This window comes from Sus scrofa, chromosome 13 (assembly GCF_000003025.6).
Source record: "Sus scrofa isolate TJ Tabasco breed Duroc chromosome 13, Sscrofa11.1, whole genome shotgun sequence".
Taxonomy (NCBI): domain Eukaryota; kingdom Metazoa; phylum Chordata; class Mammalia; order Artiodactyla; family Suidae; genus Sus; species Sus scrofa.
In genome coordinates, this window is record NC_010455.5 from 75418857 (window position 1) to 75490656 (window position 71800).

The 71800-nt window shown below is 47.0% G+C and overlaps 2 long non-coding RNA genes across 2 annotated transcripts; one reads left to right on the forward strand and one right to left on the reverse strand.

Moving 5' to 3' along the window:
• On the reverse strand, positions 8076-34546 carry LOC106505688. The gene is made up of 3 exons (XR_001300331.2): positions 34344-34546; positions 23476-23610; positions 8076-8549 (listed from the first exon to the last, which is right to left on the reverse strand). It is a non-coding gene; the product is annotated as an uncharacterized LOC106505688 (long non-coding RNA).
• Positions 30162-31963, forward strand: LOC102157642. The gene is made up of 2 exons (XR_306938.3): positions 30162-30268; positions 31168-31963. It is a non-coding gene; the product is annotated as an uncharacterized LOC102157642 (long non-coding RNA).

The following is a 71800-nucleotide window of genomic DNA, read 5'->3' on the forward strand; positions in this document are numbered from 1 at the left end:
AATATCAGTATAAGTCATGACTTTAATATGCTTATTGTGTTTCAATCAAGCACACACCGAAGTCATTACTTTCTCAGACATGTTTTGTTTTTACTTTTTGTTTGTTCATCTTTAAATTTTTTATTTTTATTTTTTTGCTTTTGGGGGCTGCTCTTGCTGCATATGGAGGTTCCCTGGCTAGGGGTCGAATAGGAGTTATGGCTGCCGGGCTACACCATGTTGTAAGAATCCTACAACGTGGAATCCTTAACTCACTGAGTGAGGCCAGAGATCGAACCCGAGTCCTCATGGATACTAGTTGGGTTTGTTGCTTCTGAGCCATAGCAGGAACTCCATTTGTTTATTTTTGATATCCAGATTGTTCCATGGTCGATTAGTGGGAAGTCCTTCCTGTTAGCTGCTGTGTCCTTTTGGAAAAAAGGCAGTAGTCTCTGATTGCTTCCTGGTTTTCTAGTACCACAGACATTCCAGGCTCATCTTATACTAATTCTGCCCTGGCAGTTTTTCCAAAGATCCCTGGTTCCTTTTAGTTTTTTGGTTTATTCTTACATTTTTCTTTTTTAAAAAAAAATATCATAGGAGTTCCCGTCATGGCACAGTGGAAGACAATCTGACTAGCATCAATGAGGATGCAGGTTTGATCCCTGGCCTTACTTAGTGGGTTAAGGATCCGGCATTGCAATGAGCTATGATGTAGGTTGTAGACGCTGCTCAGATCCCATGTTGCTGTGGCTATGGCGCAGGCTGGCAGCTATAGCTCCAATTTGACCCGTAGCCTGGGAACCTCCATATGGCGTCAGTGCAGCCCTAAAAAAAGCAAAAAAAAAAAAATATATATATATATATATATATACACATATATTATATCAGATATGTATGTATACATAGAGCTATATTTCTCCTGCCTTGTTCCTAAAGTGACAGTGACATACTGTATACACGTGGTTGGCAGAAGTTAGTTCCTCCTGGATCTTGACTGGATAACTCAGTTCAATACGTATAGTTCTATATGTTGCTTTTTTTCATTTAACAATATATTCCAGAGATCATTACATAGCAGAAAATATTGATACTTCTGATTACATTTTATAGATGCATAGTATTCCTTTGTGTAGATATACCCAGTCCTGTAATGAGGAACATTTGGGTTGTTTAAAAAACAACATTTAACTTTTAAATTTTTTTTGGACATGCCCAAAAACTTGGCATGCCGAAGTTCCCAAACCGGGGATTGAATCCATGCCACAGCTGTGACCCATGCCATAGTAGCAATAACTCTGTATCCTTAACCTGCTGAGCCACCGGGGAACTCCTTAGCAATAGCACTTTTTTCTTTTTACAGCTGCATGTGCAACACATGGAAGTTTGCAGGCCAGGGGTCAAATCAGAGCTGCAACTTCAGGCCCATGCCACAGCCATGGCAACATTGGATCTGAGCCACATTTGTAATCTACACTGCAGCTTGTGGCAACACCAGATCCTTAACCCACTGAGCAAGGCCAGGGATCGAATCTGCATCCTCACAGAGACAGTATTCTTAACCCACTGAGCCACAGCAGGAACTCCAATATCATTTTAAAAGGAGCAGTTATGTGACAAATATGATCAGAGGTTCAATTAATTTAATAAAGTTTAAGTATTCAAATGAATGTATGTGATGCAATCTTTTCCATTTATTCTTGAAATTTAGAAGGGATAGGATCCCAAGCCAATCCTATTTTTTAGCTAGAGAAATTCAGTTGCAAAGAAAATGAGTTCCTTTAGATAGCTTGAATTGTAGTTACCCCTATATCTCAGAACTACTTTTACAATAAAATTTGTAATTGGTGCCTAGAAAGTCACATTCTCTACTATATCATCAGTAAGCCATTTCTCTACCTACAATTTAAAAAAAAAAATCAAAGCAAGTTTTTGTCCTTTGTAATGACCTCTCTGGCCCCCTACGCATCTCTTGGGCTCACACACAGCCTTCCCAATGTAGATACCTGAACATACCTGATGAGGTGAATCATGAAATTGGCCTGTGGCACAAAATCCCAAACTATTACCTGTTATAGACAACTTGAGAAAAGAAAGCCTCATGAATCCTGAAATGAAAGCATCTCTCCTAACCCTCTATCCTCTCCACTGACTCTCAACACTGTAGATGTTACACTCAAAGGAAAGAACTGTTTTATCAACTTAATTTTTATCGTTAACTTTATTCTTCCAAAGGGGCTCTGACAGAAAAGGGATTAACCAGATGGACCATTACCAGCCCTTGTTCATTCATCAGAAACACAAAGGAATGGAAGAAGATCAAGAAAATTCCTATATCCAAGCCAATCCCCAGCCCTCAGTCTCCAAAATACTTTTTGTCAAACTTCTTATGTATTTGGCTTAAGGAATAGTAGAAATTCTTTCAATTCCTACTTGGAGGGAAAAGAAATGGCATAGCTCTAAAGTAAGTCTCATTTGGATTAAATATTTTCTCTATAAGCACTTTGTTGAGAGATTATTATCAAAAATGGATGTTGAGGAGTCCCTGCTGTAGCACAATGGGATCGAGGTGTCTTGAGAGCCTTGGGAGGCAGGTTTGATCCCCAGCCCAGAACAGTAGGTTAAAGATCTGACATTGCTACAGCTGCAGCTTAGGTGGAGACTGCAGCTCAGATGTGATCCCTGGCCAGGAATTTTATATGCTGAAGGGAGGTAAAAAAGAAAAAAAAAATGGATGCTGAATATTGTCAAATGCTTTCTCTGCCTCTATTGAGATAATCATGTGACTTTCATCCTTCATTCTGTTAATGTGGTGTATCTCACAATCAATTTGTGCATATTGAACCATCTTGCATCCTTGAATGCATACCACTTAATCATGTTGTATGATATTTTATTTTTTTAACTTTTATTAAAAATTTTTATGACCACACCCACAGCATATGGAATTTCCCAGCCAGGGACTGAATCCAAGCTGCAGTTTTGACTTACACCACTGCTGTGGCAATGCCAGATCCTTTAACCCACTGTTCTGGGCTGGGGTTGGGATCAAACCTGTGCCTCCACAGCAACCCCAGCTGTTGCAGTCAGATTCTTAGCCCACTTAACCACAGTGGGAACTCCATTTGTTGATTTTTGCATCTATGTTCCTCAGACATATTGGCCTGTAATTTTGTGTGTGTGTGGCATCCTTTTCTGGTTTTAATAATGGATAATGCTGGCCTCATAAAATATGTTTAGAAGAGTTCTACCTTCTTCTGCTTGGAGGAGAGTTCAAGAAAGATGAATATTCTTTGAATGTTTGGTAGAATTCAATCTAAGTCATGTGGTCCTTGTTTGTTAGAAGGTTTTTGATTGCGGATTCAACTCTTTGCTATTAATTGGTTTGTTCAGATTTTCTGTTTCATCATGATTCAGACTTGGTAGGTCATACATTTCTAGGCATTTATCCATTTCTTTCAGGGTCATACATTTCTAGGCATTTATCCATTTCTTTCAGGTTGCTCAGTTTGTTAGTACATAATTGTTCACAGTAGTCTCTATGATCCATTGTATGTCTAGGGTATCAGTTGAAACATCTCATCTTTCAGTTCTCATTTAATTTATTGGAGTCCTCTCTCTTTCTTCTTGATAAGTCTAGCTAAAAGTTTGTTCATTTTGTTTATCTTTGCAAAGAACCAGCTCTTAGTTTCATTGGTTTTTTCTATTGTCTTTTAGGTCTGTATTTCAATTATTTCTACTTTAATCTTTATTTTCTTTCCTTTACTAACCTCAGGCTTCACTTGTTGTTTTTCTTCTATTTCCTTACTGTGTAAAGTTAGGTTGTTAATTTGAGACTTTTCTTGTAAGGCCAATGTAGTGGCGATGAACTCTAACTTTTGCTTCTCTGGAAAACTCTCTCTCCTTCAATTCTGAATGAAAACTACTGGATAAAGTATTCTTTGTAGGAAGTCTTCTTCCTTCAGCACTTTGAGTATATCGTGCTTTACAGCCTTCAAAGTTTGTGCTGAAAAATCTGCTGATAGTCTTATGAGGGTTCCCTTGTACAGAACTAGTAGTTTTTCTGTTGCTGCTTTTAAGATTCTCTCCTTCTCTTTAACTTTTGACATTTTAACTGTAATGTGTCTTAGTGTGGGTCTCTTTGGTACCATCTTATTTGCAACTCTCTTGACCTCTTTGATCTGTATATCTGTTTTTTTCCTCAGGTTAAGTACATGCCCAGAGGAAAAAAGATTTAAATATTTAAAAAACTAATTCATAGAAGACAAACTAGGAGAAAATAGAATCAACTATTGATCAAGTTTCTGGATAGGAAATATATTTGTAGGCTTTGAAGTAAAAACAAAAAAGAAAAAAGAAGAAACCACAATGGAAAAGACTGACAAATTTGAATAAATTAGAATTTAAAACTTCTTTCCTACTGCAAAAACAATGAAAATAAATAATCAAAATAAAAAAGCAAAGAGAGCAGAACAAGGGAGCTGGGGTGGAGGCTCTAAGATACAATTACCATGGCCAGAAGACTAACATCTTTGTTATATAAAGAACTTATAAAAATTGGTTTAAGAAATTAAGGCTTGAGTAAATAAATAAACCAACATCTGCCCTGACAAATCACTCAAGTGGAAACAGTTCTATAAACAAATGTGGCAAAAAAAAAAAAAAAATTAAGGCCTGGAAATACAAATTAAAACAAGGGAAAGTATGGCTTTTTTTCCACCACAGTGACAAAACAATGATAATTCCTAATCCTGGTGATAGTGAAAAACTAACACTATCATAGATAGTGCCTTATCACCACAAGAATCTCAGAAAACAATCTTTCAACTTGAATTAAGAGCCACCAAAAAATGTTAACACTTCGGCCCAGCTATGCCACATCTGGGCATTTATCCCAGGGAAAGAAACTAAAGCAAAAAGAAGCTCTTCTTGGTGCTGTCCATTGAAGGTGACTGATATCTCAGCTGGGTCTGGATGACCTGCTCCTGAGTCTACAGCGCCTGGTGTAGCATTAGAGGACACCCCTCTCCACAAGTGTATCTTTGCACAGTTGATGGACATGGCAGCTTCGGGATTTTGGTTGAAGAATGAGTAAGAGCTTCCTAGGATGGATAGAGGTGAGGACCATAGGGAACAAGAGGGTCTGAGTCTCCACCACCAGAGCCTGCTGCCTCGCTGGGTTTGAGGCTTAATGGGAGAAGCAGGCGAAGAATTGACAAAGGGCTATGTGAGACGCCGATGTCAAAACAGTGCAGCTTCAGAGCCTCCTTGGTCAAGTGCCCAGTAGAACAAAGCAGGAGCCTTCCTCTCCACTCCGTCAAGGTGCAGAGCTCTCAGCAGTGTTCCATGATGTTCCTGGAAGCAGCCATGAGGGCAGAGGACAAGAGCATGAATGGAGTGTGTGAGGGAGAAGACAGCACTTCCCGGATTTTCTGTTGTATCCCCAGGTGTGTCAGGCATCCTGCTTCACCTCCAGCAAGCATTCGATGTGTATTTCTGAATGGAAGGATGTGAGGGGTCATCAACCACGTGAGGATTCCAGGAAATAGTTAAGGCTGATCTGGATGAGCGGGGATGAGGGCTGAGGCTCTGCCTGAGTGGGCGGTGGCTTAGATCTGCAATAGGGCAGTTATCAAGGGCTGTGTGGCCACAATTATAAACACAGTGAAACTGGGAAGCTCTGATTATATTTATAATATTGAAAAATTGCCGACAGTCTAAACGTCTAACTCTACATGATGGAATGTGCAATTAATGAAAAGTCATGCAAACACAAAGTTGAAAAGATGGCTCATAGGTCCTCTCACTTCCCTTCCTCAACACGTGGAAGTCTACATTGTCCAGGCCTCTCTACACCTTGCCTTGCCTGAAGATACTGCCTCGTGTTCTGCTGGGCCCAAGCAACTAAGATCCCACTCACGGTTCTTCATTACGATCAATAAGAAGACTGTGTGGGAGTACCCATTGTGGCTCAGTGGGTTAAGGACTTGACCTTGTCTCTGCAAGTATGTGGGTTCAATCCCTGGCCTTGCTCAGTGGGTTAAGGATCTGGCGTAGCTCTAAGCTGTGGTGTAGGCCATGGGTGCAGTTGCAATTCTACCCCTGGCCTGGAAACTTCCATGTGCTGCAGGTGCAGCTATAAAGTGGAAAAAATAATTTTTTTTTAGGAAGAAGGCCGTGTGTTTAGATGGAGGGGCCGTAGGCTTAAGTTGCCTCCATCTCACCCCATGGCAGACTGCTGTACAAGAGTCACTTGGGTTCTCAGGGGACATTGGGGAAATAAGGAAGAAACCTTTATTATTTTAAACCTCTGAGATTTAGGGGTCATTTGTTGTGAGCCACACAGGAAGTCCTTAGGAGTCATTTGAAAGTGAAGTACAAGTTGTCCTGTACCGAAGGGGCAACATAGAAAAAGTCTCCAAACACAGGATCTAGAGAATGCAGACTTATTTGTAAGTATGACCAAAGCAAGATGTTTGCATCAGCATCTTTAGGTCATGGGTGTTTCTCTCTGCATTTTTTCTTCTTTACTCCTAACCTTTTGAAGATTGCTTCTCTACTGTCTTTGTAACGGAAAATAAATAGTGTGTAAGAAGGAGGAAGAGAGGGAAAAAGGAAGAGGAATGGGGAAGCTCTTGTCCTTCAGTTACTTCTGTTTGTCTCTTGAGCCTCAGGGTCCCACAGGCTTGTTCTCAACCCACTCAACACACTAAACAGACAACTTTTATCAAATGAGAGCTGTGTGCTGAGTACCCTATAGATTCACTTACATTACATCCATGCAAACATCTTTAAAGGGGACGGTATAATGACTATTTTACAAATGTGGAGATTGTGATTCAGGAAGGTTGTCATTTGTTCAAGTTTATGACTTAGCAAGTTAGTGGCAGAGCAGGGATGCAAACCCAGGGCCGCCTTCCTTGTAACTAGCCTTTCAGCTCTACAACTTTGGTCTCCGAGATACACGGAAAGTGTGTGATTTTTGGAAAGTTCCCTCATCTTTCTGCTTTGAAAGTCCATTTCACTTTTGTGCCTCACCTCATGCTTTCTGTTTCCTGAACAAAGCGAGTTTTTACCTAATGGTTGTATCTCAGCCTGTTTATGTATAGCTAGGTTGGGGGGCAGCAGGGATCGCTTCTCGTATGTGTGGTGGGGCTGAACAGATCTGTGTGGGACCAGCTCTGTTTCCTCCCACCCCCCTGCCCAGTCCTTCAAAACACCTACAGTGTGATGATGAGCTTTGGGCCAGGTAGGGGCAAACAGAGCTACTGAAGTCCCAGTTATGCCTCTTGGAACTCCGTGACCTTAGATGATTCTCTTAACCTTTCTCAGTCTTTAATTTCTCTTATGTGGAAAGGTAAGAATCTCTGCCTAATTCTTATGAAGCCCACATAGAAGCAAAAGCTCTTTGAAGAGTGTCAGTGCTGGAAAAATGAAAGGTAATGTTATCTTTCATAGCAGATATGGGACCAGGAAATGGAGGTGGCATTAGCCAGAAGATCCTCTGATTTTCAAACTGCCATCTGGCCTGGTTCAGGTGCATAGAGTTGGCTCAGACTTGATCTCTCCTTCTTGAAGTCAGAGTTCATCTTAGTTTTCTGCGCTCTGAGAGCTGAAGTGGGAGCAGAAAAACATCTATGTCTGAACAGACTTCTCATCGGCTTTGCTTCTCCTCCCCTTTCCCAAGATGGCGCCTAGGAAGGGACAGTTACTTCTTTTTTTTATTTTTCATTTTTTTTGTTACATTGGAAATTCCATGTTTTTTTTTTTTTATTCCATGATTTGGAGTTGATATAGACCCCTTTACATAGTTTTTAATATTTCTGAGATTACATTTTTTCAACCATAATAAGAATTAGGGTGTCTGTAGCCTATTTTGAAATGAGACCATGTTTTTTTTTGTTTTTGTTTTTGTTTTGTCTTTTTGCTATTTCTTGGGCCGCTCCCGCGGCATATGGAGGTTCCCAGGTTAGGGGTCGAATCAGAGCTGCAGCCACCGGCCTACACCAGAGCCACAGCAACAGGCGATCCGAGCCGCGTCTGCGACGTATACCACAGCTCATGGCAACGCCGGATCGTTAACCCACTGAGCAAGGGCAGGGACTGAACCCGCAACCTCATGGTTCCTAGTCGGATTCGTTAACCACTGCGCCACGACGGGAACTCTGGGACAGTTACTTCTTAACAAATAGCTCTATGCTCTCCCACATTTCCTAGTCCCCCTGTCGTTACGTGGAGCCATGTGACCAACTGTGGGCAAAGGGTTGTGAGTGGTCGTGCTGGTCCTCACTTCTGGGCTGATGCATTTAAGAACCAGGGCAGGTCCCTCCATTTCTTTGTTTCCCTGCTCTGAAGAGGGTGACCAGATGGCCGGGCTACAATGCAGAAAAATCTCCATCAGTCTGGGTTCTGGAGACTTGGTGCTGCAGAACCTCTGCCAATTCATTTTGGACAGATATCATACTGAGCAGTAAATTTCTGTTTTGCAGGACTGAGATTTTGAAGTTGTTTGCTATCCGAGTGAAGGCTGCCCTCTCCCGGCTAATGCAGACCAGAGAACCAGTGAGTCTCTGCAGGGAAAAGACACAAGGAAGATGTTTAGCAGCATTTGCTCTTGGCTGCCAGAGCCCCCAGATCACTCCTCTTCACACTCGACATAAAAAAAATAAAGTATCTTTTTAGAAACAGTACTCATTCATTAAAAATATTAAAAACGTTCAGTGGCCAAGAGAGATGGGGAAGGAGAGAAGGAGGGAGAAAGGGGTAGAGAAAGAAAAAGAGAGAGAGGGAGGAGGGAGGTGAGCTGAGCCCATCAGATTGCTTAGTTTTGTGATGGCGCCTCTGAGGAGTCTGGTGAGACATAGGAAAGTAGCTGAAGGGGGCCTTGAGTAGGATGAGTAAGCGGAGAAAGATTAGAGCAAGGCTGCCAAGAAAGGAAAACAAAACAAAACCCCCTTGTTTTTGGTTTTTCCTGGCTGTGCTTCTTGCCCTTGGGTTCCACGCCTGGCTGAACAAATATTTATTGAGTGTCGACTCTGTGCCAAGCAGGATTCTGGGGCTGGATACTCAGCTTGAACAAAATGTAGTACCTGCCCTCATGGACCATACTTTTTAGTGGGAGACACAGAGAAAACTGATACCTTGGTGTAATGTGGTGTGTTAGAAGGTGACGCATCTCCATGTGATGGGGAGAAAGCAGGGAGGTGACAGAAGGTAGGGTGGCCCCTGTGCATGTTCAAAGGATGCTCAGAGATGGTCTCACTGAAAAAGCAAAACCCCAAAGGAGAAGGAGTTCCCTGGTGGCTCAGTGGGTTAAGGATCCAGTGTTGTCACTGCTATGGCTCTGGTTACTGCTGTGATTCGGGTTGGATCCCCAGCCTTGGAATGTCCACATACCTCGGGTGTGGCCAAAAAAAGAAAGGAAGAAAGAAAAGAAGGAGAAGGAGCTAGTAGTGCGGCTACCTGGGAGAAGCGTGAAGAATAGCAAGGAAGCCAGGTGGTTGGGATGAGATACAAGGAGTACAGGGGAAGACAGACCATGGTAAGACCTTTGCTCAGAGATGGGACACTACTGGTGGATTTTGAGCAGAGGGATAATACGAGCTAATTTATATTTGAACAGGATGACTCTGTTTGCTACATGGAAAAGGTTACCAGATTTAGCAAATTAAACTTCCTGATGTCCAGTTAAATTTGTGTTTCAGATTAGTGAGTCTTTTAGGAGAAGTATATCCCACGTAATATTTGTGACGTATTTATAATAAAAAAGTTACTTGTTGTTTGTCCAAAAAGCAAATTTAACTCAGTGTCCTGAATTTTATCTGGCAACCCTGTACATGGAGAAAGATTTAGGGCATGGAGGTGAAAGCAGGAAGATCACCTGGGGATGTTGCAAGAAACCAGGTGAGAGTAGAGTTCCCGGGTGGCTCAGCGTGTTAAGGACCCTACGTTGTCACTACTGTGTCTCATGTTGATGCTGCAATGTGGGTTTGATCCCTGGCCGGGGAACCCAGGAACTTCTGCGTGCTGGGGGTGAGGCTGAAAAGAAAGAAAGAAAGAAAGAAAAAGAAACCAGGTGAGAGAGGGTGGTTCAGACTGGGGAGGTGGTTGGTAGGTGAGGAGAATTTGTTTGATGGATTCTGGGTGTATGAGGCCCCCTGCGTATTCTCTTTCTCCCTGTCTCTCTCTCAGGCCTTTTATGTCAGCTAGTTTGAGTCATCTTGCAACCAAAAATAGAAGAAAAGGGGTGGTGGTCATTGGGAGGATGTGGCTGGGGGCCTTTTGGCATAGGGGAAGGATGTGGGTTTTACCACAAGTTTCGTATAGTTTTAGAGAAACCACGAGAATAGAATTAGTTGCTCGAAGGTGGAAAGAAGCCAAAGGTCCAGTGCCAGCCCCGAAAGAGTCTGCCTCTCCCTGCTCAGGGGGCGTGAGCCCCCCCCCCCCCGCCCGGAGAAGTGGGGAAACACTGTGCGATGATTGTCACTTTCAGTTCTTTCCCTTTAAGCTTGGTGCCAGCAGGTATTTCTTGGCTGGAGGAAGAGTGAGAGAGAGCCGTTGGGGGATGGTGACTTGGTGCTGGATTTTTATATTCAGAGCTTTTGTTTTGAGCCCAGACGCTGAGGATATCCTTGGAGGGATGGGGGCAACGCCTTAGAGACAGTTGGAGCTGGAGGGAGGGACGAGAGCCCCGTGATGTGTCTTAAGGTGTGTTACTCACAACAGCCAGATCCTGACATTATCACCCCCGTCTCAAGGGTGAGGAACTGGCACAGACATGCATGGTGACCTCCTCAGGGTCACTCTCCAGGGCTTCCTGACTTCCCATCATCATCACTTGTCAAGTTCAACAGAAATCACTCCAGCGCTAATGAGCGGAGGGCCTGACAGGAGACAATAAGGCAGTGGAACAGTTTTCACTCCACTAAATGTTTGAGACCAAGAGTTTGGTCAGGAACGATCCATGTAAACATAATCCCTACAGCTGCACACCCCCCCCCCTTGCCCTCCTGTCTCATCCCTTCAGCTGTTTAACACAAAGGTATTGAGCATCCTCTATATGCCAGGTTCTGTGCCAGGTCCCAGTGATACATGGGTGAACAAAAGAGGTACACTGGTGGGAGGCAGAGGTTTGAAGGAAGAGGATAGTTATCAGGCGAAGGGTGAGCTTGTGCACATGCTCTGAGGCAGGAGGGAGTGTGGATAACACCAGGGGTTAAAGATGGCTGGAGGGGAGATGTGCAGGTGCCAGGATGCCATGTGAGAGTGTCTAGCAGGCGATAGTTGAGGACTCGAATTTTTATCCCAAGAGCCAACAGATGCCATGGAGATACTTTAAGCAGGATTGTCACATCTTTTTTTTTTTTTTTTTCTTTTTAGGGCCTCACCCGTGGCATATGGAGGTTCCCAGGCTGGGGGTAGAATTGGAGCTACAGCCCCTGGCCTATGCCACAACCATAGCAATGCCAGATCCGAGCCGCATCTGTGACCTACACCACAGCTCACAGCAACACTGGATCCTTAACCCTCTGATCGAGGCCAGGGATCGAACCCACAACCTCATGGTTCCTAGTCAGATTTGTTTCTGCCACGCCACGGTGGGAACTCCAGGATTGTCACATCTTGAAAAGACAAAACCTAAATGCCTATCACTAGAGGACTAGTTAGATCAAGCAGGACACGTCCATATGGGGAATACCAGGCATCTGTTCAAAAGAATGGGAAAAAAAAAAGAAACCCAAATGCCCACAAAACTGTGGCCACTTGGTTACATGGACCCATTGACTGAGCACTGGGGTAGCTAGCAAAAGAAGCTGACTAACCTCCATAGAACATGTTTTATTCACTTGATTGGAAAAAAAGGAATAAATAATGACTGCAAACTACTAGCATGATCTCTAAGAATATTAAATATATTCATATGGCACAGAACAGTGTGTTTTATATTCCACCATTTGTGTTAGAAATACATATATAGAAATGGTTGATTCTTGTTACTTGTGGTAGTTAGGTTCTATAAAGTTGCTGCAAGCATTGAATCAGCAGATGCTGAACTACTGTTCCCAGGGGAAATATGGGGTTATGTTCCTGCAAGCTCTGGTCACAAGGTTTTTATCCATTGATCAACACATATACAACATTATTGTATGTGTGTTTCTGTTTAAAAACATCTTTTTTAATATGTATTGTTGATTCATTAACACTGAGCTCATGGCCAACAGCACTAGAACTCACCTCAACAAAGCTCATCCAGCACATGTATCTTCTCTGTAAGGCACATCAAAGATTTCTTGTGCCCTTAGGATCCTTTGACAGCACTTCAGCACAAGGATTGGAGGGCAGTTTGTTTTATTTTTGTCTGTTTTTGCTTTTTAGGGCTGCACCTGAGGCATATGAAAGTTCCTGGGCTAGGGGTGGAATCCACAGCCACAGCAACTGCGACCTATACTGCAGTTTGCAGAAATACTGGGTCCTTAACCCATTGAGTAAGGCCAGGGATCAAACCCACCTCCTCATGGATATTAGTTGGGTTCTTAATCTGCTGAGCCACAATGGGAACTCCCAGAGGCCATTTTAAACAACAAAATTATCAACAAAAAGCATGGGAGGTAACTGGTCCAGGGGGTTAAGTTTCCAGTGTTGTCTTTACTGTGGCATAGGTTCAATCCCTGGCGCTGGATCCTCTGCATGCTATGGACATGACAAAAAAAAAAAAAAAAAAAAAAAAAAAAATTCAAAAAACATGCCATTAGGTAGATTGCAAAAAGGATACATGTTTACAGGCTGAGCTGAAGCAAGGAAGCAGGCAGGGGACTGCTCTTGTTTGACCTCAGCCTGGAACATACACGTTGGATAACTCAGATTTGCCCCTGTTCTGCACATGTCTGCAAATGACTGCGAAAGATCCTGGAATGTTGATGTGGGGCTCCAAATAAAGTTTGTCAAGGAGTTCCTGTCGTGGCACAGCAGAAATGAATCCAACTAGGAGCTATGAGGTTTCAGGTTCCATCCCTGGCCTCGCTCAGTGGGTTAAGGATCCGGCGTTGCCATAAACTGTGGTGTAGGCTGCAGACTTGGCTCAGATCTGGCATTGCTGTGGCTGTGGTGTAGGCCAGCATCTGCAGCTCCAACTGGACCCCTGGCCCGGGAACTTCCATATGCCGTGGGCGTGGCCCTAAAAAAAAAAAAAAAAGTTTGGCAGGTAGACGAATTTGTAAACATGGAACCCATGGATATGAACATCAACTTTTTAGGAGAAATAATCTCAATCTTAGACATAGATTTAGGAGAAATAATCTCAAACTTAGCTATAAATTTAAAAAATAAAAATACTACAAAATATTCATCAACATTTTATCCAGATTCACCTATTGTTAATATTTACCCCATTTTCTCTGTCGTGTGTGCCCTGCCTCTCCCTCTCCTGTGTAAACATACATAGACATACAAACACACACATACACACACATTTTTCCCCCTGAATCCTTCAGATGATTACACATCATGGCCTCTTTACTCCTAAATATATCAGTGTTTATTTCCTTAAAAAGTGGTTTTCTTACATAACCACAGAACACTTAGGAACTTTGGTAAATTTAACATGGACACAGTGCTTTTATCTAATCTACAATTCTCCTTAATTCTGGAACATGTCCACAGCCTTTCTTTGTGTTTTGTGATATTGGATGTTTTGTAACTACCACTTAAAAAAAAAAAATTTCTTGGTTTTCCCACTGTGGCAAAATGGGATGGGTGGCATTTCTGGAGCACTGGGATGCAGGTTAAATCCCTGGCCCTGCACAGCGGGTTAAGGATCCGGAGTTGCTGCAGCTGTGGCTTAGGTCACAGCTTCAGCCCAGATCTGATCCCTGGCCTGGGATCTCCATATGCCACAGGGAGGCCAAAAAACCCCAAAATATTCCTCATTTGGGGTTTGCGTAATATTTCCCCATAGTTTGATGCATGTTGTGCATTCTCCTCCCCTGGAATGCTGCATAGGTGATGATGGACCATGTATTTGCCCTAAAGAAAATGAAATATCTATGGGAAGAAGCTAAAGGAACAGGTGGCAGGGATTAGCTTTGGAGAAGACATCTGGAGTCTGGAGGAGAGGAGAAGGAAAGAGACTGACTTTTCACTATGCGCCCTTATATACTTTGTGAATTATGTACTGGATAGAGTACCCATTCACATGCTAAATTCAAAAAAAAAAAAAAAATCTCTAAGGTTGATGGGTCTGGTATGTTGACCCCATTTTCCATATGGAGGAATAGGCTCAAAGACAGTAAGTGAGCAGCAGGAAGGCCTCCACTTCAGCCTTGAGGCTCCAGTACAAATGCTGTCACTCAAACTGCTCCTCTGACATGGGGTGTCACAGGTTGCAATGAGTGCTCTGAGGAGCCAGGGAGGGCTGGGTGTCAGGGAAGGTTTCCTGCAGAGAGAGACCTGAGCTGGGTGTAGAAAAGTAAGACGTTAGTCAGGTGACCGGGATTACGGACTAGAGGGTGGAGTGAAGGAAGAGGAGTACGAAAGAGCCTATTTCAGCCAGAAAGTGCCTTGCACTCAGGGTAGCCGGCTTGCAGAAGTGCACACGCCATGAGCTCCGCCAAGAAGTTGAAGCTCTCCCTCGACAGTCCCACCCTACTGTGAGGTGGGGAAGCCTGGCCTTGCTTTTCAACACTACACCCTGCTCTCCACGTGGAACAGACTCCTTTCAGGCTGAGTATTCAGTCTCCTTGGAGTTGAACTCCCTCGTGTGGTTGACTTCTGCGGTCTCTTGAAAAACTCACTGAGCTCTGTGCCTCTCCCTTTCTTCAAGAGGCCATCTGGGGATCCGGTCAGTAAGACCCCTTACTGTATCCACTGAAGTTTGTGGGCAGGGGTCCTCAACACAACAGGTCCTCTGGTCCTCTACTCCTCTCTTTCAGAAGAGGGACATTGGCCCCTGGCAGTTAACCCAAGAGTTGAGACTGGGGTAATGTGCTGTCAGGGTCAGCTACATAATTTACAGGACTTAGTGCCTTCCTGTTCAAAGAGCAGGAAAGGAAGTACTAGTTTTTTCCTTTCTTTTGATTTGTCGTGGTGTTTTTGATTTGCTATTTAATTTTTTTTTTTTTTTCCTAACGCCCATACCTATGGCATAGGTAAGTTCCCAGCCAGGGACTGAATCCAAGACACAGCTGCAGCAGTGCCAGATCCTTTAACCCACTATGCCAGGCAGGGATTGAACATGTACCTCTTCAGGGACCCAAGTCACTGCAGTCAGATTCTTAACCCACTGTGCCACAGCAGGAACTCCTTAATGTTTTTAAGTAAAGAAGAATTACTTACTTAAAAATTCTTACTATGAATTTTACCATTTGTCTCTAAATTGTGCAATGCCGATTTTAAATCAAACTTGAGCATTTAAGTCACATGTCAAATTACAGAAATTATGCAATTTATATTTTGTATATCATGCATGCATGCATTTGTATTTTACTCATACTAAACACTGGAAATATTGCATAAAACCAATGTTTTGATTTTACTTCTTCATATGTTCACATTGTACCAACACTCTACCTTCACCCTACTGATGGTTGAAGAAGGACTGCACAGTAAAGGAACCCTGGGTTGCCTAATTTATCTGTCATTCTTTTCTTTTCCTTTTGGCTGCACCTGTGGCATGTGGAGTTCCATGGCCAGATCCAGCCCATGCCACTGCGGTGACCAGAGCCACAGCAGTGACAATGCCAGATCCTTAACCTGCTGAGCCACAGGGGAAAACCTGTCATCATTTTCAGAGTGATTGACTAATATAGGAAAGTGATACAAGTAAGAAAGATACAGTAGGGTTCCTTGGTTGTTTGTGCTTCTTAAATTTTCACTGCCTTCTTTCTGCATTTGAAGCAATTCTGCTTTTTGTTTGTTTGTATATTTGTTTGTTTTGTTTGCCATTGTTGGGTTTTTTTTTGTTTGTTTGTTTGTTTGTTTTGGCTGCACCTGTGGCATGTGGAACTTCCCAGGCCAGGGATCAAACCTGAGCCACAGCAGAGCCCCTAACCGCTGCAGTGACAATGCTGCCAGATCCTTAACCCCACCCTCCTATTGCACCACAAGGGAACTCCAAGCAAGTTCTGGATCTAATGGAAAGTGTGGCCTCAGGGCTGTAGGCTCTTGCTTACTCGGTCATGGACATAACATGCTTACCTGTGCTCACTTTGAGTCTTGCTAAAAGCCCACATCTTGTGGGTCCCCTGGATTCTGTGCTCCTGGCACATGTGCAAAGGGAAGGCATGCATGCTGAGCATCCTCTAAGTGAGTGGACTTTACTCACAAAGCACAATTTCAAAGTCAGAATTAATTACAACCAGAGTTTCCATTGTGGCGCAGCAGAAATGAATCCACCTAGGAACCATGAGATTGCGGGTTTGATCCCTGGCCTCACTCTAGTGGGGTGTTGCCATGAGCTGTGGTGTAGGTTGCAGACATGGCTCCGATCCCACGTTGCTATGGCTGTGGCAGAGGCCAGCAGCTACAGCTCCGCTTGGACCCCTAGCCTGGGAACCTCCATATACCACGGGTGCAGCCCTAAAAAGCAAAAAAAAAAAAAAAAAAAAAAAAAAAAGGCAAGTAAAAGAAAAGAAAAGAAAAAAAAATTAATTACAACCTCAAAACAGGAATCCAGAGCATTAAATTAATGCTTGCATAGGGGCTTTTCTGAATAGAGATTGGAGTACGAGGTAAGCATGTCATGGAAGTGAGATCGGCTGGGACCTGCGACCCGAGACCCTTTGCTATAGCGGCTGCAGTGCTTGTACCTGGACAAACATCGCAAGCAACAAAACACAAGAAACTATAAGTGACTAAAAATAACTACATGCATGGGCAGTTGGGGAAAATTATGAACAAGAAGATACAAAAAGACTTAAAAACCAACTGCTGTTTCTGAAGAGCCAAGAGCAAATGCAGGGTACTAGGCATGCCCCCTGCACACAACACTGCCAAAGATGTGGGCAAACTACCTATGTCACCCCTCTGGCCTAAGCTCTGGACATGTCCCTTCCTTCACTCTATATAAGGAACCAGCAAGCGAGTCGTCAAGGGAAAATACTGCTTGTTTTACTCCCTCTTGCTGCAGCAGGGGCCCCAGTAAAGACTCGCCTGAATTTTTTGTCTGGCCTCTTATCAACTTCTATTGATAAAAGAGGCCAAGAACCCTGATCAATAACAGAGGTTGCATGGCAGGCATTACCTATGCTGTGTGAGAGTGAGGGCTGCAGGGACCAAGACATACGCATATATTGGATGGATCTCCTCTGCTCTTGGACATGCTCCATTGTCCCATCAGACTTCATTTACGAAATACAAGTTCAAAGATAACATTACTAAGAATTTCATGATGATTAAACTGAGTGTGGGCCCTTCTAGGAGCAGAGTCATGTGGCCACAAAACTGAGGGTGGGGAGTGCTGCTCCTTTCTGCTCTCCTCTTCCTGCCTGGGGGATGTGATGGTATAATGGTGGAGCTTCAGCAGCCACTTTGGGCCATGTGGATGAGAGCTGTGCCTAGGAATGGTGGAGAGGAAAGCTCAGATAAACCTGGGTCTCTATTTACATAGAATAGATCTACATGTGTATTCTAAGCCATCTACATGTGTATTCTAATTGCTTTTAATACAATTCATTTGTGTTTTACACCAAACATGAATTTATTTGATATAGTAATTTGTGTCCCTTCACCTGGGACACAGAAACTTCTGGATGCCCCACAAGTCACTTGGAGGCCATGGGGAACCTTAGATGGGACCTCTAGCTTAAATATCCAGCTACCCAGCTACCTCCAGCCATGAGTGCTAAGCCATTTCCTGGGTCATATCTGAGGTGCCCTCCTGGAGGGCTTATCTCAGACTAGGAGCTGGCAAAACTGTATGGCCCATGGGCAGGCCACCTAGCTTGTAAATAAAAGTTTCACGGAAACACAGCCATGCTCATTATTTAGGTGTCGTCCACAGCTGCTTTTTAGCTGCAACGGCAGAGTGAGAATAGTTTTGAGGTAGTTCTATTTACTTGAACCTTTAAGGAAAAGTTTGCTGACTTCTATCTTAGAAAATTTCACTAAGAATGCCACTGGGTCCCCCAGGACCCATCTAACCCTGTGGCCTTCACCACCTGCTCTACCACCTTCATCTTCCCTTTTCCTCTTACAATCCTTCAGGCCAGAAGGGTCAGACTCTCCCATGGGTATATGTAGGTTAATATTTAACAATAGGCTCTCTGGAAGGATAAAAAGCCCTCATGTATAGCGTTTGTCCAATATCTGTGGTGTACATATTCCCACCATGGCTGATTCCAAGCCAACCACAGGATGCCAATGAGACCTGGGAAGAAACGAAGCAAATCAACTCTGAAGGAGCCACTAGAGTTGCCTCTAATCCTGCATTGAAGCCACTTTCTTTATATCTGGCCCAGGCTCTTCCACCAGTCATGCCTTTAATAGAACCCTACTCTCTAATCAACCAGGACTGGCTTTGATATACTAATTGTAGCTAAAGGAATTTAGAGAATCTAGCTCCCTGGCTTTTGGCAAATACATTTTCCCCTTTGCCTTGTCAAGGCTTTGATGTTTACATTCTGTTCTGTTCATTTCATTACATATTTTGTCTACAGATTGAGTCTAAAATATTAAATCCCACAAGAATAATATTCTTGTAACATGTAACTCTGATGCTACAATTGTGTAAATGTTGTTTGCTGCCGAATCAAGTTGTATGACTAGAGCTCTTAAGCAGAAAATAACTTTCAACCACTAAACATTTGTAGGTCAAAGAAGAATGTTTGAGGCATCCAAACCCAAACTAGTATCAGTTTATACTTTTTCTGTGTTTATGTGCCTTCTAACACTCAGCTTCTATTTTTTTTAATCTCACTTATGTTTTGGGGGGATTTTTTGCCTTTTTTTTTTTTTTAGAGCCTCACCTTCAGCATATGGAGGTTCCCAGGCTAGGGTCGCATCAGAGCTGCAGCTGCCAGTGTATACCACAGCCACAGCAACACGGGATCCGAGCCTCGCCTTGGACCTACACCATGGCTTGTAGCAACACTGGATCCTTAGCCCACTGAGTGAGGCCAGGGATGGAACCCATGTCCTCATGGATACTAGTTGAGCTCATTACCTTTGAGCCACAAGGGAACTCCTCACTTATTATTATTATTTTTTGATTTATTTTGTTTTAGTGGTACATCTTGCCTTCCTCATAGGCAGTACTTGAATATTAAATTGTCTGACCCCCTGGGTTTCAGAAAATGTCTTTAATTTGTCTTCACTTTGGGATGTAATTTGTCTGGCTATAGAAGTCCAGATTCAAATTAATTTCCCTGCAAAATCTGATGAAAATCTTGATGTCAGGCTAAATCTCATTTCTTCATATGTAACCTGTTTTTTTTTTTCTTTCTATAAGCTTATGTGACTTCTCTCTTTCTGTTTAAAGTTTTGAAATTTTACCCAAGTGCATTGAAATGTCGTATTTCTTTAGTCATCCCACTAGTCCTCAATGGGATCCTTAAAAAACACAAAACCAAAGCAAACATTTATTTGGTTAATACTAAAATGAACTATGAGGAAAACAAATATGGCAATAATAGCACCATAAAAATAAATTCTAAGTTAACACTTTTTGGGGGGTCTGTTTTTCAGGGCTTCGCCTGTGGCATATGAAAGTTCCCAGGCTAGGGGGTCTAACTGGAACTGCAGCTGCCAGCCTACACCACAGCCACAGCAATGCCAGATCTGAGCCGCATCTGTGACCTACATCACAGCTCACAGCAACACCGGATCCTTGACCCACTAAGTGAGGCCAGGAATTGAATTTGCATCCTCATGGATACTAGTTGGATCCTTAACCCGCCAAGCCACAATAGGAACTCTTCCAGTTAACATTTTTAAAGCGTGGAAAAAATACAATATCATGCAAAGAGTGAAACAGTTTGTATTGCACAAAAATGAAAGGTATAGATCTTCTCAGGCCTTACGTGCATTCCCCCTCCCCTTTCTCCGTGGTTCATTGGGTATCTATCCTTCTAGGGAAAAAAAACTGTATCTACTAGCAATTAGTATTCACTTTTTAAAAAGTACACCACATAGAGTCAGCTTTCCTTCATTCTACTCCATCATGGTTCTAACTGTAATAGGGAAGAACAAGTCTGACTCTATATTGGATCTGTCTCTTTTACTTTAAGATCTGTATTCAGTGGCTTTTGCTACAACTTCAGAGTGTTGTCTACAGCCTGAAATCCACAGGAGAGCTCTTTCTCAAGGCTCTGACCTTTAAAGGTATATAATACTTCCATTCGCAGAGATTTAAAAAAAAAAAAAAGTTGCAGAATAGAAAATAACATTTGTCTTGTTTGAACTTTACAGGGACATCATGACATGACCTACATGGTCCGCTTCAAGAACAAAAGATTCCAACACCAAGAAGTTTGCAACAACCAATCACACAACAACCACCTCCTTTTAGTATAAAAAGCCTGAATTCTAAATCGGGTAAGATAGTTCTTTGAGACACTAGTCCATCATCTTCACAGTCTGCTGGCTTTCTGGAAAGTCACTATTCCTTGCCCCAACAACTCATCTCTCTGTTTATTGGTTTGTCATGTGGCAAGCAGTATGAGTTTGGACTTGGTAACATAACCAGTATGCTATTGATGAACCTTTTTTTTTGTAAACGGCCACACTCGTGGCACATGGAAGTTCCTGGGCCAGGAATTGAATCCCAGCCACAGCTGCAAACTACACCACAGCTGCAGCAAGGCTGGATCCTTTGATCCACTTTGCCTGGCTGGGGATTGAACCCACACCCTGCAGTGACCTGAGTCGCTGCAGGCAGATTCCTAACCCACTGTACCACAGGGGAACTCCTGCTGATGGTCATTTAGATCATTTCAAGGTTTATGCCTCTATAAACAATACTGAAGTAAACACCTCTGAACAAATATAGATATCTTGACATACTCTAATGACTATATGCAAGTGCATTGCTGGAATAATGAGTAAAGATATTTTATACCTTGATCATTTTTGCCCATCTGCTCTGCCAAAATTTGCACATTTCCTTCTGAATAACAGGTTATCAGAGTGCTTAATTCCATACTGACTTGTTAAGAGTAGGTATTTATTATCAAGCTTTCTAAGTATTGCCAGCCTGGATAGGGGAAAACATTGATGGTTTCATATGTATTTCTTTAGCTGAATGTATGTCTTAATATCATTTCCTATGCTTATTGCCCTTCTGAATTTTGTTTTCCAGACTGCCCATTTTTGTTCTTGGCCTCAGTGGATCTTTTCTCAGACGACCTGTGTCTTTCTTTGCCTCAAGAAAAAGTCCTTTGGATACTTCTCCAGTATTCTCCCCTCCGTGTTCTCTCCCTTTTCCCCTGCATCCGGACATCTGCATTTGTCCTTGTGTCATTTTACTTTTATCTCCTAATTTCCAGCTGTTGGTCTTTTTACTCGGCCTTAAAGAAAATGTTTTTCAACATTATCTCTCCAATATTCAACTTGCTTTTTAAACATGAATAGGTAAAATATGACTTATAGATAGCACTGTCCTGCAATTTCTTATATCCTGATACCCTTTCCTAAACTTCTTGGCTATTTTTTTCTGGTACATCTGTATTTTTCAATTCTAGACATCACCTTGATTTCCTATTACGGAAGATGAAGGTTTAGCACTAACACCATCTCCATGCCCCACTGCCATTCTCTCCATCCTGAAGTAATAATAATTAACTACTTTTAGTTGTTTTTAATAGTTAATACTTCAACAGTAAAAGCATTAGTTAGTTTGGAGATAAATATTGGAGTGTAGTTCATGGCTGAGTTATAGAGCTTTACTGTGGTTACGTTTCCTTTGTCCCCCCCTCCCCTTGAAATTAGTAATTAACTTGAAAAATTTTTTTTGCTTTAGTTTTACATGTACCTTTAACTAAAGCCTTCTAAACTCTCAGAAAGGAATTTTAAAAGACTTTTGAATTAGGAAGAGTCCTTTTCCATTGATTGGCTCCTTCCTTTGTTTTTCTTCCACTTGAGATTTGAGGATAGAGAAGCTCCCATCATGGCGCAGAGGAAACGAATCTGACTAGGAACCATGAGGTTGCCGGTTTGATCCTTGGCCTCGATCAGTGGGTTAAGGATCTGGCGTTGCTGTGAGCTGTGGTGTAGGTCAAAGACGTGGTTCAGATCTGGCATTTCTGTGGCTCTGGTGTAGGCCGGCGGCTACAACTCCGATTAGACCCCTAGCCTGGGAACCTCCATATGCCATGGGTGCAGCCCTAAAAAACAGGAAAGACAAAAAAAAAAAAAAAAAAAAAAAAAAAAAGATTTTAGGATAGAGCCAAAAACAACAGGATCAAGGTGTCAGGGAGAGATGAAAGGCAAGAGAGGGTCGAGCCTGGAGAGGGGAAGACGGATCCACAGCGACGAGCAACTTGGAGCTTCAGGATCTAGTTGTCTGAGCTTGGAATGTTTCTACAGCGATGGCGTTTCAATGGTGAGTGGTTCTCAGCTCATCTCCCACCCTAGCCCACCCTCAAGATACACAGCTGTACTGGACCATGGCAGGAGGGTTGTAATACTGGAGGGGTGTCACTGTTCAAAATATGACCAAGAAGCCTGCATTTGTGTAAGTGCTGGGGGCAGAGGAGTATGTGGTGAGTCATGCTTGGTAGACACAGGAGGGGGCCAAAGGCAGGCCCGAAGTATCCCCAACTGGGTGAATGGGGTGACATAGGTAGGAGAGAGAGAGACCAAGTCATGAGGAAGGAGACTCCACAACCCAGGCACAAACCCTTCCCTGACCTCAGCACCCTTCCTTCCCTCCTCCTACTTTTCTTAACCCTGCCCAGGACATGGCAGGTGTTGAAGAAGTACTATTAAGTCCTAAGCACCGTGAGCTCACAAGGATGGATCCCTGTAAGCTAGAAGTCTGTGAATCAGGGGCAGGATGTGGTCCATGTATTTTGATATACTTTTTTTTTTTTTTTTTTTTTTTTTGCTTTTTAGGGCCGCAGCTGAGGCTTATGGGAGTTCCCAGGCTAGGGGTAGAACTAGAGCTACAGCTGCCGGCCTATACCACAGACACAGCAATGCTGGATCTGAGCCCCATCTGCAACCTACACCACAGCTCAGCAATGCCAGAGCCTCAACCCACTGAGTGAGGACAGGGATTGAACCTGCATCCTCATGGATACTAGTCGGGTTTGTTAACCGCTGAGCCAAGAAGGGAACTCCTTGATATACTTCAATTTAATGAACTGTGGAAGGACTGAGAGTCTCAGAAGGGCCCACTGGGGCTTGGCAGCTCTCTTTGGAACACCAGCCCCTCCTTCTTTCTCCATCAGCACACCCTTCTGTGGGTGGTGAGGGGGACTCTCAGAGGTTGCTAGATTTGAACAGAACCAAATTTTAATTGAATGAAGCCCCAGAGGTGGGGTAGGAGTGATTGAGAGACTGTACCTCAGACATCTTCCTGGCTTCATCTGTGCAGGCAAGAGCTGGGTGTTGATGCATCCCTGGCAGGCCACCTGAGCTAAGGAATCCTCACTCTGCCTGGGCCTGGCTGGTGCACTTCCCCGGATTCTGTCCTGATGGCTGCAGGGAATACAATCGTTAGTCCCCAGGCCATCAGTCTAAACTGGCCTCCCCACATGCCTGTTGTTTAGTTCCGATCTCTCTTTGAAAGTGTCTTGTGATAGTGTCTTCCATTTACCCTGAATAGCATACAGCAGGTGATCACTAAGCATTGTGTGAATAATAATCCCCCACCCTCTTCCCAGAGTTGAGCTTTGGAGTGTGATTAGAAGAATGGGTGACCCTGGCTTCCCTTTGGTCCCCACTGCTCACCTCTGGGGTGGGTGCAATGAGTGTGATCCAGAGCTCTCTGCCTTTCCGTTGTGGCTGTGCTCATGCTCGTGCACACTCCCGGGCTCATGCTCACCCTGTCCAGGACACATTCACTGCTCATCTGTGTCTCTCTAGCACAGAAACGTGAGAGTTTCTGCTCAGGATTTCCCACTCTCTCTGGGACTACCCCTCAGAGGTATTTTCCAGGTGCTTTTATTTTTTTTATTTTTTGGCCACCCTGGAGCATATGGAGTTCTCAGGCCAGGGATCAGATCTGAGCCACAGCTGTGCCCTGCACTGTAGCTGTGGCAATGCCAGTTCCTTAACCCACTGTGATGGGCCAGGGATCAAATTTGTGCCCTAGTGGTCCAGAGACACCGCTGATCCTGTTATTGCACAGCGGGAAATCCTCCAGGTGCTTTTAGATGTTGAGAAGCCCCAATATTCATCATCATGACCATCATAGCTGTTCTTCCTTTGTGCTCAGCACTCTTCACAACATTTCACTCAACATCTCATTGACTCCTGGCAACACTCTAAGACTCAGAGATGGTAATTTGCCTGGGGTCACACAGATGGGCCCAGATAGGAAGCCAGGTCTATCCTACCCATGTCTGTGTAACCAGCACTCGAACTCCCAAACTGGGTTTCATTCAGCAAATGTTACAGCACAAAGGATGTGTGTCTCAGCCACCAGGGGCCGCTGTTTCCCCACACTCTGGACAGGAACCTGGCCGCTGTCCCCCCACTGACTAAGGTTGACCCCTAGGGAACACAGCCTGAGCTGAACTTGTGAGCCCAAGGGAGTCCCGCAAATTCTAGGGGGCCTGCCCCATCTTACCACAGCCCTCAGCACAGCCTTCAGCCTGCCTACCCTCCAAACAAACAAAAGGGAGCACGGAAAGTTGGCCACTGCAGATGTCAAAGTATAAGCCTGTTTCTTGTGCTATGTCAGAATTTTTGCCTGTCTCATTTTGGGGGCCTAGCCAACTGTCAGGTCCCCCCCCCTTTTTTTGTCTTTTTGCCATTTCTTGGGCTGCTCCCGTGGCATATGGAGGTTCCCAGGCTAGGGGTCTAATTGGCCAGAGCCATAGCAACGTGGGATCGAGCCACATCTGCAACCTACACCACAGCTCACGGCAACGCCAGATCCTTAACCCACTGAGTAAGGCCAGCGATCGAACCCGCAACCTCATGGTTCCTAGTCGGATTCATTAACCACTGCACCACGACGGGAAATCTGGGTCCCCTTCTTGAATGAGGAAGGCCACTTTCAGAGGTGTAGGCCCCCCCCCGGGGGGGGTGGATATCGTTAGACCACTGGTCTCCAAACTGGGTATGTGAGATGATCTCTTGGAGGTAGTAAAGAAAAATACTAGAATTTTTATTCTGCATTAACTTATATTTTTAATCTACAAGTAAGAATGCAGCTTCACTAATATTTGATGGCCAAATTGGTGGTGACTCACTGGAATGGATGTCAAATAGCCCTGTGTCAATAAGGCCTATGTGACAGGATTTGTGTGTCCTTGTTGGGATGGGCTTATGGAGTGTATTATGTACTTTACCTAACCTAATCCTTATAGCACAAACAAGTTGCTTTTTTAGGAATTCCCACGGGTGTTCCCATGTGGCACAGTGGGATAATGATCCAGCTTGTCTCTGTGGAGGCTCCGGTTCCATCCCCGGCCCAGCGCAATGGGTTTAGGATCCAGCGCTGCTGCAGCTGTGGTATAAGTTGCAAGTCCAGCTCAGATTCAATCCCTGGCCTAGGGAACTTTCATGTGCTGCAGAAGCAGCTAAAAAAGGAAAAAAGGAAAAGAATTCCCTATGAAGAACCAGGGTCTGAAGGTCACACAGACAGTATCTCACAAGTGACCAGAGAAAGAGAAATGATTGAGTGGTCACCCCACACCTCATACAAGCTCTTAGCTGCTCAGGACATAAAAACAATGAGAGTCTATTCCGAATTGATAAGACTCCGGTCTCCCAAACTCAAACCTCTCAAAAGCATTTGAAGTTCTATCAAATGTTTATGGTGAGCTCTGTTATAATAATAAACACCACTGGGCCTTGAGATCAGTAGTACTGGGGTAGGAGTACAGCCAGCCATATGGTGTATCAGGGACCCCTTCAGGGGTGCATGTAGAAAACTGTTTGGAGACCAAGACCTGGATCAAAAGAGCTTGAAGATCACTCGTGTGTGCTGCAGCCAACAGTCCACTGTTTTTGTCTCGACAGTTCTTAGAGTTTACTGGGGGCCAAGAGCCCACGCATTGGGTTTTGTGAAGATTGTTGCTGACACTGCTTCGAGGGCCAGACTTTGGAACTATGACCCTTTGGGGTTGGTTCAGATTCCAGCTGAGGCATTTCAAATCCAGTGGGTTTTGTTAGGTTTTGGTCTGCTTCATGAGTGCCCAATTCCTGTAACACAAGCAGGAGGTGGGAGCCTCTGTGTGTGGCCCTCTTCCACGCTCACCAAGGACTTTACGGGACGCCCCGAGGGTCCATCCTGGTGGGCTGCACATTCCCCACCCTGCACAACAGGTCCCCCTCTTGGCCCCAGTCCCTATGTTCTTCCTTGCAGGGGCACGAGATTTAAAAAAAACAAAACAAAAAACCAAAAACCCCTCGAAGGATTTGTCAAAATCTCTGGAGAGGGAGAGTTCATTCCAAGTGGACTTGAACGCATGGTCATCTGTGTCCCGAGATCAATGGCATCCTTAGGACGATTTCGGGACAATCCTTAGGACACGTGCAGAGTCCTATGTCCCACTTGAGACAGAATCTGTGTCCTACTGACTCAGAATCTGTGAGGAGTGGACTGAGGAAAAAACATTTTAAATAAACCCTTTCACCCATTCCCACTAACTGGTGATTCTTTTTTTTTCTTCTCTCTCTTTTTACAGCCACACCTATGGCATATGGAAGTTCTGGGGTGAGGGGTTGAATTGCTGCAGCCACAGCAACATGGGATCAGAGCCACAACTCCAAGCTACCTTGCAGCTCATGGCAACACCAGATCCTTAACCCACAGAGCAAGGCCTAGGATCAAACCTACATCCTCATGGACACTGTGTCGGGTTCTCAACCCACTGAGCTACAATGGGAACTCCCTATCTGGTGATTCTAAAGCACACTCATATTTAAGAAACATTCCTCTTTATAATGCTATGTTCGGAAAAATATAGTTTTCCAAAGGGTTTATTATCTCAGTTGATTTTTCTCAATGTGGAGGAGGTAAAGCCTGGTAAACTTCAGTGGATTTTAAGGCCGAGGGTAGAGTGAGACTCTAGGTTGGGGTGGGGAGGGTGTCAGCCTTTCACCTAAGGGTATGGACGCTCCAGAGACAGGAGCTGGCCCAGTTCTTTTTTTTTTTTTTTTTAGGCCTGCACCTGAGGCATATAGAAGTTCTCAGGCTAGGGGTCAAATCGGAGCTACTGCTGCAGGCCTGCACCACAGCCACAGCAACACAGGATCTGAGCCGCGTCTGCAACCTACGCCACAGCTCATGGCAATGCCGGATCCTTAACCCACTGAGCAAAGGCAGGTATCGACTCTCGTCCTCATAGATCCTAGTCAGGTTCGTTAATGCAGAGCCATGACAGGAACTCCCATGCCTGCCCAGTTCTGCCGAACATACTGGATTCACAGGGGTTGTGGGGAGGGAGACGACAGTCAAGGGGGCCCTGGCTTGAAGTAACTCTGTGGGAAGGGGGTGAATTTCTGGGGCAAATCATTGCTGAAATCATATCCCTGCCTGGGCTCAGTGGGAAATACAATCCCACTCATTTTTAGAAAGAGTCTTCAGAGCTCAAGGCTTAAAGGCCGTCCAGTCTAACCGCATCACCGCTAAAGTCCATGGAGATTCTTCAGCACAAAATCAGTGCAATGCATGTGGGCCCCAGAATACTAAAGAGAGGATTTGAGTAGAGGCAAGAATTAGAGCTCCCTCTTCAGGCGGAATCCTCCTCCTGCCCCACTCCCCCCAGCCAGCCTCAGCCTTGAAGAACAGTCCTTCCCTGAAAACCCACTCTGCCCACTCTCTGCAAGGTGCGGGGGTACCCACCCCAGCCCCTTCCCCCATCCTGAGCCAGCCTCTACTCATCACACTGCCTCCTACTGGCCAGGCTAGTGTTTGCCTCCCCTGGTAAACAGTAAGTCTCCCTGGGGTAGGGCCTGGTTTCAGTGAATGTTTGTAAGATGATCAGACTCATCCCTGGGGCTTCTCTTGTGTCTTCCATGATCACCTCCAGCACCCTCACACCCATGGAGACAAAGCCCTGGCACTGCCATTTGATGAACTGCCGGGTGGTGGTTGTAGGGGTGCTAAAATGTCAGTTTTCTGTGTCATGGGGAAGAGGCAGATCTGGAGCCAGGGCTATAGTCTCAAACCAGGGCTGCAGGGCCATTCGCCACCTTGTCAGTCTAAGCCTATCTCCTGGCCAGGTAGGAAGGACCTCAGTATCTTCCTTCTCTTAGAGGCCAAGAAACCAACCCAGCAATGAGCCAGCTCTCAAGGCCGACCTCCAATCCCGCTCCTTTCCAGTAGCTGAGGTGTTGGCTAATGAGCATTCGGCTTCTGCTTTCCCATCCTTCCTGGCAACAGTCTCAACCCTCCCTGATGGTGAGCAACGCAAGTTCCAGGCATGCCTTGCTTCATCGCTGGCTGCCCAGGTGTCACTTAAATCACAGGGTGAGTGCCTAATGTTGTGGGCAGATAAACATGCAAATTTCCACATGCAAACAGTGTTAGGCTGCAGCTTCTTCCCCACTAAGAAAGACACCTGACAACAAGCTGGGAAAGTGGGTATGAGCCCATGCTTGCCCAGCGCTGTCCACCACTCATGGTGACCAGGTATCTGGGGAGACAAGCTGCCTGGTCCCTCATGCAGGAGTCAGTAAACAGGCATCTCTTTCAAGTCCCTAGAGGGTGGAAGTGACTTAAATAGGTACAGCCCAGCTCTGGTTCAGGGTAAAAGTACTTTTTTGCTTACCTGTTTTGGTAATGTTTTGATGTTGGTGCAGTTGTGTGTGTGCATGTGTGGTTTCTACACCATTGTAGTAACCCTCGGTCCAGTGGCTTTTCACTTCTTTGGGGCCTCAACTCCCATCAGCAGTTCTGATGGGATCCTCGCTATGAGGCAGCGGTGCTTTATCCAGTGAGGGCCAATGGGCACACCTATAAACCCACTTGGCCCATTTTCTCACCGGTTTCCATCTAGGGCCACAGGAACTAGGGACAGGCTACATTTCTGCCCCCTAAGCCCTCAATGGAGCATCGGGAAGTCGCGGTGTGGACACCTGGTGACTCGGCCGGGATGAGGCCTGCAGCTCATTCATCTAGGTTTCTGTGGCTCTGATGCTGCCTCTTAGGAGGACAAAACACGTAAGGGCGGGAGATTCCTGCAGGCTGGCTGCCGGGGTACAGGATGGGAAGCCAGGAGAGGAAGCCGCCCTGGAGTTAGGATTTTGTATTAAGGCTCCACGGAGCCCTTCGCTTTTACCTGGTTTGATTGGCAGCAAATAACAAAAAATAGAAACAGTGGAGCGAGGTTGCTAAGGAAGCAACAAAGCGCTCCGGAGTCCTAATCAGTGCCGGAAGCTGGAAGCTTTCCGGGGAAGAGAAAGGAGGGGATTCTTGGATCCAAAAGGCTGGAAGCGGGCAGGCGCAGAGAGCGGCGGGGGGGGGGGGGGGCAGGGGGCGGGGACCGGAGGGTCCGGCCTCCAGCCGTCCCCGCCGCCAGGGGGCGCCCGCTCGGACTGGGGTCCGGAGTCCGGAAGGCGGGGCCTGGGGCGGGGCAGAGCCTGGACTGCATTCCCGCCGCTGCCAGAGGAATGCGGCCTTTGGCTCGTCCCCTGTCCGCATTCCGGCCAGCGCTGGAATGTGAACAGGGTGTTCACTGCTCACCCTAAACGCACAAGTTCGGTCCCCTCCCATCAGAGAGCGCCTGGCAGCGGCTCCTGGAGAGGCCTTGTCTCTGCTACCCCCACAGAACCTGCAACATGTCCGTCTGACAGTCCTGAAGGCTGTCAGGCCTACAGGGACTCGGCACCAGCCCCTGGGTAGCAGTGTTTTGAAATCGAGTGTGGTTTAGAAATGGGGGGCGGAGTTCCCGTCCTGCTGCAGCGGAAACGAATATGACGAGGAGCCATGAGGTTGCGGGTTTCATCCGCGGCCTCGCTCAGTGAGTTAAGGATCCGGCGTTGCCCTGAGCTGTGGTGTAGGTGGCAGACGTGGCTGGGATCCCTCTTTGCTGTGGCTGCGGTGTAGGCCGGCAGCTATAGCTCCCATTAGACCCCTAGCCTGGGAACCTCCATATGCCCCTGGTGAGTCCCTAAAAAGAAAAAAAAGAAAGAAAGAAATGGAGGGAAACCCGAAGTGGTCCACTCAGTTGCGGAGAAGGTAAGGCCTATAGCTGGAAGGGGAGATGGGAGCCACCTTCTCTGACACCAGCCTCAAGGAGCAGAGTTCAGATTTGCCCATCTTTAGGGCATATTGTGGATAACAAGGCCTGGAAAGAGGAAGGGAAAAGCAGAAGATCCAGTTTGGGATTAGTTGCTCTTTCATCAGCTAGGGGAGGGGCTGAATACCCAAGAGTAAGCTTTTAATTCTTTCAACAAATATTTACAGAACCTCTGCTCTGGGCCAGTCCCTGAGCTAAATTCTGGGAGCACAGAGTTGAACAAGACATTACCTATCCTTTAGGAGCTGACATTCTGATCCCTAGAGACTGTCACTGAAACACTCAGAGAGACCAAAGAAGCTGAGGGTGTGAGGGACTACAGGAATAACCCAGATTGGGATGGCGATCCAGGAAGGCTTCCTGGGGGAAGCTGCCAAGCGATGGTGATCCAGGAAGGCTTCCTGGGGGAAGCTGCCAAGTGACTTGGAAGGCCAAAAGGAATTAGCCCAAAAGAACTGTTTTCTAGACAGAAGGAACCTTGTGTTTGGAGGCTGAAGGAAGAGCATGTGGTCTGAATCTGCCCACCCCAAAAGTGCCTGCCAGGTGGCCAGCTGAGTCACAGCAAGGATCAGGGTTCCACTTCAGCTGACTCCATGATATTGGTTGATTTATGAAGCTCCCCCCACCCCTTCTGCAAGAGGCACAGTAGTGGGCCTGTGAGGAGTGTAAAAAGGATCAGGACTCAGCATGATGCTCTGGAGTCTTGTGGGGACTGAGAGATAAAGCCCATAAAGCATCTGCAATAGTGCCTAGTGTCTAGTAGGTGCTCAGTAAACACTGGATGGTCTTCAACATCCTGCCTGATTTCACTGACTACTTCTCTTTCCCTTCGGAGTAGCTGTTTCTTATGAGAAGGGCAGCTGTCCAGCTTTTCATCCCAGCCTGACTGAAGGATGGAACTTCCTGGTTTTTTATCCCTCCCTGTTTGAGGAGGAGAGCAAGCAGGAGATGACACTGGCATGGTTGGCCATCATGAAGATTGTGGAATACATCTGGGGCAACTGGTGCTGCAAATGCAGAAGACCGGGGGCAGAGAAGGGCCTACCCTGGAGGTGCATTGTGAGAAGATGGCCTGTGAGCAAGGATGGGAGGGTCAGGACCAGGAAGGTTGAACTTGGGCAATGGTCCAGAAAAGGAGTGATAAGAGCCTGATAAGAGCTGAAGAGGGGGAGAACAGAAAGGACCTAGAGACTGAGGAGGCAGATGAGACCAGACTCTAGGTGATTGACTGTGGGGGTGGGAGTGTGGGGGTGGAGCCAAGTCCTCAAATTCACTGTTGGACCATCACCTGCTGTGGGTCAGTGTGGATCTGAGTACTGGAGGCCACCCAGAATCATAGCCAGTGCATCACAAACATCCCTGAGTGATGGAACAAGAATGTTTACATCCAGAAATTCCTTGTTCAGCCTCCCTCCCAGGAATGCACCAGGACCTAAATTCTTCTGTACAGAGGAAAGGTACAGGCCTTGGAATGGCCTCTCCGGCATTGTTCCTTGGCAAACACAGGAAGATGGGTTTCCTCTAGCTTTGTGGTGCTGACATCTGAATCCGGACCCCTCCCCCAGCCTTTGGGGTAGGGAAAGGGAGGCAGAGGACCAGGCAGGCAATGGAAAATAAACACCCGTCCCCTGCTCTTCTGGCTTGTTTCATGTTCTTAGAATTTCCTCTCTTCGATTCCGGCTTTGTTATTTTAAAATGCTATGCATTGGTTAGGGCTGGGAAACTCCCTTGTTTCTGTGGCAAGGTGGCTCCACATTGGGAACACAGTCCTGGCACCCCAGGAGAAGGGTCCCAGCCAGCAGGCCTGCAGCCCAGTGTCAGAGTGAGCTCCTGACTCAGCCTGTGTGAGGGAGACTCTTGGGGCCGGGTGTGTGTCCTTCTGCATGAGCATATGCTTGTTTCACAGCAGGAACCTGGCGGTGTTTTGGTTCCAGCTATCTGGGCCAGGGCCAGGCTGGAGTAGTCATGGCTCTGATGGGATGTGGTGGGGCCTCAGGGGGCTCCAGATGGGCCTGGGCTGAACGTGTAGGGAGAGGACACCCCTTGGCCACCAGAGAGCTGTCCCGTGCCCACATGACCTGGGCTGCCTCCTCTCCTGGGCTCTGTGTGGTGGACACGTGAGCGGTGTGCTGGCCTTTCCAGCGAGGCTTCCCCCTCTCACCCTTCTCTCCTGATCCCCATCCCTGCAAGAACTGCTCATTGTAGTGTTTCCTTTAATCACCAATTCTTTCTTTTTTCCTTTCCTTTCTTTCTTTCTTTCTTTCTTTCTTTCTTTCTTTCTTTCTTTCTTTCTTTCTTTCTTTAACAACTATTTATTGAATGCTATCAGGTGTCTAGCACTGTGCTGGGGGCTGTAAATACAGAGACAAATGAACTAGAAAGATTGGGAATCTTAGGGGAAAATGCCATAATCAAGATGAATAGTATTTTACTGTTTTTTTTTTTGTTTGTTTTTTGTTTTTTGTCTTTTGTCTTTTGTCTTTTTAGGGCTGCACCCATGGTACATGTAGGTTCCCAGGCTAGGGTCTAATTGGAGCTGGAGCTGTTGGCCTACACCACTGCCACAGCAACTCAAGATCCAAGCCATGTCTGCAACCTACACCACAGCTCATGGCAATGCCAGATCCTTAACCCATGGAGCAAGGCCAGGGATTGAACCTGCGTCTTCATGGATGCTAGTCAGGTTTGTTAACCACAGAGCTACGATGGGAACTCCCATGAAATATTAAAAAAAAAAAAAAAAAAATCAGGAGTTCCCACTGTGGCACAACAGGATCAGCGGCAGCTCTGAAGCTCCAGGATGCAGGTTCGATCCCCAGCAAGCACTGCGTGTTAAGGATCTGACATTGCTGCAGCTGGGGTGTAGCTCACAACTGCAGCTCAGTTCTGATCCCTGGCCTGGGGAGCTCCATATGCTGTGGAGTAGCCCACAAAAGAAAAAAAATAAAATTAAAATAAAAAAAATCAATCCATGGTGAACAAAATAGTAGAATTTTATTTTTATTTTTTTCTTTTTGTGGCTGTACCTGGGGCATATGGAAGGTACCAGACTAGGGGTCTAATCAGAGTTTCAGTTGCCAGCCTACACCACAGCCACAGCAACACAGGACCTGAGCTACAGCCATGACCTACACCACAGTTTGCGGCAATGGCGGATCCTTTAACCCACTGAGCAAAGCCAGGATTGAATCCAAATCCTCATGAATAATAGTCAGGTTCTTAACCTGCTGAGCCACAACAGGAACTCCAAAAGCAGAATTTTAAAAAAAGATTTGTAGCAGAGTACAGCTCTACGCTGGGCCATACTGTAGTCTGAGTGAAAAGAAAATCAGTAAGACTGATCAGGGGTTCAGAATTGAATACAGCATGGACAGAATATCATACAAGCATTAAAATATCTCAGGAAAGTTTCCTTCTTGACATACAAAGAAACTCTTGGTATACTGTTCAGTGAAAAATAGGAGTTTGTAGAATAAAGTATGGTCCTATTAAAAATATATCCTGATACTGGAAACTATAAGAGGCTATGCCAAGACGTTAAATGCCTTCTCTCTTTTATCCCCTCTCTTTTATGGCCCTTTGTTTGTTTGTTTGTGTGTGTTTTTTGGTTATTTTAAGAGTGAACATGTAAGAGTTGTTTAATTTTCTCAAAGATATTTTTAAAATGCAAGAGAATTGTGGTAGAGCATGCTGGGCTATATATTGTAGCCAATTGTGGGCTTTCTGACCTATAAGAGACGGAGAATTCCCCAAATCAACCCCCTTCTCAATGCCTGCAAGAGGGGCAGAGCCAGGATGACCATGCCCACTTTATCTACAGGGGAAACTAAGGTTCTGGGAGCTAAAGACACCCAGAGAAGAGGACCCATTGGAACCGGCCTTTGCATGCAGCTCTGCCTACTGGGATCTGCATCACCCACACCCTGTATGCCAGGTCTCTTGCTTCCCAGCTTCTTCCAAACTAAAACCCCTGAGTCTCTCTTCTTCTCAGGCAGCAGTTCCCTGTTGACTTACCTCTTCTGTTGGTGCTTTCTCAACTGAAAGCATAACTGTAGGAAGAAAACCTGCAAGAAACATCTGAGGGGTTGTGGCTGGTCCCTCTCTGGCCTGGTAAGGGAGTGAGAAAGTATTTTCAGTGTTATGTTTTCACTCTGGCACAGACACACCCCAAAGATTGGCATGAATTATACTTAATTTTCTAAAGCCCCCATCTGCCAGGAAATGCCTAGTGGTATTTCCCAGAGTTCAGAAGCCATCAGCCCTTCGTGCCAGCAGGCTTGACTATCTCTTGCCCAGCAGCAAACCTCGGGCCCATCCTCTGGGGAGGTCCCTGAGGGGAGAGGAGCCTGAGGCAGCAGTGCCACTTCTAGAGGCTGTGGCCTCTGGCTTATGTTCACACAAGCCTCAGAGCTGAGGCCTTCCAGACTTAGCAGGCAGACTGTCTTGAGTGTGGGGCCAAGAGAGAGGCTCTTTCTCTCCTCAGAAGTGGGTTTCCATGTTCCAGCCCACTCTTGGCAGTGTGTGGTCTCTGCTTGTCTATTAAATGCCAGGAAAGGGGCACTCTTGCTTCTAAGTGTGGGTGTGGCAGATTGCATTTCCCGAAGATGGCTGTGACAATATTCCCCTTGCAGCTAGCTGTGGCTATGTCACTAAATTATAGCAATGACATGTAAGTGGAATTATTGTGTAGAAATTTCTGGAAAGTGTCTTTCAAAGAGAGGTCGAGTGCCCTTTTGTCCCCTCTCTCCATACTATTGCCTGTAATACAGTTTGGATGGCTTGAGCTCCAGCAGCCTTCTTGGACTATGAAGACTTGGTATGGGGGAAAACTTTAACAAATACAAGAAACCCAGAAGTTATGAAGTAAAAGATGAACATATTTGACTAGATTACAATTTTAAACTCTGTGTGGCAAAAGATAACACAAAGACAACAGATAAAGAGATTTGAAGACTGTTTATAAACCAGGACAAAAGGAGCAAAGAATCTTTACACACTGACAAGGAACAGATAAATGATCCAATAGAAATAGTGGCAATTTATTCAAGACCCATTCTAAAGAACCAAAAAAATATGAAAAATCACTAGTAGTTAGCAAAGTAATTAAATCCACCTGAAAAATAAATGGAAAGGATTGTAGTATCTATTGCTCATAGATCCACAGAGGAGGGGTGTTCACATACATTGTTAGTGGAAATGTTCATTTTTATAGCCTTTCTAAAAAAAATCAATTTGGATCAATTAAATTATTATATAAATTAAGAATTTGATAAAACTTGTATAAACATATGTTATATATATTTAGGTAACATACTAGAGTATATAAATACAGTATATATGGTATACAAATATAGTATATAAAGTATATGAAGATATTTTTACTGCCAGTCTATTCTTTATCATCTGTCCTCAAATATCTGTACAAGATAATGATAATTATTTTAGCATTGTCCATAGTGTCCAAAAATTGGAATCGAAGTGACTGTTCATTTATAGGTTGAATAAGTTAGGGTGCATCCATACCTAGGCATATTGTGCAACCTTTTTTTTTTTCATATTACTCAAAGTGCAGCCATTTAAAAGAATGAAATAGGGCAATTGATAAATTTTCATTAGATATTGATGAATAAGAAAAGCAAGATAGGAGCAGCTGTGGAGCAGTGGGTTACAAACCCGACTAGTATCCATGAGGATGTGGGTTTGATCCCTGGCCTTGCTCAGTGGGTTGGGGATTCGGCATTGCCATGAGCTGTAGTGTAGGTCTCAGATGGGGCTTGGATCCCAAGTTGCTGTGGCTGTGGTGTAGACTGGCAGCTGTAGCTCTGATTCAACACCCAGCCTGGGAACTTCCATATGCTGTGGTTGCGGCGCTAAAAAGCAAAAAAAAAAAAAGAAGAAGAAAGATAAAAGGAAAGTAAGATGTGGAGTTCCCTGGTGGCTCAGCAGATTAAGGATCTGGCATTGCTCTGGTCACTGCCATGGCTTGGATTTGATCCTGGCCTGGGAACGTATGCATGCCACCGGCACAGCCAAACAAACAAACAAACAAACAAACAAAAAACACCAAGATTAAGAAAAGTGTTTATAGTATTTAGGAAAACAATGATTTAAAAGCCTAGGTGTGTATATACATACATACATATATATATATATATATATGTTTTCTTTGTTTAAGTGCTTTAAGAATCAGTCACTAAAATGGGATTAGACTTCAAGTTTGTTGGGAAAAACACCTGTGAGTAAAAAATGGGGAGTTTGCTGGAGGAGCCCAAGGGAGTGCAGTTCTAAGAGATTTTGGGGAACTCAGATAGGGTGTCCTTGAGTCAAAGTCCCAGATCCCTGGAGTCCTATGTCCTGGAAACAGGCCTGGCTTAGTGTCCCTGCCTTGCTTGGTCAGCGACTGGCGAAGCCTGGCCTCGGGGCAAACATTGCATTCAGACGTCTGAGAGGTGCCTTCCAAGCCGCCATGTGTTCATGTATGTGGATGTGCTTGGATATGTGTGTGTCTACATGTGGATATATGTGTCCGTATGTATACACATGTATGTGTGTGTGTGCGCTTATGTATATACATTTTGTAGATGTGTGTATATCTAGGCGTAGAGGCAAGTGTGGAAGGATACACACTAAGTTGTCACATGGGTTATGGGAATGGGCCCCACCAAAAAAAAAAAAAAAGAAAAGAAAAGAAGAAAAAAATTGCACTAAATCCCCTAGAATTCCAGACTCTTGTATTTAACCATCTGTGCAACATCTGAAGAAACATGTCAATCTCAATACGCTTAAAAAATGAATTCCTGAGTTTGAACCCCTCCACCGATCAAACCCGGTCTTCCTGCAGCCTTGTAATTCCTCTTTGTCTGTAGACAACCTATTTTTCCCCTGCTAGAAGTCTTTAGAATCTTTTTTATGCCAGGTATTCTGAAATCTCCCCACTACTCGTCTTGCTATGAGTCTTTCCTCACTCACTGTACAGGGTACTCCACAGGCACTTAACTCAGCTCTTTCCATTCAGGGAAATTCTCTTGTGATATTTTTACATATCATTGCTTTCTTTCCATGTCCTCTGTACTTCCTTTTCTCATTGGACCTCTGGCTGAGCCTCCAAATGTTCTCAGAGCCTCTCTCCTGTCTTTTTTTTTTCCTTTCCTTTGAATGATTTTTCTCATCTCTAAGTCTTTCTATTAAATTTTGTCTGTTTTAGAGTTCCCATTGTGGCTCAGCAGAGTAAGAACGTAATGTCCTGACATAATGTCCATGAGGATGTGGGTTCGATCCCTGGCCTTGCTCACTGGGTTAAGGATCTGGCATTGCCGCAAGTTGTGCTGTAGGCATGCCGCACAGCTCCGATTCCACTCCTAGCCAGGAAACATCCGTAAGTCGCAAGTGTGGCCATTTAAAAAAATTTGTTTTTGTTTTAGAATCACACATATATGTAGTTCTGCAATTGCTTTTTTCACTCCTCACTAGGTTATGGGCATTATCCTGTACCTGCACATTCACGTCTATTCAACCCCTGGATTTATTTAACTCTCTCCTTATCGCATCCACATGTGGTGGCTAGTTCTGAATTATCACCTCTGAAACCAGCGGTGCTGGGCGCTTCCTGTGTACGCTCAGTGGGCCCCCTTGCCCTCTACCCTGAGCCTTATTCTGTGGGACCCTGCGGCTCACAGCTAGGTCGGATGCCCTCACACCACGGCTCTGCTGAGAGGTGGCTCTCGCCCTTCCAGGAGAGGATAGATGTTCAGGAGGGGACTGGTGAGGGACCTGGCTTCCCTGCTACTCGGCCCATTGGAGTGCCTGGTACTGAGTCACTCCCATTATCTCCACTGTTCTAGGGAGGAGGCCTCACCACCTGCCCAGGGCAGCACCGTGAGTCAGAGAAGAGGCTCCCATCCCACCTGCCCCCACCCTTGAGCCCTGGTTCCCAGGTCTGAGTTCCCAGGCAAGCTCCCATACACATGCCAGCGAGAGGGCCATAAGGCTTTGAGACGACCCAGCAGCCTGGGTTGAGGAGGCCTTCAATGGTATTCATTTAGTTTTTGAATAAGTAAGATATCCATAGACTCATCCTATTCTTGTATTTGAATTTGGTGAAATTGTCCCTCACTTTCCTGTCACACAGCCAGGCATCTCCTTCCACTAGAGGCAACTAGTGCCAGTTTCTTGTGCATTCTTAAAGAGATATTTTATTGGGGAAAAAAAGGTATATAAAGGTCCACCTTGCCTTATCTGGAACCCGTGGAGGCAGGCGAGTTTGGGAATTTGGAATTCAAGGAGTATACAAAGGTAAGTGTGTGTATATTATGTCACACCCCCAGTAGAGTCTACAATAAAACACGCTAATATTTCTGTACCAGGTAGAAAAAATGGAGCCACGATCAACTTGAAGTCAGTTCCATTCATTTAGGTTTGGCTACCAAATATGTCTTGTGCCAAGTTTACTTTAAAAAAAAAACCTTGGAGTTCCCGTCGCGGCGCAGTGGTTAATGAATCCGACTAGGAACCATGAGGTTGCGGGTTCGATCCCTGCCCTTGCTCAGTGGGTTAACGATCCGGCGTTGCCGTGAGCTATGGTGTAGGCTGCAGACGTGGCTCGGATCCAGCGTTGCTGTGGCCCTGGTGTAGGCCAGCAGCTTCAGCTCCGATCAGACCCCCAGCCTGGGAACTTCCATATGCCGCGGGAGCGGCCCAAGAAATGGCAAAAAGACAAAAATGATAATAATAATAATAATAATAAAATAAAACTAACCATGTTAATATATATATATTTAAAAATTTTAAAAAATTAAAAAAATTTAAAAACCCCTTTTTTTAGAGAGTTTTGAATTTCATAATTGTGGATAAAGTAATATGGACTTGTGTTTATACTACTTCTTATTTAAAAACTTATGGCAGGGAGTTCCCTAGGGGCTCACTGGATGAAGGACCTGTTGTCACTGCTGTAGCTCAGGTCGAAGCTGTGGCCTGGGTTCAATCATCCCTAGCCTGGGAACTTCCACATGTCCAGGACACAGCCAAAAAAAAAAAAAAAAAAAAAAAAAAAAAACCCCAACTTACAGTAATAGTCCATACACACTGGGTAAGTCCTAAGGAGCTTCTGGTAGTGTGCCATTATATACATTCACCATAATTAATTTTGCCTTTTTATGGATATTCAGATGCAGTTTTCTCCCCAGCTGCATCAGTTCCGCAGTGAATAACACTGTACATTAATTTAGCACAAATTCCTAGCAGTGGAGTTGCTGGGTCAATTAATAACAATAGTCAACATTTGCATGGTATTTACTAAAAGCTGGACACCATAGTAATTGCTTTACAATTACTATTATATTTTAATACTCACAGGCATCTCCAGAGGTAAGTACCACTGTCATCTCATTTTACAAATGAGAACAACTGAGGCATGGAGAAGTAGGCAACTTGGACAGCTGCGATTCAGACCCAGGTGCTGAGGCTCTAGTCCACCCTCTTTACCATTACATTCTATCTCCCTTCAAAAGTCGTAGGAACTTGTCACTACGAAGGATGTTGCCAAATCATCTTCGGTACAGTGTAGCCAATTCACATTCCTACCAGCAACGTAGACTGGTTTCCACACCAGCACTGTGCTGAATCAAACATTTTGGTCTTTGCCAATCTGATAGTTGAAAATGGTATCTCTGCGTAGTCGTAACTTGAATTTCTTTTACTGTGAGTCTTTTATTATCTCTTTATCTAAAGACGATTTGTACTTCCTTTTCCATGAACTACCCATTCATACCTTTTGCTCATTTTTTCTGTTTGGTTACATCTGTGACTTGGGTTGAGCTTGGGAAGATGAATCCTTGGTGATTCAAGTTATACGAATCAATTCCCAGGGAGTCATCCATCTTTTGATGTTGCTTGTGGTGAGTTTTGGGCAGAATGAAAGAAAAGGCTTTAGTGTTGGAAAGTGGAGAGAGGGAGAAGATGGAACAGATCTCTGGAGAGAGGTGCCCTCTGCCTAGTGAGCTTGAGAGATGGAGGGTGATGACAACAGGGGCACGTGTGGCCCATTTAGACCAGAGGCTTGGGGGGAGGATGGGGCTCCACGGCAGATACAAAGATTTTTCTCCAAGAAAGGACTTCTTGGCTGCCAAGACTGGGGTCAGCTGGCAGCCTACAGCTCTTATATCCTGCTGAGTCCACCCAACTCTCAGACTGGGCTGGCTTTGGCCAATGACTGAGCAAGGTGGTGATACAGGGCCCAGGTATTTCCACTCTTTCCCTGAACCCTTGGCTCCTCTATCTCTGCTGGCAGACCATCAGAGACTCTCAGGTCTGCATCACAGTTTAGAGGCTCCAATTCTGTTTCCTCCCTCTTCTCTCACAAGTGTTATCTGCCACACCTCCCTCCATAAGTCTTCTTGCATTTCTTTTTTTTCCCTTTTTTTTTTTAAGGGCCTCACCTGAGGCATATGGAAGTTCCCAGGCCAGAAGTTGAATCAGACCCACTGCTGAGGCCCACACCACAGACATAACAATGCCAGATTCGAGCAACAGTTTGCAGCAATGGCAAGTCCTTAACCCACTGATCAAGGCCAGGAATCAAACCCATATCCTCATGGACACTACATCGAGTTTTCAACCCGCTGAGCCATAACAGGAACTCCCTCATCTTGTATTGCTAATTCCATCTTGGTAGCAACTTCCTAGAAAACCCAAGTAGCCCATATTCTTAAAATCTTTTGGTAAAAATGGAAATAAAAAGGTTAGAAATCAAGGGAGTTCCCTGGTGGCTCAGTAGGTTAAGGATCCGGTGTTGTCACTACTATGGTTCTGGTTACTGCTGTGGCACCAGTTCAATACCTGGCCTGGTAACTTCTGCATGCCATGGGTGCGGCCAGAAAAAAAAGAAAAGAAAAATTTAGAATTTAAGAGCCATTCCTCGGTTTTAAAAAATGCACTGAACTATATTTCATATTTGAGTCTAGAGATTTACTTGCTTGTTTTCTATTTGGTAGTGACTGCAAATGTTCTTTGACTTGGACATAAATCGAAAATGTTGGCCTGTGGGTAAAGATAGCCCTCAGGGGTGGCCCCGCCAACACCTGGGTGGATTCTGATCTCAGCTCAGAGGCTAGAGGAATAGTGTTGAGTGACTGGTCTGGGTCTGGGGTGACTGGCCAGGCAGACCAGGACCTCTGGACAGAGCCCCAGGGTAAGGAATGTGGGAGCACCTCCAATGCTGGTCTTTGGCCTGAGAACAGACCTCCCAGGACGTGGGGCTCAGAATTGTCTTCTCTGGCAGTCACAGATGGACAGGGACCTGATAGTGCAGTCCTCCCCCGCAGCCTTCCTCTGGCCCAGCCATCTCCCTCTGGGCCTGCTGTCATGGCCTGGCTGGCCTCCCATCCTCTGGGATATTGCCAGAGTGACCCCATCATACCATTTCTCAGCCTTAAGCTTTGGATGGTAAAATCTGGAATCCATCTCCCTAGCCTGCAATTCCAGGCCCTTCATATACTGGCCCTGGTCCTCCTTTTCAGCCTCTTTTAACCACTCCCAACTTTTTATGCCTTCATTCCAGATTCACAGGACCACTGGCCATTCTGAGAACCCAGTAGACATTATGCTCCAGCTAGTCTCTTTGCCTGAAATACCCTCTCTGTTTCTTTCCATCTTTTAAGGCCTACCTAATATATCAGCTCCTCAGATGTGATTTACAGGGAGAGCGGTAGAGAGGCAATAAAAAAGCATGGATTCAGTTTGCCATGTCCAAGTTTCCTTAAGAGACTGCAGTAAATATTCAAAGGGCTCTTAGGGCCCTCCCCCACCCACAACCTCATGAAATTGCCATGTCTTTGAAGATGCTCAGTGCAGAGCCTGGGCCACGTGAGAGCTGGGTTATAGGGGTTACACATACATTCCTAGAAGACAGCCTAATAGGCAGGTCCTAGCCATTCTTCCTGCGGCCCTCTTCACCTCCTGCTGGCTATCCTCATTTCCTCCATGACCACAATCACCGATCAACAATAAAACCACTCATTTGTGTCAGACATTCTTTCAACTTTCTCACCAAGATTGCCTGATATGTTGAAATGCAAGAGAATGTAAGTCAGCTGGAAAAACCTTACGGAGCCTGTACTATGGGTGATGAATGGTGGTAGGAGATAGGTCAGTGGCTTACAAGGAAGCATCCTAAGCAACAGAGTCCCTGCCCCCATGAGAACAGATTGCCTCATGTGTAGACAAGGTGAATAGCAATCAGTCGATGGCTGTACGTGGTGGGTGACACAGGGACAAAGTAACTGGGCACCTTAGAAGAAGGTGCTTATTGCAGCCAAGGCAGCCAGGGAGCACTTCCCACAGGAGGTGGGGATTGAGATGGGTTTGGACGCAGGACAGAAACTGAAGAGATTGGAGAGTAAGGAGGGCCTCTAGGGAGAAGGTGGCTCCATGAATCACTCGGGAGGAGCCCTACCTCATTTGTTTGATGAGCCTGGGATGCTATCTCTTTAAAGCACTTGTTGTAAACCATGGCTAATATTTTAATTACCTGGAAGCTTAAAGAAATACTAATCCCTGAGTCTCACTTCCAAAGAGCTTGATGGAATCGGCCTGGGGTGCAGCCTGCACGGTAGGAATTTAGAAAGCTCTCCAGGTGATGTGTGGTGCACAGCAAGGGCTGAGAGCCTCGGCTTTACAGGAAGTTCAGGCAGCACAAGGCTGTCAGCCCGTCAGCCCTGGGGCGCACACACCTGTGGGGCTGTGGCGTTTCGAAGGCATGCCTCTCATTCCATCCTCCTGGACAGTGGCCACCCCCGGGGAGAGGCCCGGGCCTCTCTTAAATCCCACTCACACACCTGGCCTCAGGTTCCCAGGAGGATTTCTCTGCCAGTCTCCCATTAAGAGTCACACTGAAGCCAAGCAGGCCACAAGCTGCTTGGCTTTCCCTTTGCCATCTGGTGCTTTCTTTCCTGAAGCTCTGAAGCTGAGGCTGTCCATTGGGCCTGGGCTCCCAGGACAGTGACACTGGCAGGGGGCCTCAGTCCAAGCTCCTGGGGACATGTCAACACATGGACTGGGCAGCGGTTGTGCAGGCCGCAGAGGTGGTGCCAGAGGGGACTTCTCTCCCTGCATTTCCCGGCACTGAACAGGGCCTGAATAAAGTCCAGTCTGTCTTTTGAGGCTCTCTCCACTGACTAGTCTCAGGAATGCTGTTCCTCATTTCAGAGAATTCTGTAGGTGTGGCTGTTGGCCACCAGCCAGGGTACCGGGTGAAGACTGGGCACTGGTCACAGGTTTGACCTCTTTTCAGCAGTGCTGTCTGTTGTCCCAGCAACTGCGGGAAAGAGCATAGAGGGGTGACATTGTGATCTTCTGACATGAAAGATTGCTACACTGTGGGGTTTACAGTCAAGGCAAGAGATGAAATGCCCTAGGTTGGAGCCTCTTTTATTCAGTTATTTGTTTTAAAATAACTGTATTGATTTTCTTCCTAAATGATACATGGTCTTTATTAAAATTTAAAAAATGCAAATAGCCACATACTCAGAGGAAATTGAAGTCCCACTGGTTGAGAAGCCAGTCTCCTTAACACGTTGTGGGTATCTCCAAAGGTCAGTGCTGCTGGCACCGGGCATGTGTGCCAGCCTGGGGCACGGAGAACTTGACCACTGAAAGTCCTTTCAGTCCTGGGCCTGCATGAGTGATGCGATGACCCTCTGTCCGAGCAGCTCCTCTAGAGACTTCCCACCAGGCCTGCCTTCTTGGGAAGTATGTCTAGCGCTCCCACACTGGAACCACTCCAAGCAGAGAGGATGCCGAGGTGGTGGCTCATCTTCCTGGGGTCTGGTTGGGGAGAGGCCTCCTGGCAGTCATGGCAGTCATCTGTGTTGCCTCACAGCCCTCCAGCTATGTGAAGAATGTGAACCATTTCCCATGGGGCTGGCAACCCAGAAGCAATTCTGAGCCCAACCTCCCCAAATATCTGCTTTGCAAACAGATAAAACAGAGAAGCATCCTGAAAATGTGATCTTCAGCCATTTGCCTTAGGCGGTGTGCACATCTGCTTGTCTGCCAAGAGAGTTTCTGCTCCTACAGTCGTCTTGGAGTTGTTGGGGAGCCGGCTTGGGAAGTGGCGTGTTCCCCAAGGGGGCAGAGAGCCCAGACCTCTCTGGAAGGGGTCTCTCAGGGGAATGGGGACCAAGTAGTGAATGGGGAGTGGGGACCAGGTTGCTTGGAGGGGTCTGGCTTCTATTCCAGTTCTGGGATCACCTGGCTGCCTTTCGGCCGATGGGCTGCCTTCACCAGCAGTGAGAACCCACCACAAGCAGCCTTTGGCCTTTCCAGTTCCTAGTCCACAACGCCTCCGATTTGGTGGCCTGATTTGATGGCAGTGGGGGGCAGGGCCAAGACCACGGCAGGCTGGGCAGAGTGTGAGAGGAAGCAAAGGACCTGACTCTCTGAGTCACTCTCACCTTCTGAGAGATTCCAGAATGCCTTGCTGCACCACTGCAATCATAATCGAGCTCTAGTGACCTATATAACTTCCAGACGAAGGGCAGGTGGGAGCCTTGACTCATCCCAGGGGAACCTGTCTTGGGCAGGGTGGGGATGGGGGAGATTTATAATCCTGAGACGATGAAACCACCTCAGTATTCAGTGATGGCTGAGTGAATCATGGTTTGTCTACCGGGTGGACTATCATGTAAAAATAATTATTGTAAAGACTATTTAGCAACATTCCAAATGTTCATGGTACAATGCTGAATGAATAAAAGGAAGAGATGCATATTTTTTGCACACCAACAAGAAGAGACTAGAAAGATATTAAAAAAAAAAACAGTTTCTATGCTATAGCAGTGTGATTATGGAAAACAAAGCAATGGCTTTAAAGATCTGGACTATTAGCTTACTTATATTTCTCATTAAAGTGACCTTGGGAGTTCCTGTCGTGGTGCAGTGGTTAATGAATCCAACTAGGAACCATGAGGTTGCATGTTCGATCTCTGGCCTTGCTCAGTGGGTTAACGATCCAGTGTTGCCTTGAGCTGTGGTGTAGGTCACAGATTCGGCTTAGATCCCCCGTTGCTGGGGCTGTGGCGTAGACCGGTGGCTACAGCTCCAATTCGACCCCTAGCCTGGGAACCTCCATATGCCAAGGGAGTGGCCCTAGAAAAGGCAAAAAAAAAAGGGAAGAAAGGACCTTGGGGGAACGGGAGGAGAGGGATAAACTAGGAGACTGGGATTAAAATATACACACTAGTGGTGTGTATAAGAGTTTCCTGGTGGAACAGCAAGTTAAAGATCTGGCATTGTTACTTCTGTGGCTCGGGTTGCTGTTATGGTTTGGGTTTGATCTCTGGCCTGGGAACTTCTGCATGCTGCGGGTGCAGCCAGAAAGTAAAAAATAATAATAAAATAAAATATACAGACTACTGTATATATAAAATAAGATAACCAAGAACCTACTGTAGAGCACAAGGAACTATACTCAACATCTTGTAATAACATAAGGGAAGAGAATGTAAAAAAAGAATATATATTATATATTATATATATTATATATAGTATGTGTGTTTGTGTGTGTGTGTGTGTGTGTGTGTGTGTGTGTGTGTGTGTATGGGTATTTTTAGGGCTGCACCCATGGCAGATGGAAGTTCCCAGGCTAGGGGTTGAGTGGGAGCTGTAACTGCCGGCCTACACCACAGCCACAGCAATATGGGATCCGGGCTTCATCTGCGACCTCACCATAGCTCACAGCAATGCTGGATCCATAACCCACTGACTGAGGCCAGGGATCAAACCCATGTCCTCATAGTTGGGTTCATTACCACTGAGCCATGAGGGGAACTCTCAAAATAACACATATATTTATATATATATATATGTATAACTGAATCACTTTACTGTACACTTGAAATTAACACAAGATCATAAATCAACTATATTTCAATAAAAACTTCAAAAAAAGAAATGACCTTAGCAGGTGGCTTAATGTCGCTGAGATTGGTTCCTTATCTGTAAAATGGGCACAAAAATTCCTGCCTTACAAGATTTCTATGAAGATAAATCAGATGACTTGTTTCCTTCTTTCTTGCCTTGTCTCTTCCTCCTCCCTTCTCCGTGCCCCTGCATATTTTTCACTAATACAGCACCATGCAGTTACCCACGAAGGATTCCACCACAGGGTCACCTTAGGTCTGCCTCACCCTCTCTCACTCTCAGGGAGGCACACTTGCATTTTGTGCTCTATTTCAAACAGAGCTTGGACAACAAGGGGTGTGAAAGACTAGGATCCAGGCCGCCAGGGGCAGGGGAGGCATGTGTGATTTTTGCTTTCAGAGCTGCAATCTTCGTGCCCACCTCCAGGCCCAAGCAAAGTCACAAAGGTCTTCGAGATTGAAGCAGGGGTGGGGATGTGGGCCAGTTGACACCACCCACTGCGCAGACCCTTCTTCCCTCCCTGCTGCTTGCCTCTTGCAGGATCCATGGTTCCCAAAGCAGCCCTCTGGCCTCCACCCTCTAATCCTGACCCAGGCTCTGTCTCTTCCTTGACCATGACCCCCTCCCACTACAGCCAGAGAGATCTTCCTAAAAAGAAACCTTCACTACAAGGCAGTATAGTGAAGGCAGGGAGAAGTCTGGACTTCTCCTTGGCAAAGCCTCCAAGGCCTTCTAGGATGGGCTCTGCCCATCTTGGTAGCTTCTCTGTCACCCTTGTCCTTTTCCCACTTTTGATTCCTACTCACTGGACTTCCAAACCTGGCTTGCTGGCTGCTCTTCTGGGTCTTGGGATGTGCTGACTCTTCTATTTGTGATGTCTTTCCCCCTTGTCTGTCTTAAGGACTCCTATTCAACCTTCAAAACCTCTTCAAAGTTCTCCTTCCTCTGTAAAACTATCTTGATCTCTTTGCAAAGGGTTAAGCCCACTTCCCCCTCTGTCTTGAATACCATTTCATCATATGGAGACCAAAGCTGCTGTTGCCTTAATTGTCCCATTGGTAAGGTGGTCTCTATAGGTCTAGAACATTTAGTTTGGGGACTTGGAATTTTGCACAGTAGTGGTGCTCGGTACAAGAAAATTACAATAATTATAGCTACCGTATGTGAAGTGTTTGCTGTGTGTTATATCATTTAGTCCTCACAGTATCCTTAAGAGAAATAAACTATTGACACACCTCATATTAGACATGAGGCTCTGAAATGTAACTCATTTGCTGCTAAACAGATAAGAGGAGGAGGCAGGATTTGAACCCAGGCTGCCTGACTTGTGCTGGGCCCTTAGCTCATCACTCTCCGTTCTCCCGCAGTTCAGAGTCACTTCCTCAGTGGGGTGCACCAGGAGGGCCTCTGGTCCCACTTGGGTCAGGAGACTCCTTCTGGCCACTAGGAGTGGCCACAGCCTCAGGCTGAAGAGCGAAGGCTCCTGGAGCTCCTCTTTAAAGGTCACAAGGTTCAGAGTGGAAAAGCAAGAGGAAGGAGAAAATAGAATTGAGTCAGATGCCTTGTGGAATTTCTGGCCTTTTTTTGAATTCTGGGAAGAGGAAAAAAAATGGCCATACTTATTCCAAGTATGTCAAGATAACCAGGGCTCTCTACTGTTCACACGCACAAATCTCTGGCAGCCAACACCTGCAAGCAAGAGGCCGGGCATCTGCGAGACCTAGACGCCCAGGGCTGGGCCCCATGCTCCCCAGGGTGTGGGGCGGGGGGAAGCTGGCCAAGAGGGGAGAAGCAAGAAGGGAACGGGGAGGAGGAGGCCAGGGCAGTCCTCGGAGCCCCGGAGCCCCGGCATTTCCCGAAGGAAGAATTGGTCCCCCTCCCTGGAATGTGGGCGGCCTCTCCTGCGAGGAAAGGGAAGTGAGTGGCCACCTCCCCACTCCCCGCTGGGCGCCCTTGCTCTTTGGGGAGCTGGGTTGTCTGGTCCACCCTCTCATTTCTCAGGGACCCTCTCCTTCTCTGAGAGGCTCCCCTCCCCCCATCCCTTCCCCTAGCCCCACCCCAGCTCTGCGGAAACACTTTGGGAAGGGTGATAAATTAGCTATCTTCCTGCACTCATACCTTCATGAATTCAGTCAACAAGCATTTATTCATTCATTGAATGTGTGCCCTGGGGCCGGATGTGCTGTCAGGTGCTGAGGATTTGGAGGCATCTGGGAAGGTCTAGATTGAAGTCTTGCACTTTGACGGTGGGTTTGCTTGAGGATCACATACTTGTACTGGGCCCCGCCCAACCTAGGAATCAGGACTTTGGGGGAGGGGTCTGGGCCTGAGACATTTGAAAAACTCCCCAAGTAACAGGGATCTGACTCTTTGGTTCGAATACAAAGAACCAGATCGGAAGTGTTTTTGTTCAGAAGTATCCACAGTCCATTCTCTCAGGGAAGGTGGAGGCATAATTTCTGGCTTGGATTCATTCATTCATTCATTCTGGTATTTAGTATGTATTGAGCTCTTGGCAGGTGCCATGCCCTGCGCTAGACATGACTTGGCCTCCCCATGGCTCCCAGGTGGGAGGGCAGATCGCACCACACCCCCTCCTCTGCAGAGCTCCCCGTTTCATTCTCATAAAAGCCCAAGTCCTTAGAGTGAAGCAGTGATGGGGCGTAGGATGTCTCCCCTGGTACCTCTCCCACCGCCCTCGCCTCTGCTCCCTCTGCTCCTTCTCAGGCCCCTGCTCCAGCCACGCCTTCTGTTGTCATGGTCCTCACCGATGTGCCCTCTGCTAACTCCTCCCAAGGCTACCGCTTGCCCCCACCCCTAGCACCGTTTACTCTGCTCTTCCGCTTCTGTTTTCCCTAGCACTTAGCACCTTCTCCTGTTTTCCATCGTTTGCTTATTTATTATGAATACTGCTACTGTTGCCTGTCTCTCCCTCTCTTCCCATGGAATGTAAGCACCCAGAAGGCAGCATCTTTGTCACTGATCCAGAATAGTGCCTGGCATAGTGCTCAGTGAATATTTGTGGAATGAATTGAGCAACTAATAACACAGATCAGTGTAAAACTACTAATGGGGTAAGTGCTGGTAGAAAGAATGGTCAAAATGATCTCTGAATGCCTCTCAGGCTGTCAACTCTATAATTGCACTTTTGCATTTCTTTGAAACCTCATTCGGTGTTTAAATTTATCCCATGTGGTCCAGACCGTTCTTTTCTATTTCTGCTATCATTGTGTTTTTCCCATAACCCCGGCCTCAGGAGGAGAAACCATGTTGACGACCCAGAGGTCTTAGTCTCTCTGCTGCCGCGGGGCCCTCTGTCACATCTCTAGGAGTGAGGGCAGCAGGGGACCGGTTGGTGGCCGGTGGCCAGTCACGTATTCAGCCAGGTCCAGCCACAGAGCCTGTTCGAAAGGATGAGATAATGGGATTACAGAACAATTGTAAAAATATTTCACATGCCAGCAGGGAATCCATCGTAAGTTCAGGAGGTGCTAAGGCTTCTGACCCTCCACGGAAGCCAAGAGAGAGAAAATTCCAGGGAAAGTTCTCCAGGGTATCAGGTATTTCATGCATTTGTGTGTTTGTGTGCACGTATTTGTGTAAAAGGAGATGACGTCAGTAACTCATCCCCAGGGCCCCAGCAGAGATCAGAAAAGCCACCTCTCCAAGGCAGAAGGAGAACCACGTCAAAGGACTAACCCATCAAAGAAAGGATGTGTTGGTTAGAACCCACCCTGCACAGGAGGCAGAGAGGATAGTCAAGAAAAGGAAGCATCTCATACTGAGTGAAATGAGCCAGAGACAAATACCATATGATATCACTTATAACTGGAATCTAATATCCAGCACAAATGAACATCTCCTCAGAAAAGAAAATCATGGACTTGGAGAAGAGACTTGTGGCTGCCTGATGGGAGGGGGAGGGAGTGGGAGGGATCGGGAGCTTGGGCTCATCAGACACAACTTAGAATAGATTTACAAGGAGATCCTGCTGAATAGCATTGAGAACTTTGTCTAGATACTCATGTTGCAACAGAAGAAAGGCTGGGGGAAAAATGTAATTGTAATGTATACATGTAAGGATAACCTGACCCCCTTGCTGTACAGTAGGAAAATAAATAAATAAATAAATAAATAAAATCTAAGTGACAAAAAAAAAAAGACAAGGAAGCAACCTAAATACCATCAACTGATGAGTGGATAAGGGAGATGTGGCACATATATACAATGGAATATTACTCAGCCATAAAAAGAAAGAAATAATGCCATTTGCAGCACATAGATGGACCTAGAGATGATCAAACTAAATAAAGTTAGTAAGACAGAGAAAGACAAACATCACATGGGGAGGTCGAGTCATGGCTCCACAAGTTCGACCCCTGGCCTCACTCAGTGAGTGAAGGGATCCGGCGTTGCCATGAGCTGTGGTGTAGGTCACAGATGCAGCTCAGATCCAGCATTGCTGTGGCCATGGCGTAGGCCAGCAGCAGTAGCTCTGATTTGACCCCTAGCCTGGGAACTTCTATATGCTGTGGATGTGGCCCTAAAAAGCAAAATAAATAAATAAACAGACAAATAAATAAAAACATCATATGCTATCCCTTATACATGGTATCTAAAAAAAAGGATACAAATGAATTTATTTGCAGAACAGAAACAGACTCACAGACTTTGAAATCAAACTTACGGTTACCCAAAGGGACAGGTTGGGGAGAGAGATGGACTCGGGGTTTGGGATTGCCATATGCACACTGTGATACATGGAATGACTTGCCAATGCAGACCTGCTCTATAGTACAGGGAACTCTAGGCAATATTCTGTCATAATCTATACAGGAAAAGAATCTGAAAATGAATGGATGTGTGTATATGTATGACTGAATCACTTCTGTTGTACAGCAGAAATTATCCCAACATTGTAAATCAGCTATATTACAATAAAACTTAAAAAAAAAAAAAAACAAAAAAAAAAACAGAAGGCAGAGGGAACAGCAGCCATAGTCTAGCATATGGACCCTTAACTATCCCAGGATGCAGGGGGCAGCGGGTCAGTGTGGTCTGAGGCTCTCGGGTCCCTTTCTTCTCTACCCACCCTCTCTCCCCAGGCAGCTTTTTTGCAGCTGCCTATCATGAGGGAAACAAGTGTCTGGCATCATGGACAGGGTGACCATGTGGGCCAGTCTTTGGCCTGGTTGATGTCCCCCTTTCCTGGAGAGTCAGAAATGGGCTCTAGGAAAGCTAGGGTGAAGGAAAGCGGACCAAACAGAGAGTGCCATCCATCCTGTGTTCTCTGGAGCAGGAGGCCACCTGCCAGCATTTTCCTGATGCTCAGATACTGTTTGGTGCCCAAGAGCCATTACCCTTCTTTAAATGTGCTGAGGGCAGTGCCCCATGAGCAGGGAAGTGGAAGACACAGACAGCTCAGCCGAGGGGCCTGGCACAGGCTTCTCTGCCAGGACAACGGAGCCTCAGGGACCGAGGAGGCTGCAGGGAGGGGTCAAGGTCAGAGGGGGCATGGCTGGGTCAGAGCTGGCACACTTCTGCAGCGTTGAGACTGGAGGTCACAGGCGATGACTGAGGTCACATGGTGGGGACGGTGAGGGGACATGCTGGGAGGTCACAGGGAGGGAAGAATTTGGGAATCCCTTCTGTGGGGAATGACTCCAGGCTGCAATTACTTGTGGCTTGATCAGGTCACCTCTGTCTCAAGCACCATCCGTGGTTCTGATCCCCCCAGAGCCGAGTCCAAATCCTTCATGGCTGGCTCTCTAAGCCTCCTCCACAAGCACCAGCTCTCACTCCTGGCCTCTAACTGTGGCTTCATCCTTTTCATTTTTGCTCCTCTTACTCGCCTCCCTTTCCACAACGTGCCATCACTTCCTCGAAACCTTTCCCAAACATGCCAGTGACCCAGAATGGCTCTTTTGTCTGGGAGTGTCCCTTCTTTAAGCACAGACAGGTGATCCAAGATCATAGGCAATGGGCATAGAATGGAGCCTCACTGCCGCATTCTCCTCTATCCAAGCTCGTGTACTTCCAATGAACAAGCCTCTCCAACACCAGGTCAACACTAAAGTGAGAGTACACAGAGCGGAAGACAGGGAGGATTCCAGAGCCCAGGCCCTGATGGTAGTGTCCAGACCAGCAGGCCCCAGAGTGGGTCCTTGGGGACAGCAGCTCTGTCAGGGACAAAAGGATTCCATGCCAAATGCATTTGGAAATCTCTCCCTGCTCTATACCCCCTATCACCCATTAGCCTATTCAAAAGAATGATTTCGGTGAGCCTAGACCTTTGCATCTTCTCAGAGAAAAGCGCTAAATTTCTTAACTTGAGATATCTGGTTTTCTGTTATTAGCAATAATCTTTCATTCCCACCTCCTGCCCTTAGTTGCAAAAACTCCTATATATCCTAACTCCCCACTGCGCCTCCTTGGAGCAGTTTCTTCAGGGTTGCTTGAGGTGCTGCCTCCTGGGCTTAAGCCCTCATTTGGCCCCAAATAAAACTTAATTCTCAACTTAAAAAAATAATAATAATCAAAGCAAAGGCTCTGAAAAGTCCTGCAGGAGAGTACCTCTTTGAGTTTATTTAAGCCAAGACTTCCCAAGTTTACCCGAGCAGGGAATCTGTTGTGTATGTGTGTGACACCAAATGTGACCCCCATTAACATTGCCTAGAGCACTGGCATTGGGCAGGCTTGGACCTCCTCTGCACCTGATGTGCCATTTTACATTTGCAGAATAAGTTCCTCATGTAGTCAAAGAGGGTGAATACAGGTTTGGGTGGGGGTCCCAGGAGGACACAACATGGGCTCCCGTGGCTCTAGCCTTGTACTTATGGTCTAGGGCTCATGGGACAGAAGTAGGAGTGAGTGCGCTCTGGAGGGTATGATCCTAGGGAGCGAGCTCAGGACCCTGGCAGAAAACTTGTCTCTGCCTGGTGACCCACCCCGTGGCCATCCAACCAAAAAGCCCCTTTCCAGGCAGCGAGCATTTCCTGGGGTCTGTGCTGTCCTGGTTACCCTCTCTCCAGGCCCATTGTGTACCCACGGGCCTTCCAATCTCCAGCCTATAGAATGACTGCAGGTCCCCACCCCTCCTCCTTAACGGGCCAGTTCAACCAACAGGCCTCAGCTAAGATGCTCTTCCTCTGGGAGATTTTCTGTCTTTCGCTAGCTTATGGGCCTCTGCCCTGGGCTCTAGGAGGAGCTCTGCTTCCTACATCTTGAAAGCTTCCTCCACTCACTTTGAGTTCTTGATCAGCTACCTGCAGCCAAGCCTGAGCTCCTCCAGGCAGGGCTGCCACTACTGTGGCCAGCACAATAGTAGAGGAGGTGCTGAAAGCGATGCTTGAACATATGATTCCCTCTCACCCTGCCTGGCCCTCTTCTGGCCTCCTCCTTCCTCCTCCCGAGGGGAACTGGAGGCTGTGGCAGGCTTCTGCTGCTGAAAGTGGTGAATCACCTGTCCCCATGTCAGCCCCACACGGAGAAACCGCCTCCCAGGAGCCTGGAGGAAGTGCCACAGACTGTGGCTCGGCCTTGTCATAACGAGCAAGCCAAGGAAGTGCTGGGGCTGGGGGAGTGGTGTCCCTGCAGGGGGCGGGGTTGGGGAGTTTCCGCACCCACCCTGAACATCTTCCCTGTTTCTGCCCACAGGCCCTAAGCTGAGGGGGTTCCTGGGGACCTGGGCAGCCTGGACAGATGATGGGGGAGGACAGAGCTCAGAAGCCCAGCTCGGCCCAGGCTGCCTGACAGGCCAAGACATCAGTGAGCCATGGGTGGCTGGGGAGGAGCCAAGGCACAGGTGGGCCCCTCCTTAAGGAAGTGGGAAGGGCAGCAGCCCTGATGTGGTACAGATGAATGGAAGGCCTGTGATGGGGCCATAGAACCCAATGGGCAGCCAGGGCGGGGAGGGCCAGGCAGAATACACAGGGTTGCAGGCCAGGCCCAGTGCCTTGGGAAGCCAGTGGGTAGCTAAGGTGGTCCATTCTGGGTGAAGTTCAAGGCCTGAGGGCCACGCTTCCTCCCATGCCCGAGAATTCTGGGTCTGGGCCTAATTCCTACCCTAGTTGCTGCCTAGCAGGGAATCTCCAAGGGCAACTTGCCTATCGGGGGAGCCCCTGGCTGCTCCCCTGGATCTCCCTGGGGGTCACTGTTGGGAGCTTAAGGCCAGAGCTGCCAAAGAAACACCAGGGTGCATACAGCACTGTGGGCCTTAGGGCAGGGCCTGCAGGGTATTTTCATCTCCTCCTACAGTGCAAACTGACCTTGCCGTTCCCCGCTTCCCATCCTTCCCTGGGCCCTCCAGACAGTCAGGATGGCCTGAAACCCTTGTCTCCCATGTAGTCTCAACACCCTTTCCAGACTCACCTCTCACTCTTCTCCACTCAGGAATCACTTCTGTTTCCCTCTGCCCTGGACGCTGAGTAGCAGCACCTAGTTCAGTCCCACCCATCCTGCACAGGGTGCTCCGGAGGGCCAGGACACTAACCCCCATCTAGCGCCCCACTGCAGCTCCAGAGCCCCTACCTACCTGCTGCCCACTCCATGCCCCACTGAGTGGGCCCAGATGGCACGCTCCAAGATGCTGAGGCTTCCCCAGGAGCCTCTCCCCCACAATTTCCTCCTTCACCTGCAGGATCCTGCACCATGTTCACCTGCCTTAGCACAGGGTCCTTCTCGCTCTACTGGGAGCTGCTTAGCCAACCTTCCTGAGCATGGGTCCCAGCCACTCCTGCTCCCCTGAGGTCTCTGAGCCTAGCTTAGGGCCTTGCTCATGATGTCCAGGCAAGAGCTGACATCTTTCTTGTGGTTCACATTAGAACATGGCTCCCCGTTCTCTGTCCCAAGCCTCTCATCTGTAGATTCCTTCGCCACACCTCCCTCCTCCTCCCACGGCCATCACCTCTCTGCTCTTGGCCTCCTCTGATGGGATGCTGCTAGTGGACAATCTGAGCCCCCTTGTTCCTCTCCCCTCCCAGAGCTTGTCTTACATTCAGCTCTGCTGTACTGAGCTTGTAGCATACCCAGCTGCTCTTGTCTGAGACCTGCCCCCAGTCTTTGGGGCTGTCCTGGCCCTGACACCCACTGCTAGTCCTCTCTAAGGTCCTTAAGGGAGCTGCTCAAGTGGTCACAGATCCACTGACAGCCCCACTCCCAGCCTCATCCCTTGCCAGGCCTAGGCTAGAACCAGGGCTGCAGTGTAGACAATAGACCCTGTCCTTAGAGCTCTCACAGCCATCTGGGCAAGCAATTTCTCAGATAGACTCATTGCTGCAGTAGCTGACCAAGGTAGCTAAGAGCTGGGGGAGAGCAAATGGGGTTTCAAGTGGCCTCTGTGGTCCAGGAAGGTATATTTGAGCCTCTCTAGACTCTGGCTGTTTGATATCTTCCCTTCACCTGCTCAACTATCTCCTCCCAACGGCCTCTGTGATGCTCCCTGATCTCTGATCACAGCTTTGGGTGCATGCGTCTAGACAGTGCCTTCGTCTTGAGACAACAACGTGCTCTTGTGACCCCATCATGTGCTCCATGTGGACTGAACTCCTGGCTGCCTCTGGAGTGAGGGTTTTCTGCTTGGTGTGCAGAGTTTCGCTTAGGGACTGCTCAGGGAAGAAGGCTCTGATCCCTAGGAGGAGGCCACGCCTCTGATCCTATCTAGCCGAAGGGCCTCCATAAAGTGCCCCCCAACCAGTTCTCTGCCTCCTTACCATGGGAACCAAAGGCCTCAGTGGTCATCATTGTTGAATTTGTGAGCAGATATGTTTATTGCCAGGGCAATTTGCCCTAGGCTTTTGTGAGTGCAGAGGGCATGCTACTTATAGCAAAACCAGCCCACCATCATGGTCTGCTGACCAGTGCCTGCTGCTGAGGGGACAGCCAGGCTATACAGAGGGCTAGCTCCCAACTTCTTAGTAACAGTGCTGGGGGAGGCTGAACTTGTCTGCACAGCTGAGCTCCATTCTGACCACCTCTGGGTGGCATGTCCCAAGGTGCAGGCTGACAGCTGTAAGGGGAACTGGGTAATCACCTTAACACACCCTGCCAGCCCCTGGGTACATCTCACACAAGCTAAGGATGACCCTGCATGAAGATGGCAGTGACCCTGCATGAAGATGGCAGTTCCCATTCAAAGCCAAGTTTGGAGAATAGTAAGAAGCATATCCTAGGAGGAGGGTTCTGCTCTGAACAAAGTTAAACATTGCATGAATGAATGGATGAATAAGTTAATGAGCAAAGAACAACGCACATCTTTACAGATAATGGTATAGTTTGCAAATCATTCTTGTGGCTTCTTACAAAAGGCATGGGACCCCATATTTTACACAGTGAATAAATACAGCCAGAATTCCACCCATTTCTGAACCAACTCCTTTCTTGGAAAATCTTTTGCCTCAGTTAGCATTGTGCATGAAGATATAGCTGCTTCTTTGGAGATTGAGGCCATGCCATCCTTGCTTTAGGATAAGACTATGATTCCTAGCAGTGATTATCTGAACTTGTGACCAGAGCCATAAGGGCCTGAGACATGAATGATTGTCCAGAACCAGACAATGATGAGAGGGTCCTTGACCTGAGAATCAGGGAGCAGTGGGCTACTCAGTTTCCACCTCATACTATCTCCCCCCACATGCCCCAAAGAATGCATTGCTTTCTCCCATGCCTTCATCCTAACACATGGCTCACTCAGCACATCCTCATAATTGATTAACTGCTGTATTTCCTTCTTCTTATTATTATTTTTCTCCTTCTTCTTCTCCTTCTTCCTCTCCTTCTTCTCCTCCTTCTTCTTCTCCTTCTCCTTCTTCTTCTTCTTTTGTCTTTTTAGGGCTGCACTGTGGCATATGGAGTTTCCCAGGCTAGGGACTGAATCAGAGCTATAGCTGCCAGCCTACACCACAGCAACATGGGATCCGAGCTGTGTCTATGACCGACCCCACAGCTCACAGCAATGCCAGATCTCTAACCAGGGATCAAACCCATGTCCTCATGGATATTAGTTGGATTCATTGCTGCTGAGCCACAACAGGAACTCCCTATATTTGCTTCTTAAGGGCAAGTCCTGTGTCTATTCATCTTATCCTTCCAGAACTTGGGGATTAAGGTGATTGTTTGCAAATATGGTTTCAACAACTCCTCTCATCCCTGTGTGTACGCCCCTTTGCAATGTGACTGCTGTTTCTCTCACAAAGAGAGGGAGTCTGTTTCCCTACCCCTTGTCTGTGAATTTTGGGCTTGCCTGTGACTTGCTTTGACAACTAGAATGCAGCAGACTAATCCCAAAGAGGTCCTGCAGCTTCTGCTCTGTACTCTTAGAATCTGCCAGGCTGTGTGCAACATGCTTGGGCTAGCCTGCTGCAGCACAAGAAACACATGGAGAAGACCAGTGCCTTGCCAGACGAGACTCACTCGACTGACTCCCACCAACACCAGGATCCAGACATGAGAATAGACCATCACGGACCTCCCAGGCCAAGTCAGGCCACTAGAAGATGCAGTCACACAAATGATCCAGGTGAGACCAGCACAAGGAACTCCAGGCTGAGCCCAGCCCAAACTGAATTGTGAGCAAATAACCTGGTGGTTTGCTGTTTTAAGTAGCTAAGTGTGGAAGGGGTGTGTTACACAGTAACAGATAATGGGTATAGGAAAGTTTGGAGTTATATAGTGGGGTTGAATTTTGTGTCCTCCTAAAACATGCTCAGGACCTAACCCCCAGGACGTATGAATGGGACCTTATTTGGAAATAGGGTCTTTGCTGATGTAATCAAGTTGAAATGAGGTTGGACTATATTAGAGTGGGCCCTTTATCCAATGGCTGATGTCACTACAAGGGAAAGGGAGAGAGATTTGGATATAGAGACACAGAGGGGACACCGGGAAGAAGGCCATGGGACTAGGAAGGCAGAGATGGGGGAGGGGAGGGGGTGATGCAGCCATGAGCCAAGAATGCCAGCGATTTCTGGGAGCCACCAGAAGCCACGAAGAGGCAAAAAGGATTCTCTCCTAGTGCACTTGGGGGGAGCACGGCCCTGCTGATATCTTAATGTCAGATTTTAGCCCCCAGAACCAAGAAAGTATACATTTCTGTTGTTTCCAGTCACACCCTGATTTGTGGTGATTGGTTACAGCAGGTCTAGGAAACAAATACACTATTTCAACAGCTTTGTTCAGGGAGTGCTGGCTGGCTGCATGGAGAAGCTGAGATTCGGAGAAGCCCAGAAGCAGAGAAGAGGAGAAGCCATCCTTCAGCACCTCTTCCCCTCACTGGCTGCAGTCACCATGCAGCGGGGTCACCATCACCTTAGGGCTCAGAGCCTTAGGGGCTGGCCCCAGGTCTGCCAGGCAGGATGCTTTCTTTGAAATGAAAAAATGGGGGTGTGTGTGTGTGTGTCTGTGTGTGTGTGTGTACACACTTTTTTCTGCCCATAAGAATAGTTTTAAGGGAATTCCTGATGTGGCACCGCGGAAATGAATCTGACTAGGAACCATGAGGTCGCGGGTTTGATCCCTGGCCTTGCTCTGTGGGTTAAGGATCCAGTGTTGCTGTGAGCTATAGTGTAGGTCACAGACGAGGCTCAGATCCCTAGTTGCTGTGGCTGTGGCATAGACTGGCAGCCACAGCTCCAATTAGACCCCTGACCTGGGAACCTCCACATGCCGTGGGTGCGGCCCTGAAAAGGAAAAAAAAAAAAAAAAGAATAGTTTTATGAGACTTTAAATACGCTCAGAAAATACAACAAAGTAAAAAGGAGAAAAGAAAAATTATCCATAATTTTATCTTCCAGAGACAGCCACAGTCAACATGGGTTTGTAAATCCTTAGTCTCCTCATTTATACCAATATTGACACACTCTATGTGCTGTTTTGTGTCCTATGTTTTTCACTCAATAATACGCCATGGACTTTTTCTGTGTCAGTAACCATGAGTCTATCTACTCAGCACCTATTTATTGAACACCCCTGTGTGTCAGACACATGCAGGCACAAGAATGGAAATGACAGTGCATTCATGGTCTCTGTCCTTGAGAAGTTCACAGCCTAGCAGGGGACCAAGGCATTAAGCAAATCATTACAAAAAATGCTCTTTTCAATTTATTTTGCAACCATTTTAAAATAACAGAAGAAAAAAATCATAAAAAAATTTTTTAAATAAAAAATAAAACAACAGAAGAGTAACCAAAATGGGAGTTCCATCGTGGTGCAGGGGTTAACAAATCTGACTAGGAACCATGAGGTTGCAGGTTAAATCCCTAGAGTCGCTCAGTGGGTTAAAGATCCGGTGTTGCCGTGAGCTGTGGTGTAGGTCACAGACGCGGCTACAGCTCCGATTAAATTCCTAGCCACGGGAGCAGCCCTAGAAAAGGCAAAAAGACAAAAAAAAAAAAAAAAAAAGAAGAAGAAGAAGAAGCAGAGTACCAAAATGATGCGGAGTTCTCACAGACCATCACTCAGCTTCCCCTGACGTTAACATCTGCCACAACTATATTATAGTTCTGAAGACCAAGAAATAAACATCCGTGCAGTCCTATTCAGGACAGACTCTCTCTCTTTCATTTTTTGACCTCTCCTGCAACACGTGGAAGTTCCGGGGCCAGGGACTGAACCCAAACCACAACAGTGACCCAAGCCACAGCAGTGACAATGCTAGATCCTTAACCTGCCAAGCCACCAGTTTTTTTTTCTTTCAGTCTTTGTTATTCACATATATAATGGAGTTTGTTTTTGTTTTTGTTTTTTTCCTGTTCCAAGATTTCATCCAGTGTCTCATTTTACAGTTGGTTGTCATTTTTCCGTCACCTCTTCCAATCTGTGACAGGTCTTTAGTCCTTCATGAACTTGAGACTTTTTAAGACTGGACAGTTACTTTTTTTTTTTTTTTTTTTTTTTTTTTGGTTATGCTTGTTACATGTGAAAATCCCTGAGCCAGGGGATCAAACCCGACCCACCGTCGTGACAACTCTGAATCCTTAATTGCTAAGCCACCAGGGAACTCCCTTGTCAGTTACTTTGTAGAAGGTTCCTTAATTTGGATTCGACTGATGTTTTCCCATGATTAGATTGAGGCTATTTGACATCAGAAAGGAAGTGACAGAGTGGCATTCCCTTCTCAGTGCATGGTATGAGAAGGTACATGGGGCCCATGTGTCTTATTACTGAGGATATCAACCCTTGGTCACTCAGTTAAATTAAAGTTTGCCAAGTTTCTCCATGCCAAAGTTGCCATTTTTCCCCTTGTCGTTTATAAAACTTTGGTTTGGGAAGAGAATTTTAAGACTGTGCACGTATCATGTTTCTTATTATACTTTTGGCCACTAAGATTAATATCCAGAGGAGGACCTTGCCTGCAGAGATCTGGTGTTCTAATGGTAATTTTGTATTTCCCCATTCTTTCTACATGTAGTAAGTGGAATTCTTCTGCAAGGGAGCGTTGTCACAAATACTTCTTCCCTGACAGCAGTGAAGAGTTTTACAAGGATGCCATGAGAACAGAAAACAGAGTGATTTAGCTCAGGCTGAGATAGTCAGGGAAGTCTCCCTGGGGAGGTGACATTTGAGATATTCCTGCAGGATCAAACCAACTTAACAGGACAAAAGGTTAAGGGCACAGGAGAGAATGTTCCAGGCACAGGAACAGGCACCGGCACATGAACAAGAGATCTACATCCAAAGCTGATGGAGTCTGTATGAAACTGTGGGACTGACTTCTGCCAGATAGAAATCTTGGACACCTGGAGGGGCTTCCTCTATTGAGGGGAGCAGCTGCTTCCTACGCCAGCCAAAGCCTTGCCAAGTGGAAATGTGGGCCTAGAGTTGCCAGAGTTCCTGGTGTTCAAAAGAAGCTGGACAGCTGTTTTTTTGTTTGTTTGTTTGTTTAATGAAATTTTTCATTAAAATCTTTTTAATGCTGGCAAATAATCCCATTCTTCTCAAAAGCCAAACGAGGAGTTCCTGTTGTGGCTCAGTAGGTTAAGAACTCGACTAGTATCTGTGAGGTTACGGGTTCTATTCCTGGCCTCACTCAGTGGGTTAAGGATCCCGTGTTGCCACAAGCTATGGCACAGGTCGCAGATGCAGCTCAGATACAGTGTTGCTGTGGCTGTGGTGTATGTTCCAGCTGCAGCTCCAATTCAACCCTTAGCCTGGGAAATTCTGCTGCAGGTATGGCCCTAAAAAAAATAAAATAAAAAATAAAAAATCCAAATAAGACCTGTGAGCTGTCAGGTTTGTTTGTTTGTTTGTTTTAGGACTTTTTAATTTATTTTAATTAATTAATTATTTTCTGGCCACACCCACAGCATGTGGAAGTTCCCAGGCCAGAAACAAAACCTGAGCCATTGCAGCTACCCGAGCCATAAGGAGTGACAAGGCTGGATCCTTAACTGACTGAGCCGCATGGGAACTCCTAGGACTTTTTAAAAAAATTTAAAACAGTTTTTGGTTCACAGCAGAACTGAGGGGATGGTACAGAGATTTCGCATTTGTCCCCTGTACCCCTCCACCACCACAGTTTCCTCATTATCAACACCCTACACCAGTGGCACATTGGTTATCACTGATGAGCCTACATGGACACCTCATAATCACCCTAAGTTCCAAGTTTACATTAGGGCTCACTCTTGGTGTTGGACATTTTGCAGGTTTTGACAAATGTATGCTAATCTGTATCTACCATGAGAGCATCAGAGTAGTTTTATTGCCCTAAAGAGCATTTGTGTTCTGCCTCTTCGCCTCTTCTCTCTCCCTTCCTTCCCGCCCCCAGCTGTCAGTTTTCCCCTGTACATGGCTGAATCATCATTTATTCTCTCTCTCCTATGGCTGGGCCTTGAACTTATTTTCAATATTTCACTGCTATTTTGTAATTATTTTTATTTTTTGCTTTTTAGGTCCACCCCTGTGATATATGGACGTTCCCAGGCTAGGGGTCAAATTGGAGCTGTAGCTGCTGGCCTGTGCCACAGCAATGCAACCTACACCACAGCTTACAGCAATGCCGGATCCTTTCACCCACTGAGCGAGGCCAGGGATCAAACCCACATCCTCGTGGATCCCAGTCAGGTTCATTAACTGCTGAACCACGAAGAGAACTCCCTCAATTTTTCACTGTTATAAACAACACTGTGATGAACATCTTATACAGACAGGCACCTTCTCTAGCTCTGAAGGTTTGTTCTGTATGGTCACCTGTGGCCTGCTCATTGCCAGACCATGGCCTTCCAGGCCTCCTCTCCATCTCCCCTCTGTGTCTGATGCCTCTGTTCTCCCTCTACTTTCCTCCAAGATCGTAGTCAACTCTGGCTGTGACCACCCTGGAGCTCACACTGTGATCAGTGGATTGCAAGGTGATCTGGGGACGTGGTCCCATAGACGGAGCTCAGCTCTCACCTGCATAGAGGGGCACAGCTGGTCCTGGTCTTGGAGGTGTTTCAGGCCAGAGCTCTGTTTGGCCTGACTTGTTCTGCTCATCTGCTTCCTGCAGGAGAAGGGCCCAAGGCCAGCTCTGCAAACACTGGTTGCTGAAAGGGCAGCAGATCCATTCTTGGTGGATGCACTGAATTGCTGTGATAAGGCTGGTATGGAGGAGATAAGGCACTCAGGCCCGATACCAGAATCCAGGGAGGAATTGCCAGCACATGGGAAGGGAAGGAAGTGGGGTCCACTCCTAGAGCTGCAGGCAAGGCCGGTTGCCCCAGCTCTCTGGCCATGCCCAGCTTTATTCCACTGGTACCCTCTTATGCCTCTGCCTTGGTGTTGTGACTGGACTGTTCTTACTGTGCGAGTCAAAAGCCAGCCTGACCCATGGGGGATGGGGGAGGGGAAGGGGAGCAAGGTGAAGGACTGATTTCCTTTCCCTAAAGCCCCTACTCACTTCGAAAATTCTCTTTGTTCTGCTTGTTCTGAAGAAGGTTTCACCTGTGTCCAGATGAGAGGGGACAGTGGAACTCTTATGGCTGCCCTCAGCAGGGGACACCCCGTGTTCTCTGGTCTTGGATTGGTCCAAGTGGCACCACTTGGGGACTTTTAAAGTTACCGAATAAAGCTGCAAGAGAGTCTGGCTGTCAGTGGGCTTCCTTCTAGAATAATTTTAAAAGTTAAAAAAATGACCACAGAGGAGTCCTTGCAGTGGCACGGTGGGATCAGTGGCATCTCTGGAGCACTGGGATGCAGGTCTGATTCTGGCACAGCGGGTTAAGGATCTGTTGTTGTTGCAGCTACGGCGTAGATCACAACTGTGGCTTGGATCTGATCCCTGGCCCAGAAACTCCATATGCCACAGGGAAGCCTAAAAACAAAACAAAACAAAACAAAACAAAAAGACCATAGAAATAATAATAATGTTCCATTTACTGAATTATATTCTAGGCCAGGTATCATACTCTTCATGCATATTCTAATTTAACCCTCTTGCCAGTTCCCAGAAGTTCAGAATAACAGTCCCATTTTTCAAGATGAGCTTAAAGACCTACTCAGAAGTTGTACGAAGGCCAGGCCTGTAGGTGGTGACAGGCTTGGCTGTCATAGCCTCCAGAAATCCCTGCCGGACCACAGTGGACAAGACATTGCTGTCCACAGCACAGCCATTCATCTGTCTTGTGTTTGCTCTCAGGGGCCCTAGAACAATTTGTCACCACCCTGGGACCTTGCCATGTTTCCCCAGGCTTGGGGGAGCTGCCTGTAAAGGGACATTTCCAAGTCCCCAGAAGCTTCTGCCTCTTGAGTCTGGGCCCCAAAGAGAGGTACCCTTGACTGGTGGACCAAGCTGCCCAATGTCCCCTCCTCTGGGAAAGCCTTCATTCTAATTTTGGATTTTTCATAGTCTCTCTGCCTCTGTGGGTAACAAGGATTATGCACACTCAGACATCTGTGATAATGGAATCATCACCATTCCTAACATGAGCTCTTTGGAGGCTCATGAGAGCCTGTGTTTTATAGATTCATTTTTTCATTCCTTTCTTGGCACTCAGTGAGTAGTCACTGCACCTGGCACTGCTTGAGGGACTGGGAACACAGCAGTGATGTGGCCTCAGTTTTCCTGGGCTTATATTCCTGTGGGAAAAATCCTCAATGAAGAAGGAGCAAAATGAATCCATACAAAATAGATTATGTATCATGACCAAGTGGGATTTGTCCCAGGACTGCAAGCTTAGTTTAACATCTAGAAATCAGTGTAATTCTCCATATTGGTAAGTTTTGTGATCAAAATCACACGGTCATTTCAATGTTGCAGAAAACACGTTTGCTAAAATCTAACACTCTCTCATGTTGAAAGCACTCAACTAACCAAGAATAGAAAGGAACTTCCTAAATGTGATAAAGGGCATCTATAAAAAACTCACAGCTGGTATTATATTTAATGGTAAAAAACTAAATGCTCTTCCCCTAAGATCATAACAAGGATATCTGTTTTCACTGCTTCTATTCAGTATTGTACTGGAAGTTGTAGCCAGAGCAATTAGGCATGAAAATTAAATATAAAGAATCCAGACTGGAAAGGAAAAAGTAAAAATCTCTGTATTTGTAGGTGATGTAATCTTATATATAGAAAATCCTAAGGAGTCCACTGAATAACTAATAAACAATGATAAATTATTACACATGGCAAGGGTGCTGACCCTTGACACATGCTCCCCAGTGCTGCATAGACCTATCCAAAGGGCTGGAATAAAAGGCAACACCTATTTAATACCTGCTGCCTCATGAGGGCTGGGTTTTCCCCAAGTCTGTTGCAGTCGACCTTGGGTCCCAGCCTGTAGGCCAGCACTTCTCGTCATGCTGACCTACTTGTCAGGAATGCACAGGGCTGTCCGTTCCTGGCCTTGAGTCAGCTCCCAGGAGCTCTGACATACTTCTGCCCAAACCTGACCCCGCCTTGGCCTCGCCTGGTAGTGAGGGAACAAGCCTTCTGTTTGCTCCTGTGAGGCTGTGTTGGCAGGGCCACGTCTATGCATGAGTGAACTTTGTCCCCTCCATCTGTCAGATACTAGGTGTTTGCTCCAAGTAGCAACTCTCTTGGGGAAGAATGAGTCCGTGTATAGGGAGCATTTCTGGGGTTATGTGTGTGCTGTGGGAGTGTGTACATGTGTGTAAAAGTGTGCATGCCCACTTTAGTGTACATGAAGTTTTATGATGAGGGTTGGTGGGCAGATGTGCATGTGATCAAGCTCATGAGCATGTTTCCAGTCTGGGTGTGTAAAGTGTGGAAGTGTGTGTGTTGCATTTGCAGGTGTGAAAATGTGTTCAACAAGAGAAGGGACTCTCCAAGTGTCCACTGTGCCCCATACCCTGGGCTCAGATGCAGAAACAAACCAGATGGAACCTTCTCTGAAGTCATGGCCCTGCACCAATGTGGTCACAGGAATGGGGCTCAACCCACCTCCTGGGCTGGAAGTATCCCTTCTGTGAAAAGCTGGACATGGATGCACTGAGCACGGCACAAGCTGGGTTTTTACCAAGAGAATGGCCTATGGCGGGGTCGAGAGCTGGCTCTTAAAGAAAGAAGGTCCTGAAAAGAGAGAGGAGACCATTTACAGGGAAACTTTAACCCATTGTCATCACAGTGGCTCCAGGGAGGCCCTTGAGCGGATGCCCTGAGGGGGGATGGATGACCCCGGCCCACCCTGGGGGAAGAGCCATCTCAGGGAGCTGCAGGCTCTGCAGGATTCAGGGGGGTAGTGCTTGGTGATCCTGATTTCTTCCTCCTTTGCAATACCCACTTGCTTCTTGCCCCCTACCTCACATTAAGGCTTCAACCACGTTCAAGTTTATAAAACTCTTCTTTTATTAACACTTCTGTCTGGGCCACTTCCTTCTTCAGACAGGTGTGTAAATTTCTCCTTCAAATCTTTGCTCAAATGTCACTTTAATAACCACCCCCTTTAAAATTGTAACTCTCCCGTTTGCCCCTCCTCCTGGCTTTCAACGCCTCATCACTCTTGCCCTCCTGTTTCTCCCAAAGCTCTTATCACCTTCTCACACATTGTGGACCCACGCTGCCAGAGGCCAAACGTGCAGAACTGGAGCGTGAGCACTTAGAAACGTCTGTACTCTAGCACCTTTGCATACTTCAGAATCTATAGCATTTGATATTGCCCAGAAATCCAAATGCAGATTGGAAAAAAGGAACTGGCTTTGTGCCGCAGAGAGTTTAAGAATCTTTGTTCTAACACTCTATAAAATGTATTCAGTTTCCTGTTTGCCTCCGCCATCCCATTGCTGCCTGAATGCAGGCTCCACTGGGCAGGGGTTTTGTCTGCTTTGTCCCCCTTGTTCTCCCAGAATCTAGAAGAGTGTCTGGCCCACAGTGGGGGCTTCACAGATATTTGTTGAATGAGCGAATGTGGCGAGGCGGTCTGAGAGGGTGAAGCATCGCCAGCAGGACAGGGGGTGGGAAGGCAGCAAGGCTTCCCTGTGCCCCATCCCCGCCTGGCCTGGCTGTGAGCATAGGGCTCTGGGTCTGAACCTTCCTGAGTTGTTGTGGGACCTCAAGTATCATAGGACATGGTTGGGAAGTGTCATCCTGATAAAAAGAGGTTTTGTTTTTTAATAAAAAGAGTTCTGCCTTGGCTCTACCCCGTCCCTGTCCCCGGCCTGTTCCCAGAGGGAGCCGGGGGCTGGCAGGGCCAGGCAGGCAGGAGTGGCTTTCTTAGAGTGGAGGGAGTTTGGTTCTACCAGCTGTTCCCACGGCTGGGGCTGGTGGGGCCCACGTGGCCTGCAGCGCCTGGGCCTGCCTCATGGGCCAGCCATCCTGCAGGGCCGGTTCTGGGCTCACACACCCATGGCTGCCTGCTCAGCTACTCCCCTTGGGCTCAACTTCTCCTTCTCTGACCCTAAGACTCCACCCACGGAATCTCTTTCATCCTCCCCTACCTCCCAGAATGGTGGGAAATCTGGCCAAAGAGGAGGGGTGTGGTCCTCTGGCTAAAACATCCTAAGGGGCTCCTGTCTGGGCAGGGCTCAGGGCCATTTGTGACCCCAGCATGGGGACAGGAGGAACCTCTGTGTAACTGAAAATGTCAGTTATATCTTCTCACTTGCTCCCTCTCAGTCAGCAGGGCCACAGACCAACATCCCCTAACAAGACTCCCTGGGTCTGCAGGTCTCTCCTCTCCTCCCTCTCCTGGTCCTAGGAAACATCAAAGAAGTCGTGGAGCAGAGGCTGCTGGAGGAAGTGATGCTCAAGTTGGGTTCTGATGGATGACTTTTGAGTTAAACAGACCAAGAGAGGAGAAAAGAGATGAGAAAGGCATCCAGAGAAAAGGAACAGCATGAAGAAAGGCCCAGCAGTCAGAGAGCCCGTAGTGCACCAGAATCATCCATCGGTTGTTTGTATGGCTGGGCATGCAAGAGAAGGTGGTGGAATCCTGAGCCAGGAAAATAGACAGGGGCCAGTTCTTATCAAGAACACTCGTTTAGTCCACGCTTTAGAGCACCCCCATGCCTGGCTCAGGATGGGATATAAGGATAAAAGGGATGGTGGGAAGAGAAAGATGTTTGGACACACACTTGCCTTATTCATCACTGTACCCTCAGTGCCAGCCACAGTGCTGGGAACATGGTGGACACTCCATAAACAGCTGTAACACAAATGAATGAATGGATGAAGAAATGGCCCAGTCAAATAAGGAGAAAGGCAGTTTTGCTGAGGCAGAGAACTCAAGCCTTAGAAAAAGCCTCTGGGAAGGAGGACTGTTTTTCTTGATTTTAAATTGGAAAAGGTCGCTATACTTTCCAGGGCACATCTCAGCCACGGCTGGTACCCTTAGTCACTCCACGGCTGCGATTTTGGTATTTTCACTGCTGATGCAACACACTGCGAGGATTTCCACAGTGCACCGTGTTGAGCAAGCCCAGAGTGCAGCAGAGAGATGGGGCAGGGCCTCTGAGAGCTGGTAAAGAAGGCCAAAGTGATGCAAGAAGAGGCCAAACAGTGCAGGGAAATGGCCTTATTGTTGCCCCACCACACCTGGAATGTGGCTCTAGGGAGGAGCCTTTGGACTCGCAAGAGGCATTTATCTGAAGACAGCTCGTGATATTTGGCCGGCTCAGTATGGAAAGTGGACAGACAGGCCCTGCCACCTTTGAGTGGTGTGACTTTTCAGGGCAACGGGGAGCGGACTGTCAGATGTTCCCACCCCACCCTGCAGCCCCACCAGACTCGGGCTGGGAGCTGGAGCATTGCTCGGTGGAGGAGAGCAGAGAACAGACAGGGGCCCACCGTGGGTCTGGTCCTTGGCAAGCTGGTCAGCCCTGTGATCCATACTCTGTGGTGACACCTTCCTGCCAGACCCCAGGGTCCCTGGTTGTGGGCACCTCTGCCCCAGTGTAGAGGGATGGGTAAGAGTGGGTACCCAGAAGCTGCCACACCTCTGCCCCAGGTTGGAGTGTAACTGCAGCTTCATTGATCCCCAGCTCCATTCCTTATCTGAGAGAAATAAGGACGAGTCTGAATCTTGGCACCTCCCAGGGCTTTATTCCTTCCAGGAGACACAGATTGACTGGGAAGTTAATGAAGAACCCCCCTGGGAGTTCCCATCATGGCTCAGTGGTTGACGAATCCAACTAGGAACCATGAGGTTGTGGGTTCAATCCCTGGCCTTGCTCAGTGGGTTAACGATCCGGTGTTGCCGTGAGCTGTGGTGTAGGTTGCAGACGCGGCTCAGATCCCACATTGCTGTGGCTCTGGCGTAGGCCAGCGGCTACAGCTCCAACTGGACCCCTTACCTGGGAACCTCCATATGCTGTGGGTGTGGCCCTAGAAAATGCAAAAAGACAAAAAAAAAAAAAAAAAAAGAAGAAGCCCCTTCTAAGACCCTAGACCTTATTTTGTATTTGCCACTTTGCATTCTTCTTAAAGAAAATCACTCAAATTGTAGAAACTTCAGGTCCCACAAAACTGCACACACCCCTGCCAGTTATCCTTGACTCTGGAAAACCTTGAACAGACAGTGGGTGCCTGGGGACTCAGGGCTCATGGGCCTCCTGCCTGAACCTCAGGTGGAGGCCTCCACCTGACAGCTGGGAGTCAGATGGTGGAGGGGTCTAGCTTAGAGCAGGCAGGGTCCTCTCTTGGGCCCAGGGCGGGTATGCTGGAGCGGCTGGGCTGGTGTGGGTGAAGGAAACTGTCAGCTCAAGAAAGATCAAAGTGTCATCTTTAGAAGAAGGGGTCAACAAGTGTGAAGGCACCAGATCAAATAGCACTTCTAATTATGTCCATATGGCCGACTGGTGGGGTATTTGGGGATGACCCGGGTTGACTGCAGGCTTAAAGTGGATGCTATGATATACAATACCCTGAATTGTACACTTTAAAAGGGTGGAATTTATGGTATAATTGAGATTGAATTATATCTCAATAATAATAATAATAGTAAAAGAGTGCTGAGAGCTTGGTTGCTATGCAGCTTTCCTCCTAGGTTGGACCCAGGCCAACCCTTGAAGGTACTGCTTGTCGCCGGGGCTTCTGGGCTGCCTCTTGAAGCATCAGTCACACACACAGTCACACTGTTCGGGGACAACAGTGTCCTCGTCCTCACTGAGCTAGGAGGCAAGATGGTAGCACTACAAACAAGTTCCCTGTCCAGCTCGGGTTCCTGAGGCCAGTTGTGGGGGGGGCTTTAGCCATTTCTGGGCTATTGGGTCCCAATTTGCCGCCCCCACCTTGGCATATTTGGCTAAGCCCTGTGAGCCTGAAATCTGCTCTGCTCAGGCCAGGGGAAGAGTTAACAATTAACCTGGAGGTGAGAGAGAGGACAGGGCTGGGACAGCGCCCACTGGTTGCCTTCTCGCCCTCTGGGGCAGCAGGGACCCCTTCTGACCTGCACTCCCAACTGTGTTTGCAGAGGCACTGGGTGGTGGCAGGCCAGGCAGAGTAGAGCTCTTCCTAGCGGAGGAACTGGGTCTCCAAGGACCCAGCAGAGCTTCCTATGGGGTCCTGGGACTGGTCCCCTCAACACAAGTGCCCAGGGAATATTGTCAGACACTCCCTTCCCCTGGGGCCAGGCCAATGGCACTGCAGCCACAGATCACCAGTTCTAGAGCTTTGCTAGGCTGAATTTCAAATTGCATGGAAGCCTGCTTAACTCCTTTTCATGTCTCCTCACACCCACTGGTGACCCTGTGGCTGGACCCCATGGTGACCCTGCAAGGACACCAGCCAGGAAATATGGGTGGCCCTCCTGTCTTTCTCTGTGGGACAGCTCAGGCACACACGTGTACAGACTCGTATGCAAATACACTTGCATGTATGTGGGCTGGGCACACTGCTTTCTTTGATACCCTGGCCTGTGCCAAGGAAACATTAAAGAAAATCCTGACAGATTGGCTCCTGCAGAAGGTACAGATGCTTTGCAAGCCCCTGGCCAAGGGGCTGGGGATGGGATGGCGCCCTCAACAGGCCTTATGGTACTGGGTCTTGGCTGCCCTCCAAGGCTCTTTTGGAGGAACCTCTTTGCCAGGCTGCTCTTTGGAATGCCCTGCCACAGGCACTGCCATTTTGTCTGGACACCACATCTTAACAAATGTCTCCGTGGGCTGGTATGACCAAGGGAGGATGTGCGGGAGCAGGAGCTCTGGTGTTCAGGCCACCTCCGAGGACCAGGACTTCATCCTAGGACAGTAGCCAATCACACTCCACACAGCAAATCCCAGTCCAGAAGGTAGGAATAAAAGAGGCTTTGATGCTTCCCCAGGAAGGTGGGGGTCGGGGGTGGGTAGGAGGCAGGCTGGAGGGGGCTGGGGTAGAGGCATGGCCATGGGGTGCATTGTGCTGGTCAGGGAATCCCATCTATCTGCAAAGTTGCTAAAAATCCTTGGATGTTCCCAATTCCTCCACCTGCCTGGCTGCATCTCTTGTGGGCCAGTGGGCTGGCTCAGGAAGCCCATCTCTAGGATGCTGCTTGGTTACTCATCGCCATGGTTGCTGAGTCCCTACACCTGCCCTGAAAATACTTCACCCACCGCCATGGGGGTGACTGTTCCCATCATGAGCTCGACTGGCTCCCAGGTCCCTCTGGGGGTTGGTCTCTTGACTGCCAGCCCACATCATGATGGGGGACCTCTGTGTGCAGACCGGCCCATGGATGCAGGAGCTTTGTTTCTCATACAAGGACACTTGAGATTGAGAATGGTTTTCTCTGTGGTGGATTGATTTGCCTTCCTAGGCCGGAGGCAGGAGTGGTGATGCCACAGTTGGGTGGTGGGAGGGGGACTGGTCTGGTACCAAAGATCAGGCCACACACATGAACACACACTGCCAGGGTCCAAGCAGAGGGCCAGCATGGTGCTCTTGGATGGTCCTAGATAAGGACTCCCTGTCCTGTGACGGAGGAGGGAAGGATAAAACCACCTTTGGACACCCACTCCTACTGTGGAGTAACCATAGCATGTGGGCAAACAAAGCCAATGAGGACAAAGCTTCCTGGGGAGGCCATCCATCTGCTGGACCACGTGGAAAGAAAGCCAACCGCATCCTCATTCCAGTCCTCTCCTTAATGTAGCCTCACAAAATTCCTCAAAGAGATTACCCTGTGTATCTTCTGCGCCTTGCAAATAAGGAT